Source organism: Panicum virgatum, chromosome 9K (assembly GCF_016808335.1).
Source record: "Panicum virgatum strain AP13 chromosome 9K, P.virgatum_v5, whole genome shotgun sequence".
NCBI lineage: Eukaryota > Viridiplantae > Streptophyta > Magnoliopsida > Poales > Poaceae > Panicum > Panicum virgatum.
In genome coordinates, this window is record NC_053144.1 from 69414607 (window position 1) to 69482827 (window position 68221).

At 49.8% G+C, this 68221-nt stretch overlaps 7 protein-coding genes and 1 long non-coding RNA gene across 16 annotated transcripts; 6 read left to right on the top strand and 2 right to left on the bottom strand.

The window, feature by feature from the left end:
• Window positions 1–5994: 5994 nt before the first annotated feature.
• LOC120647470 lies at window positions 5995–7531 on the top strand. Its single transcript, XM_039924278.1, has one exon. It carries the CDS (start codon window positions 6080–6082, stop codon window positions 7325–7327), a length of 1248 nt encoding a protein of 415 aa, XP_039780212.1. The 5' UTR covers window positions 5995–6079; the 3' UTR covers window positions 7328–7531.
• A 5183-nt stretch (window positions 7532–12714) lies between these two features.
• Window positions 12715–13786, top strand: LOC120647471 (transcription repressor OFP8-like). The gene has a single exon (XM_039924279.1). The coding sequence runs from the start codon at window positions 12886–12888 to the stop codon at window positions 13666–13668; it is 783 nt and encodes a 260-aa protein (XP_039780213.1). The 5' UTR covers window positions 12715–12885; the 3' UTR covers window positions 13669–13786.
• Window positions 13787–16006: 2220 nt separating this feature from the next.
• LOC120647472 lies at window positions 16007–19446 on the top strand. Of its 2 annotated transcripts, none has more exons than XR_005664814.1 (7): window positions 16007–16679; window positions 16885–17092; window positions 18124–18234; window positions 18610–18688; window positions 18825–18953; window positions 19027–19103; window positions 19230–19446. It is a non-coding gene; the product is annotated as an uncharacterized LOC120647472 (long non-coding RNA). The 2 variants fall into 2 exon arrangements; XR_005664813.1 differs by having other exon boundaries at window positions 16011–16679; window positions 18187–18234.
• Window positions 19447–20491: 1045 nt separating this feature from the next.
• On the top strand, window positions 20492–23790 carry LOC120647475. Of its 4 annotated transcripts, none has more exons than XR_005664816.1 (9): window positions 20497–20865; window positions 20975–21027; window positions 21411–21470; window positions 21788–21865; window positions 22105–22234; window positions 22316–22368; window positions 22583–22732; window positions 23183–23441; window positions 23545–23790. XR_005664816.1 is itself a non-coding variant. In XM_039924282.1 (8 exons), the coding sequence occupies exons 1-8, from the start codon at window positions 20550–20552 to the stop codon at window positions 23327–23329; spliced, it is 987 nt and encodes a 328-aa protein (XP_039780216.1). In that variant the 5' UTR covers window positions 20492–20549; the 3' UTR covers window positions 23330–23529. The 4 variants fall into 4 exon arrangements, 2 of the variants coding, with proteins under 2 accessions (XP_039780216.1, XP_039780217.1); XR_005664815.1 differs by having other exon boundaries at window positions 23183–23421; XM_039924282.1 differs by lacking the exon at window positions 23545–23790 and having other exon boundaries at window positions 20492–20865; window positions 23183–23529.
• LOC120647473 (C-terminal binding protein AN-like) lies at window positions 23568–31581 on the top strand. Its single transcript, XM_039924280.1, has 7 exons — window positions 23568–24909; window positions 25657–25825; window positions 25952–26082; window positions 28866–29654; window positions 29745–29792; window positions 30906–31022; window positions 31168–31581. The coding sequence occupies exons 1-7, from the start codon at window positions 24322–24324 to the stop codon at window positions 31240–31242; spliced, it is 1917 nt and encodes a 638-aa protein (XP_039780214.1). The 5' UTR covers window positions 23568–24321; the 3' UTR covers window positions 31243–31581.
• Window positions 31582–32319: 738 nt separating this feature from the next.
• LOC120647474 (anthranilate phosphoribosyltransferase, chloroplastic-like) lies at window positions 32320–36325 on the top strand. Its single transcript, XM_039924281.1, has 9 exons — window positions 32320–32738; window positions 32842–33003; window positions 33092–33175; window positions 34347–34535; window positions 34935–35025; window positions 35165–35224; window positions 35443–35561; window positions 35839–35973; window positions 36069–36325. The coding sequence occupies exons 1-9, from the start codon at window positions 32415–32417 to the stop codon at window positions 36078–36080; spliced, it is 1176 nt and encodes a 391-aa protein (XP_039780215.1). The 5' UTR covers window positions 32320–32414; the 3' UTR covers window positions 36081–36325.
• A 7720-nt stretch (window positions 36326–44045) lies between these two features.
• LOC120647476 lies at window positions 44046–46008 on the bottom strand. Its single transcript, XM_039924284.1, has 2 exons — window positions 45303–46008; window positions 44046–44455 (listed from the first exon to the last, which is right to left on the bottom strand). Exons 1-2 carry the CDS (start codon window positions 45794–45796, stop codon window positions 44278–44280), a joined length of 672 nt encoding a protein of 223 aa, XP_039780218.1. The 5' UTR covers window positions 45797–46008; the 3' UTR covers window positions 44046–44277.
• A 9026-nt stretch (window positions 46009–55034) lies between these two features.
• Window positions 55035–59598, bottom strand: LOC120647477 (DUF21 domain-containing protein At5g52790-like). Of its 5 annotated transcripts, none has more exons than XR_005664817.1 (12): window positions 59175–59597; window positions 58906–59066; window positions 58699–58812; window positions 57850–57936; window positions 57359–57498; window positions 57193–57280; window positions 56957–57030; window positions 56576–56742; window positions 56206–56427; window positions 55896–55942; window positions 55581–55806; window positions 55035–55434 (listed from the first exon to the last, which is right to left on the bottom strand). XR_005664817.1 is itself a non-coding variant. In XM_039924285.1 (12 exons), the coding sequence occupies exons 1-12, from the start codon at window positions 59350–59352 to the stop codon at window positions 55387–55389; spliced, it is 1584 nt and encodes a 527-aa protein (XP_039780219.1). In that variant the 5' UTR covers window positions 59353–59593; the 3' UTR covers window positions 55035–55386. The 5 variants fall into 5 exon arrangements, 3 of the variants coding, with proteins under 3 accessions (XP_039780219.1, XP_039780220.1, XP_039780221.1); XM_039924285.1 differs by having other exon boundaries at window positions 56206–56459; window positions 59175–59593; XM_039924286.1 differs by having other exon boundaries at window positions 55145–55434; window positions 56206–56411; window positions 59175–59593.
• Window positions 59599–68221: the final 8623 nt, after the last annotated feature.

Consider the following 68221-nt stretch of genomic DNA (forward strand, 5'->3'; position numbering starts at 1 on the left):
TTGAAAACAATTAAGTTATGGGGATAGGAGTAATATTTTCGGGCGGTTTTCTAATGGCATGACCAAAATTATGCTAGAAATGGCGTGGTAAAGTTTCGGAGTAATCGGAGGATTTTTGGCGCATGAAATGATAGGTAAAAGAGGTGTTTCAGGGGTACATCAGAGTTCAAAAAGAGATGAAAATAGAATGAATAGATAGTATATGATTTTATAGGAATTTAGAAAGAAGAATCAGCTCAATCGGAGCTTGGATGATCGAGATAATAAAATTACAATATTGATGGCTTAATTAATTTCGAAAATAAAAGAATTTGGATTCAGGCTTGCACGTGATGGGTTTTATTCTCTGCGTGTTGCTACTGGGCTGGTTGGGTTATTGTTTTTGTTGGGCCAGAAGTGCTGTACGGGCCCGCAAGACCCATAAGCTCTCATCAGCTCACGGAAAAGAGGACGGGAGGAGTACGACGTCCAGCGGCGGCGCCACCGGCACTCACGGTGGCAGCTCGCCGGAGCGTCGCCGGAATCGAGCTACGGCCCACCATTTTCAAATCCGAGGGCATGGGGAGAGAGAGGAAGGTGAGGGGGTTTCATTCCTATGACTCCGGGAAGGGGAAAGCGAGCGGAAGGGGGTCCGCCCCGAGCAGCTACGGCCGCGGCCATGGGAGCTCGTGGGGAGCTCACTGGTGGCATGGAGAGGGAAAGGCACGGCTTGGGGCAGGTTGAGGAGGATTTGGGCGTGCTCACCTCGAGCGGAATCGGACCAAGATGGCCCAGGCCAGGAGATCGACGGGGGTGCCCTGTTTTTGGGGAAAAACAGAGGAGGCGGGATTAGAGCGAGGAGGAAGACGAGCGGCGGGCTGCGCAGCTTGGTGAGCTCGGTGGTGGCGTGGAGAGCAGCTCGGGGCACGATTTATAGGCAAGGAGAGGCGGTGGAGGGGAGGACGCGGTGGCCGGCGTCAACGGTGGTGCTGTGCCAAGGTCGCCGGCGTCGTACATGCCCAGGGCGACGGCGCGCGCGGCGAGGCGGGACGTGATGTGTCGGGCAGGCGGCGACACGCTGCAGGTGGTGCTGTGCGGCCGTCAACGCGGGCAGGTGGCTTGGCCGTGTGGAGCACGCGTGCTCGTGGCACGGCGAGGCGGGCGGCGTGCTGGTGCCGTGGCGTGGCGCGGCGCGTGTGCACGCTCGCGTGCACGTGTGCGTGGGCAGGCCGAGCGGGCGCGCACGCAGTGCAGACCGAGCGGGGCGCGAGCGCAGGGCAGTGCTCACGCAGCGGCGTGCTTGGCGGCGTCGCGGCGGGCGGTGCACCGAGCGCGCGTGCGCGCATGCGCGCGGAGGGAAGCAGCGAGCGACGCAGCGCGAGCTGTAGCGCGTGGGCGCGGGGGCGGGTGGAGATGGCTGCGGAGCGTGGCCGAGGTGTCGCGCGCGGGGCAAGCGATGAGCCGAGTGCTAGCGGGGAAGGCGGTGGCCGTCCGGGCGCGCTCGGCGTGTGGGCGGCAAGGGAGGCGAGGCACGTGCGCGCGCACGGCCCAGGGGGCGCGTGGCGCGGCGGGACGCGGGGCTCAGAGGGGAGAGCGTGGCTGCGCGCGCGGTGAGCAGCTGCTCTGCAGCGTGCGGGGAGGGAGAGAGGAAGGAGAGAGGAAAAAGAAAAGAGAGAAAAGAAAGGAGAAAGAAAAAAAAAGAAAGGAAATGGGAATGGAGGAAAGAAAAGTAAAATGGGAAAGAAGAAAAAAATGAAGAGGGAGATGGAGATTGGGTATGCGCCGGCGGTGATTGCGGGGTGCGCGGGCCAGGGAAGGCATGCGCGGCCGGGTGCGCGGGCCAGGGGGCAGTGGCGCGTGCGGCCGGCGCTAATTGCGGTCGGCGGTCGCGCGATGAGACGGTGGCGAGGGAGAAGAGAGAGAGCGAGGTACGACCGGCGAAAAAGGAAAGGTGACATCGATGAATGGCATCGGGAATCGGGAATCGGGTGTTCGGGGCAGAGAAAAGATTTTCAGAATTTAGGGTTCAGGTTTTAGGAGGTTCTCGAGCTCAACGACGAAAAAGAGTTTTGGAAAAAAAATTAGCGTGTGATTTATTTGGTGAATTTTTCGGGTCGTTACAATGGCTTCTTCTTCCCGCTTCTGGATCTCCTTCTCCTTCTCTTCTCTGATCTTCTTTTGGATGTCATCAAGAATCTTCTGATGCTCGGCCGGAAGTTGTTGAACATTCGGCCTCCGGATATTGGCAGAATCAACCTCACCAGGTTTAGAAATACCGGTCATGGCAACCGATTTTTTTTCCCAAGCGGAGTCGCCAAAAAGTATGTTGACGCCTTTCAGGATCAACACACGAACGCACTCGAACGTGCGGCGCGAAGAGGCAGCTCGCTGCAGCGCCTCCTGCGTAGACCGGTCAGACCGGTCGCCGCCGGCAGATCGGTGACGAAGCCTACGAACATTTGCCCGGGAAGACCCGTCGAGGCAGGCGCACGTAGGGTTGTTCTAGGGTCGGCAGGCCATCTAGAACGCCCTCAATCGACGTAGAGACGACGGAGGAACAACAAATAGTAGATTGGAAAAGTTAGGGCAAGAGAAAAGTAAAAAGATAAAAGTTGTATTGATTTGATTGATTGGATACCCTAATTGGCCGTGATCTTTTATATTTATAGGGTGTGGTGGACTTATCCCGCTAGAAATCCTATTACAGATCTAAATTTATAAAGAATTCTAGTTGTACTCGGATTCCAAGTAGACCGGTCTGACCGGTCAGACCCACTGGTCAGACCGGTCGGTGTTGCCAGACCGGCTACATGGTCCAGACCGGTTAGACCGCTCTCAAGCACCGGTCAGACCAGTCTGTTCGACCAGTGCCAATTTTGGTCGTCAACACTTGGTTCAGGATACGCGTAGGGAATAGCAGCCAAAATCTTTTGCGTGCTAGCGTTTCCTGGTTCTCAAGTCTCGACGTGCTTGCTTTTCAAGTAGGATGAGCCGTCCGGTGTCACCCCGTGTCAGTACTCTTTAGCAGGGATACCCACTCCTACTGCAGCAAAGAAGGACTCGCGTAGTCATCCGTAACTATGCCATAAGGGACGGAGCAGCCGGGCCCCACGGATCAGGCTCTTACCTCACCGAGCCAACAGCCCCGGACCCGCTCCCCGCTCTGGGACAGGTCCGGTGACGCCACGTGTCCCTGAGGAGGGGAAGCTCCGAGCCAACAGCCGAGAGCTCGGACCCTCCATAGGGGTCCGGCACCTCCCCGCGTCCGTCCGGACCTCCCACGCGCGTAGAACCAACATACCGCCGGGGCGGGGTTCGGGGGCGCCACGTGTCCCGCAGGCGCAGGCGCGGGCGCGAGTCTTCCGCTGGAAGACTCGCCCACCTACCGCATTCAATGCGGGTGGTTGAGGCGTGCTCTGCCGCGGCGGCACGTGGGGCAGCCTTTGTCAGGCCTCACTGTAGACCGCATATTACCGAGGTACACAGTGCAGCTGCATGCGCCGCATCCGCGCAGAGCCCGTCTACCGCATTAAATGGATACGACGGCACGGTACCTTTTCATCATACCGCCTACGCCGCAAGCTACACGGCCCGTTCAGCTACACGGCAGGCAACGCCGCAAGCTACCCCTGGTGCCGTTTCGACAAGACAGGGCATGGCTATGCCGGACGGCGGATTCCCACGGGCAGAGCAAGGAAATCAAGGAATGAGATCTCCGTCGCCTGCGACGCCATAATGTCTGTACAGTATGTTATTTTATACTACATCGTTGGGCCCACCTGTCGGGGACTCAACGGCTATGTACGCGCCTCCCTTGAGATATAAAAGGGAGGCGCTCGATGGACACTGAAGACTCAGCTACAGACACACCAAGACTCTCACAACACAAGCTCGGTTTTCACTCCGAGCAACCCTGCTCTCAAGCTCTTGAGAGTGCAAGCAATACAACACACAGTGGACGTAGGGTATTACGCTCCGGCGATCCGAACTACTCTAAACCTGCTGTGTTCATCACGTTGTTTTATCGAGATTGGGCTAATCCTAGCTAACCCCCGAGTACTCACCCTCTGAATTTAGACGGGTGCATTACGCCACCTGACTGTGGATTTGCACACCACGACACCCCGGAATAAAGGGAAGGACAGCGAGCAACATCCAATAAAGCATGGCCTGTCGAGCATTCATCCTGTCCGGCAAAAGGAGAATGGGTTGGGTAGGAAAAATGATGTCAGGAAAATGAGAGGATCGATCGGTTTTTGGCCCCATAGAATCTATCTCTAGGTGTAGGTAGGAGTCAATTCCCTCTGCAGGGTCCAACTCTCTAATTAGGCCTTTTAGCTTTTCTAGCCCAGACCCAGCTATGGTTAATGGGGTGTAGTCACTTCACTCACCTTCACCTCGCTACCTCATTAGTCATCGACTTCTTTTCTGTCCAAAACTTCAGCTGTTTCATTTCTTTTCGTTTGTACCACTCGAAAAGACAACTTATCTGCAAGGGATGGCTGAAACCAGCGAGCTACGACACACGTAGGATCAGAATTCAGAAAGAGACGACTGCAAGCCAATCCACGGTGCAAATTGCTTTCTTTAGAGAGAGGGACGACCTCTCATCCATCTGCTCTACAATCTACAATTGCAAGCCAATCGGTGCACTTCCACTCCTTGTTGGATGCATCGCTTTCCAACTGCTTGAATTGAGCATTAGGGGAATGTGAGGAGGAGACTTGCAGATTTGCATGATGGAAACCTGACCGAGTGATTGGAAAGGAATGGCTCACTCGCAGAGACGGCGACATTGATGTTGGCCTGAACAATAAAGCCCTGTATGGAGTCTTTACTCTTTCACTTGCAACGTACAAAGACTAGATTTTCGCAAAAAAAAAAACGTACAAAGACTAGAAACTAGTCAACTTACATTTTCTATTGGGACATTGGTCTTGAGGCCCTGTATGCATAAATAAAACCAAAGAATCAGATTCAGACACTGAAAAAAATTACTGCTCCCACACGCTAAACTCCCATATTAATGTAGAACTAATAATTATAACATGTAATCTTTAATGAATGCTGGACAAGTTGTCCGGGTCTTTCAAAAAAAAACATGTAATCTTTTTTATTTAAAATATTTTTTGAGATAAACATATTTAATTTGAATAGTCCTAAATGTAGATATATTTTAGGATGGATGGAGTATTAGGATTGCTTATAAATATCTCCGGTCGTTATTTCCTATAATAATCTAATTACCATATCAATTAGAAGAGTTGATGCCGCAAAAAGCCTAAGGGCCTGTTTGGCTCCAGGACTTTTTCCAAAAGTCCCTATCACATCAAAAGGAATCTTACTATTTTATATTATTAAATAAAATCTGTTTATAAATGTTTTTTGACAGCTGAGTGCTTTTTCGCGAGACGAATCTAATGAGCCTAATTAATCGATGATTGGCTACAGTGATGCTACAGTAACCATTCGCTAATCATAGATTAAGATACATCATTAGATTCGTCTCGCAGTTTAGCCCCAGGGTTCTGCAGTTAATTTTATAATTAATATTTATTTAATACTTCTAAATACTAAAAAGTCCCTAGGACTTTTTTGAAGTCCCTCAATCTAAACACCCCCTAAAAGGGTAGGCTCTCGAGTCTCGACGCGGCAAACAACTAAAGGAAAAGGTTTTGTTTTAGGAGAACTAAGGAAAGGTGTGCCGCCGGCGCCGTCGCGAAAAATCCATCCGCTGGAGCCGCCTCGTCGGGTCCCCGACGTCGCCGCGCACCTGTCGCGGATCGCCGGGGCAGTGGACGCCGGGCCGCCGTAGCAGGGCCAGCAGCCGGAGCGGAGACGCTGTTGCCGGGCCGTTGTTGTCGCTGGGAGACGCCGTTCGTAGCCGTGCCGCCGGCGCCCACGGAGGTAGCTCTTTAATTTTTCAGGCAGACGAAACCCGATTGCTTTCTTGGTTTCTATAAGTCAATATTCATACATTCCGCGGACTGCAACCTCAGCCTTAACATAATAGTATCATTCACAAGGTATCCCTCTACCAGTCCTGGAGCTTTCTCCCGGTTTACTGAGTAAATTACAAGAACATGTTCATCCACCACTGATGGAGATTGTGGTAGAAAAAATGCCAGAGCTGCCTGAGGAAATCCTGATGGATATATTTGACCTTCTAGAGATCCCTGACCTTGTGCGGGCGGGCTCTGTTTGCTCCTCCTGGAACAGTGCGTATACCAGAATACGTAACATCGGGCAGCAGAAACAGGCACAGACACCATGCCTCCTCTACACTTCAGAATCAGCTGGTGAGAATGTTGCTTGCCTCTTCAGCCTTGCAGAAAAGAGGGCCTACAAATTAACTCTCCCCGAGCCACCCATCCATCGAAGGTATCTGATTGGGTCCTCACACGGATGGGTAATTACTGTTGACGAGCGGTCTGAGATGCACCTTGTCAATCCAATCACTAGTGAACAAATCGCACTCCCTTCTGTGATCACCATTGAGCAAGTGGCACCCATTTATGACAATACAGGTGCAATATGCAAGTATAATTACTCAATGAGCATCAAAAAGTCAGTTACTAGACCACCCTTGACACTTGGTCTTGAGAAGCTACGGTACTACTTCCATCATAAGGCACACATATTTTATGATGCATCTGTAGGAAGCTATATTGTGGTGTTCATCCACAATCCATTTGGTCAGCTCGTATTTGCTAGGTTAGGGGATGACAAGTGGACTCGATTGTCATCCTACACAAATTTTCAGGACTGCATCTACCAGGATGGTGTATTATATGCAGTGACAGCATTTGGTGAAATTATCGCCTTTGATCTCAAAGGACCAGTGGTCGGAACAAAGATAATTATGGACAGGGTGAAGAATCTTTATGGCGGGGAGAGGGTTTACATTGTTCAGGCTCCATGGGGTGATCTGCTGCAAGTTTGGAGACCAGAAATATGGATACAAGAAGAGGTGGATGGGCATCGGCATGAGGCAACATTTCAGCACAAAATGAAGTGGATGGAAATATATAAAGTTTGTACTGTGACAAAAAAACTAGTGCAGATGAATAGCTTGGATGATCATATATTGTTTCTCGGGAGTAACCAGTCACTCTGTTCCCATGCTAAGGAATATCCGCACTTGAAACCAAATCACGTCTACTTCACTGATGATGTTGAGCTTGTGGCTTCCAGTTGCGAATGGGGCTACCGCCTAAATATTGGAGTCCTTAACTTTGCAGACAAGAGCGTCGAAGAAATTATATCACCTCGGCCTTGGTCCAACTGCTTGGCACCGTTGTTCATCGTACCAAATCCTAGGAAGTTGGATTTGGCATTGCACATTTAGATGCAAGTATTAAGGCCTAAAATCCCTTTATGAACATGTCTTTAATATTTTTGTACTTACTAGAATCTCCAGTACTTGGTTTTATGAATTTGGCAAGATGCTTTTGTAATGTAAGAGCAAGGATTATGGTAGCAAAAGCGAGGGGTATTCCCTCTCGTATTAAGATAATTATCATTTCAGACATCGACATAGTTGCCAGAGTACAACCTTGACCATTAATTAATAATATTAAATAGATGCATAATAAAAATGTAATATTTTGTAATCTCAGGTCAAAACTAAAATGTGTTCACGTGTAACACTTGATTGCATCTGATTAGATTTGCAGGAGGAGCAAGATGGTTTGGCAACCTGCTGCTGAGGCTGAGCGCACGATAGTGGCGTGCAACGCTTTTGCTTGCCTCATCTCGCAACTGTTTGGTAGCCTGATGAGCATGTCGAGGGTTACAGAAGCTTCTTCAGAACTGAAGATGGTCCCGCTTTGCTGGATAGAAGAACAGACTGAAGCACCCAAGTCTCTAAAATAAAAGAGGTCATGGTGATTTAAAACTTGACAAAAAGACACGACCATCAAAGGGACTAGAACCATCACGATATGTTTTCTCATGAAATTTGGGTTTTGGGGATCCACAACTGATTTCAATTTTTTGAAAACCTCTGAAAGTGCATAAGTCTGCATAACTCCTCCCAAACTATTGAGGTCGGAGCACTTACGGTGTGTTTGGTTGGGAGCCACAGCTCGCCACATCACGCTACAGTGCCGCCCTGCTACAGTCAACTGCAAGAGTTGTGGCTGGCTGTGGCGCCTGAAATGCCCGCCACACTCTGTGGCGTGGGTGCGTGTGGCGTGGTGAGCTGCGGCTCCAAACCAAACACGCCCTTAACCCCCAAACTACAAAACCGGATATCTAGCATCCGAATCTATCAAATATCATGCACTTAACACCCTCTAATGGTTTTGTTTAGTGGTTTCGCCATGCTGACGTGGCCTCTGACACGTGGGACCAACCTGTAAGCAACACATGGTCCCTTTCTTCTTCCTCTTCTCCGCGGAGGACAGGATGGGGGCGTCGCCGGCGCGGTCAGCGTCGCAGCCATCCTAAGCTGCGCGCTCCCATGGACACTCCGTAGCCCGCCGCCGCTGACCGCGCCGGCGTTGCCCCCATCCTAGGCTGCGCGCTCCCGCGGGCACCCTGCAGCCTGGTGCTGCCAACCATGCCGGCGGCCCCCATTCTATCCTCCAGTGGAGAAGAACAGAGGAAGAATAAAAAGGCCTATGTGTCGCTTACAAGTGGGTTCCACATGTCAAGAGGCCATGTCAGTGTCTAGGTTAGCAAAACCACTAAGCAAAACGACTAGAGAGTGTTAAGTGCATGGTATTTGATAGATTAGGGTTCAGGCTGCAGGCTGGGCGGGTTGCGGCCGGCCACAAACCCGTAGAGCTTGTCACTAATTTTTTTTGCGGATTTGAAGCTACCCACAAGGTTCAACAAAAAAAACACGGCGGGGGGTTTGAAACGGCCCCCACAGTATTTTATTAAGAGTAAGCGACCACGGCTTCTCCAACTGTGGAAAAAACCCCCCGAATCCCAATCCATGCCCACAAAGGCCATGTCTTGCGACGAGCACAGCGAGAAGAATTTTAAAAATTTTTTTACTCCTGCACTGCCTGCCGGAAAATCCATCCGCATGGGGGATCGAACCCGGCCGGCAGGGGCGCTACTTGAGCCCTGCTAGCCAGTCTAGCTGCAGGCTCGTTCGCCAAGGTTCAACACATGGGCAGCAAGCAGTTTGCGGGGTTTGCGGCAGAAACTCTAATCCCGTGTGGACACACAGATAGCTGTCTTGCTCGGCAGCTAGCTTGCCCGGTACTTAGCTCTCGGACATGCAGCTAGTTTGCTTGCCCGCGGAGCACCTGCACGGTGCACGCACACGCGCCTGCGGCGGAGCTCCCGTCCGCGAGCTCCCACCAAACTTGCTTGCCCGCGCGGCAGCAGAGCTCCCGCCCGCGCGGCCGCTGTCACCGGCCGCAGAGCCCGTGGCTTCCGCTCTCGTGCTCGCGAAGCAACTGAGTCCCGACTCCCGACCTCGTTGTTGTCGCCGCTGAAGCGGCCTGCGCCACAGCCCCGTCCTCGCCGGCGTCACGCCGCCGATGCAGCAGCGCGTGGCTTTAAGTATGCTGCGCGCGCGTAGGCGCTCCTCCCTCGCGCTTCGAGTGGGTGGACCAAGGCGCGGCGCGGGCGGGCGGGCGGCGAGCCGGCGACGGCTGCAGGTGGACGCGGCGGGTGTGGGAGCGGTGGGAGCACTACAGTCACCTGAGACGCAGACATGAAGAACCGAAGATAAGGTGCATCGATGTCGGCCCCGTTGATCGATTTCGGCAGTGCGGTGCGAGGAGGAGAAGATGGATGAGGACACGGACATCGATTGCGGTGAGATGGGAACACCGACGGCGGCGACTTCCGTGAGGCAAGCAGAAGAAAAATGGAGCCGCGGGTTCATGCGGGTTTGTTTTCTCATCCGCGGGCATTAGCAGGTTTGTTAATATCGGGCCACTAATATTTTGCAGCTGGACTGCCTGAGCCACAAACAAAATATTCGCGGGGCGGGTTCGTAGAAAAACCCGCCCCACCTGCAACTTGAACTAGGGTGCCAAATATCCGGTTTTGTAGTTCGGGAGGTTAAGTGCTCTGACCTCAATAGTTTGTGGGGTCAGTTAGACTTCTTCCAAAATCAGCAGTAAGAAAAAGGGCAAATCCATAAGATCTACACATTAGGTCTCTTAAACTGAATCACAGCATCGGAGATGGTATCTACTGCTGGCTGGTTCCAACCTCTGTAGTAGTCCATCCTTTCAACCTTCACACAGCAAATTCTCCTGGTCATCTCTTTTGTCTTCAGGGCCCATTGCCGTTGAGCAGCCAATAGCTTGAGAACCCCATAGATTTCATTCTTTGCAGCCAATACCCTAGCAGAGTAGTCCTCACCAGAGTAGATCCTAGAGGAATGTCGTGGAGCTTTGGATCCACGGGTTCCTCAATGCAAAGTGCCCGGTTGCACACCCTTTCGGCAGCTTCATACTCGCCAAGCACAGCCAGTAGCTTCGCGCGGTAGATTGCGATTACCAGTGAGCTTGGGAAGGAGATCGCGACATCACTGATGCTCTTGACTGCCCAGGCCAGGCTAGGATCTTCATCTTCTTCCTGTCGTCCCGACTCAGGGTCCGCACCATCTCGACTTCCATGAAAACCGGGAGGAGCTGAGCGCGTGCTGAAAATGGGAACCTCTTGGCAACCTCCGCAGCAGCAGCTAGCGCGGAATCATCTCTCGAGGACCCCGTTAGGGCGAGAACCTGCGCGATCTCGTTATCTTCCTTACTGGAATTAATCTGATGAAGGTGCCGCCGGAGCTCCTCCCCTGCAATCTTGAGCTTCTCCCGGGCAGTCCTGATTCGATCTCCCTTGCTTTTATTCAGGCCATCAGCGGCGGCGGCATTGTGCAAGAGGGGATCATCGGTGGCTTTGATGGTCATGCCCCGCACGAACTCCATCTCGGCCTCGGAGTACAGCTTGAGCTCTACGCCTCTACCAGTGCCGTGACGCAGGCGGCGGCTGTGCCCGATCCGGGCTGGAACCTTGGTCCCGGAGGCGTGCTTCTAGCAGAAGGTTCCCGACGAGGTTCATCACCAGCGCGCAGCGATTCCGTTCGACAGCCGCCAGGTTAACGGCGCGCTGGAGCGCCTCGTCGTGGCGGCCTTGGCGGTGGAGGTTGAGCACGTCCCGGACCTCCACCCGTAGGGGGACCCGAGCGGCCATCGGCCAGCGCCTAGCGGAGTCTGTGGAGTTGGGCGCGGCGCGGAAGGCCGGAAGCTGCGGGCGGCAATGAGGCGGCGCGGCGTGCACGCGACGAGTCCGGCGGCCGGCGAGAGATTGGGGGCGGCGCGGCGGACGTTTCTGATGGGCCCAGCACGGCACATTTATTTACACTTTTCAGGAAAACATATGGGCCCATAGAGCAGTAGCGGCCCATGTAAATCGAGTCCCGCCCAAACATTTCATTTTTCTATGGCGGGCGGCGGCGGGTGCGAGATCGGCCCAGAACGCGGGGGAGAGAGAAGCCCATGCTGCTGGAGACGAGGCGATCAGGCCATCTTCCACAACAAGCCCGGCCGGAGTCGTCGTCGGCTGCCCCTTCACATCGGCGTCGGAGCTGAGCATGGTGCCCGCCATGATTGAGCACCAGCTTTAGCGGCACCAACCGTTAGACACGCGACACGAGCGCATCATTGTGACCTCGAATTCGCACTCCATGGCACCGCCGCCACCACTTCTCCAGTAATAACCCGGTCACGAGGAGAGGCTACACGATCGAGTTCTCGTGCCGGCGGAGTCGAAAGGCACAGCAGAACAGGCCCCAATGCTGTGTCGCTCAGGCTGAACTCACGTTCGCCCTCAATCATAAGTTGCAGGAGCACTGCTATGCCATTTAAGAGAGAAGAATAGAGCTAACTAATCGATTCCTCAGAAAATAAACCTAACTAATACTACACAAATTTAAAATCTCTGGGCTGTGGTTAGGCCTACTCACTCACTGACCTGATTGCATCTGATTAGATTTGGTAACCTGCTGCTGAGGCTGTGCGAGCGAGCGCATGATGAGCGGCGTGCGGCGCTTTATTTGCCTAGCGTGACCAGAATGTGTCACCCGATGGTGCCCGGGACAAAGGAAGCAAGCAGGCGCCCGGGGTCCAGCACAGTGTTTCTTCAATGGCATCTCATGGCACCTAGCTTGGATCCCAAAAAATGTACTAACAAAAATCTGGTTATGCCCATCCAAATCTCCCGTCAAATCGTTTTGACATTTGTTTTGTTGGATCTTCATCCCCTTGTCCTGTGCCCCCCTGTCTTTTACTCTGCACTACAATACAATGCGGAGTGCTATTTAATCCAAGTACTGGCACACAGCGCAAGTCTGGGCGTTTCTAACGTACCGTGGTCGCGTTTCTATCTTGGCTTGCAGGTGCAAACACACAGTGTCTCAGCTCTCAAGACACTGATGAGCTGAAATCTGGAAGAACACTGTTAGTGTAGAACTCACTCCAATTTACCCCTAGCTCATTCGAAAAGCTGAACATATCAGCAGGCAGCTTCAGGGGCCAAGGTACTAGGTCGGTAGTGATTCGGGATGCCCATGCATAACAGTGATTAGATCTAAGTTTTTACCATTTGGGCAGCTTCACTTCACTCACAAGTCACAAATCACCAGCTCTATACGTGCTGATTACACAGTGGTTTGCGCCAATTATTACTGCTGGTAATCGAACCAAAACCGACGTTGACCGCCTAGCAACCAGTAGCCGGATACTAATTTTCTGTTCAATCAGATCAAATCGCTAGGAATTATATAATTAACGCCGCGACCACTACTTAAGTGGATTCCACAACGGTTCCATTTCACCACGCTCTTCTTAGCCGCGCATAGCTCCCCCACTAGCCGAGCTATAGTCACAGGCGGCCACGCGCGCACGCTTGTTCTGGGCCGCCGCCGAGGTGCCGGGCATGAAAGCGACGACACGGCGCGGCGGGGCTGGGGGAGGCCTACCGGCGGCCAAGAAGAAGAAGAAGAAGGCGCCAGCGCGCGGGTTCATGTGCGGCTGCGGCGGCGCCAAGTCGGTCTCCACCGTCTCCCGCGCCGCCGTCAGCATTTCCGCTGTCACGACGACGCCGATGAAAGACACCGCCTCAACGGCAGCGCCCGCGCTGAAGCCGGCGGCTGCCGTGGCGGGCTGCCGCGACGCCGACGCCGCCGACGCGGAGGGCTCGCCCAGCGTGGACTCGCTGCTGCGGCAGCTCCGCGAGCTGGAACGCGGTGTGCGCGCGCTGGGCGTCCGGGAGCGGGAGGACGGGGTCGGCGTCGGCGTCGGCGTCAGCAGCGCGCCAAGAGCGACAAGGCCGCGGCGGCACGGGCGGAGCGCGAGCGACTGGGGCGACTGGGGCGTCGGGCGGCTGGATTCCGAGAGCTTGGCGGTGGTGACGGAGTCGTCGGACCCGCTGGGCGACTTCCGGCGGTCGATGGTGCAGATGATCGTGGAGAACGGGATCACCGGCGGCGCCGAGCTGCGGGAGCTGCTGCAGCGGTTCCTGTCGCTGAACGCGGCGTGCCACCACCACCTCATCCTCCGCGCCTTCGCCGACGTCTGGGAGGAGCTCTTCGCCGGCGGCGGCCACGGCCACGCGCACGCGCCTCTCCCCGCCGCGGAGAAGATCTCGTCGTCGACGCCGTACAGCAGTAGAGCTAGCAGCAAACGCCGTCCTCATGCACAGTCGGCGCTGACACGTTAACCCGCAGCCGCCTCCCCTCGGGAATTGTTGCTGTCCGAAATACACAGCGTACTGCGTGTACTTGCACGCATGACTTTCTGTGCCGTGACAAGAAGAAATTTCCGTGTGTTTCTTGCGTCTCGTCCACATTGCACGTCACAAATTTCCGTGATTTTTGCATGTTCTCCTGCGTACTGCGCCGCCCCTGACGCGTGGTACGCCCAAGGAAGGAAGGAAGGAGAGGAGGAGGGCGCGCAGGGAATGCCGTGATCTTCGCGAGGATGCTCGTCGGTCGGATGCAAAAGGACGACAGCGACGAGGCGACTCCACCAGCACCAGCAGCCTGATGAATCTCTTTTAATTTGCCGATGGGTTTCTGACGAGCAGCAGACCCGGCGGGGGTGATGGCTACTGCGTCGGCGGCGGCAGCCGGCGCAGGAGACGTGCCCACGAAGCTCGAGCTTGCTCGATCGGTGGAACATCCATTCGCGCATATTTGCCGGCGATCTCAAGGAACATTTTCTGGTTGTCCGACGTTGCAATTTCCTCAAAGTCGCCGCGTGTCCGCGTCGCAAGGAATTCTCATACTACACGAGTTAGATGCAGAGTATATATACCGGAAGCTGATTCTACAGTCAACCGTGAGTTTCTAAACTCACGGTCGACTCCACCGACGCGCCTAGCACCCATGTGGTGGGCCCCGCACCACAATCATGTTTCTACGGGTGACCGGACCGAGTGGAACTCGCCATGGGTCTCACGCCCCCACGTGACTACTCCCATTCTCCTTTTTCTAGCGGCTGCATCCCCTTCCCGTCTTTCTTCCCCTTCCTCTCTCTCTTTTCTTTTTGCTCTGGATCTGGATTCGACCTGCGTGGGGCAGCCCGGCGGTGCGGCAGGTGTTTGCCTCCCTGACGGCCCGGAGCTCCTTGGCGGTGATGTGGCCGTTGCCGTCGGCGTCGAACACCCAGAACGCCTCCATGACGTCGTCCTCCCGGCGGGCGGCTGCGCGGCCGGTCACGACATCCAGCTCGTCGTCGGAGGGCTCACCGTGGCTGAGGCGCCGTGGAGGACCGCGCCATCGCGTCGGAGGAGAGGCGGCGAGCACCCGGTAGCCCCTGTTTTTTTCTTTTTTTTTCATTTTTTTACCTGAGTTTTTTTTATTTTTTATGTAAAATTTTTTCTGTTGAATTTTTTTAATTTGTTCCGTACAATTTTTTTCTTTTGAAGGTTCCTCTCTCCAAATTTTTTCTTTGAAAAAAAATTCTGCTCTCTAATTTTTTTCTTGAAAAAAGTTCCTGCTGTCCAAATTTAATTTTGCTGCTGCTCCAAAAAAAAATTCTCAAATTTTTTTTCTTGAATTTTTTTTGAAATCAGAAAACGACAAAAAAACTTACTAAAATAGGAAAAAACAAATGGTCGGAAAATCGTAAATTAGCAAAGCCCGTATATATATATTATCTATACGCGATACATTCTCCAGCGGTCAATAAGAATCACATGGATGCGTCCAAAAGCTCCTATGGCTTCCATGTCTGCAAGTTGGAACCGGCTACACTGTTGATTGGGGATCCATTTGCTTTACGCCCTGTTTAGTTGGTGAAGAGTAGTTGGTTTTAGTACTATAGCACATTTCGTTGTTACTTGACAAATAATATATAATCATAGACTAATCTATATCTATACTATAAGGATCCATAACAATTGAAATATTTCTCACCAAAACTAATTCTCATACCCACCTCACATATCCCTATTTTGAGGTCCATATGTAAGTAAGGTCCAAACGTTTGACAGCAACAGGCGACGGATTTCGTCGTCCGCGCCTGTTCATTTGCGAGGCCGCGCTCCCGATCGCAATTTTTTTTTGTCACCAGCCAGTTCCTTTAGGGTGTGTTTGGTTGGCTGCGTGGGCGCCGAACCAGGCTCTCCCGATGCAAGCTCCAGCTGATTGGTTGGCTGCTCCAGCGATGGGGCCTGTCTCGCGGGATGTAAAGAGGTACCTGGAGCCAGGCTCCCGTGATACGCAGAAATCACTCGTTTCTCCGGAGCCTGGCTCTGGTGATGCGAGCACGCATGCTCGGGGGGCGTGCGCAGACAGTAAAAGTGAAAGCCTGTGTGTGCAAATCTGCAACCAAACAACATCTCGCTGTGGCCTGGCTGCACTGGCCCGCCCAACCAACCACTGACTTGTTGCATGTGCTGGGCTTGGCTCCCACCGGCCTGGCTCTCTGGTGCGATCCTGGCTCATGAGGGAAGAGAACCAATCAGGCCCTTACCCGCCCGCTGTGCACCCACGCGGCCATGCCAGTCCCGCCCGTAAATCTCGCCGCGGCACTGCCCAGTGCCCACCCACTGCACCCACCCGTCCATCATGCCTCCCTTCTCCTTCCCCGCCGCACGCCTGCTCCCATCCCCGCCGAGCCGCCGCCCGAGACCCGACCCCGGCTGCCTGCGCCTGGCCCTGCTCGCTGCCCCCCTCGTCCCCTCTGCCGACCACGCCCCCTCCTCCCCACGCCGAGCGCCGCCCCTGTCCTCACCATGCCGAGCGCCGCCCCTCTCCTCCGCCCCGTTGTCGGCGTCGGCCCCCTCCTCCCCGCCTCTCTGGTGCCGTGGGGACCCCTCTCCTCCGCCCTGCTGCCGTTGGGGCGCCCTCCGTCGGCCCCCTCCTCGCTTCCTCCCTGGTGCCGTGGGGGAGCCTCCCCCTTGCCTTCCCCTATAGAGCCTCCCCCGGTTCTCCTTCTCCCCATCCGGCATGTCATCGCGAGGCGGAAGACCATCGAGCGCAAACCTGGAAGGGCAACAGCGCGGCGACCGACGGCATCGACCAGGTGCGCCACTGGGAGCACCTCGCCAACATCACGGCCTCCATGCTGCGGGGCCCCACAGAGATCCACGAGGGCCAGCTCCGCTGCGCGGGCGCTCTCCGACCTCTTGGGCTCCTCGTCCATGACACCGCGGCGTCCGGCCGCCGCCTCCAGGAGCGTGAGCACGAGGACATCACCACGCGAATAGGGCAATGGCGTGTGCAGGTAAGTTGTTCGACGGAATGCCCCTGAAGATGGATAATGTGCATGGTGTCTGTTGTGCCACGAGTTATATTCAATTAATCGAAAGTTGGATTAGTTGAATTATATTCTCCATCGCCCTTCGAATCCATCAGTAGTTGGATGGATTTTTTTTTCACTAAATTGTGGTATAAATCCCTGATGACTAATACCGTGCTCATCCTTGAAGCTGAGGTCGGTGAGAAGGGGCGTATTGCGGCGCCAAACGCAATGGTATTCCATTGCCGCTTGCCGCAGCAGATGGACAACTGATGAGTGGGCAAGCTTACGTCCTCACTGGCAGTGCTCTTAAGATGCTGCAGCATATTGTCCTGCGCAAGACAAATCTTGAGCGCTGAGCAGCGGCCGGCCACAGCGGCAAGCACCATCACGTCGAGGTAACCCCCTCCGCGTTGCTCCGGCATCCTACCTACCATGCTTGCCCATGAATTAGCTCGTGATTGTATTCATACAGTAACAACTTGCATCCCATTCAAATTCATTCCCCGCATCTAATCTGGACTGCCCCTTTGTTCTCCCTTGTTTGATTGCATATGTGGCAAATGGAGTATGGTGCTTATGGTTTGATTAAATTTGCTTCAATTTATTGTGCCTTGGTCGGCCCAGAAGGTGAGCTTCATCCATGTGGATCCCCGCAAGTTTTGTGGGTTGATGTGCAAATTGATGAATTAACAAGCATGTTGTGGTTTCCAATGGCATTCACAGTCTGTCTGCTCCTCATGTGCCAATCAGATTTGGAGAGCACATGACCATGATATTTTCTCCTTATTATTTGTATTAGGTCTAATTGGAAATGCTATGACAACTTTTCATTTCAACTGCAGGTTTTGTTTTGTTTTGTATTTTGTTTTAAGTGAGTAGGATGGCCTTAGTTCATGCAGCAGGAGCAATCCATTCACGTCCATATATTCTTGCTATTCTATTTATGTCATTGACTACATTTTCTTTCACCTTGCGCAATCTGTAGATTGGCCAGATAACCTCCAGGATCAAAATGTTGTGCCTGCCCGTTATTGTTGATTTTGCCTACATGCTTCTCCTGTTGTTTCCATGCGTTTGTCCTGTATGCTAACATTTGTCGATTAAGTGAGAGAGATGCGTGGTAGCAATATTTTGGGATGGAACATACTGACACTGCACCCTAAATGGTCTATACAGTGAACTGGTATGAAATTTTCTTGTGAAATGATGCTCTCAAATTCTCTACAGTTGATTTCTTCACCATGGTTCTGTCATCATTGCTTAGGCAAATATGTCATGATTTATTGTAGCTGCATCTTTGTGAGATTTGTTGGAATCAATATTTTCAGTAAATGGGTTAAGGATCTTTCAAGTAAGCTAAATACAGTTTCAGACCAAGAGAGACATATTTGCAGATTTTTTCTAATTTTTTTATTCTCACGTGAAGGTAACACTGCACAGATAATTTCAAGGATATATAAATGGTTCAATTAATTCCCTTTCTATTCAGGGTCTGCATGTTGATGGATGGATATACTAGAGGCCTCCTAACTGTCTGGTAACAAATACTAATTTTATAAATGAATAATTAGAGAGTTATGATTTATGAATCCAGTTTTCTATACTTTGATAAAGAAACAATGTTTACATGATCAATAACCGAAATTTTCCTTCCTGGTGATCCCTGAAACATTAGGGATATATTGCTAATAATATTATTTGTGTATCCTTATTGCATTGTTATTAGAGATGTCTGAAGTCTCTCATTAGCGGCACGAGGCAATATTTTTGTTACAGTACCTTTGTTGTCTTTGGTGTATACCCAACTTTGCTTGGGGTTAATGGCTTTGCGGTTGCTGCTGCTATTGCTCACTTTAACTGTAACCAGCTTAAGTCTTATATTTATATAATCTTGTATGATGCCCTCTCTTAGGTTCTCAAATATACTGAAGGTTTATGATGGGTAATGCACTACTACTACGAAGGTGTCTGGCTGTCTGCTCATGGCAATGGTAATTTAGCTTGCTCAAGTTAGCCAAGTATATCAACTTATGCAAATGTTCATCTGGAATATATTGCCAGGCTTGATTATTCTTTCTGCCTGTGCATCCAGTATCTCATTCTCTAATATATCTATTGTGTATATAGGTTCTATCCTTATCACTATGCTCCGTTCGCTTCGGATTTGAGGGATTTGGGTCATCTTAATATTACATTTAAACTTAGGACGCCATTCAAACCTTTTGATCAGCTTATGGAGGTTTTCCCAGCTGCAAGGTGAGTATGCAAGGATTGCAATTTTTAGGTCCTGGTGGAAAGTAATTTAACAGCTGTCACATCAAATTTTCAGTGCCCATGTGCTGTCGCTACAGCATCGCCGATTAATGACTGATCCCAGTTCACTAATAATTTATTTTTATCGTACTGGTATGTTGATTTCATTAATATGTGGCAGTCACATGAGAATTATATATGGCAGTCACATGTGAATTATCTGTAAACAAAAGATGTGCCAATCTAATTTTTTTTTCATGGTACTTTGATTGTTTGCAGACACACCGGAGTCCATCATCAATATGATATTAGTTGAAAGTCAATTTATTGCAACACGGTCTGAAGCTTCTGCATAAATTGGATGTTAGCCAGATGTGTCATGTATAGATGAATTTTCTTTTAAAAAAATGTTGTGCTACAAGCAAAATATGATCTATGCAAATTCTGTGTCTTCTTCGTAACTCTTATAATATTATTATGGTTTGAAGAAGCTTTATATTAGGTTGCTTATGCGCAAATATATCATTGGATGATAGTTTATTTATACAAACATCAAACTGTATGATATAGATATCAAGTTTATGGTATAAATTAAAATAAAATTAAATATGTGCGTGCCGCACATGGGCACTGCTAGTTAGACTTAAAAGATTCATCTCGTGCTAATTAGTTAGACTGTGTAATTAGTTATTTTTTAACTGCATTTAATGCTCCATGCATGTGTCCGAACATTCGATGTGATGAGCACTGTAGAATTTTTTTTGGAAACTAAACAGAGTGTTATTGAATGGACTAGTAGGTACGGGAAACCGGATGTCTCCGGATTTTTATGTTGCCAAGTTTCCATTGACTTTAGTATACTTTATTCTGGTTCCGTTCTTGAACCCGTCCATGAGCTCACCGTGACACAAGCAAATTTGTGCAAGTCCTAGTATACTATTCATAGGTTTTTTTAGGGTTACTATTCATAGGTTGTATTTTTGTTTTCTCTTCTCAAATTTGCATAAAGTTGTGTGGCCCCTTTTCAAGCCTCTTTTGCTCTGAAAGCCCAGTTTAGCCAGGCCAAGCCCAAATAGAACAGCCCATCAGATTCTCTCCGTTGTTTGACCAACTGACATTTCCTCTCTCTCAAAAAAAAAAGACCAACTGACATTTACCGCCGCCCATCAAGGCCAACGGCTAGGCCGCCGTGTTTAGTTCCACGCGCATGCGTTGGAATTTTGTTAATTTTATTAATTTAGAGTACTAAATGAAGTATATTTATAAATTTTTTTATATAGATGGGTTGTAAATCGCGAGACGAATCTAATGATACTAATTAATCTATGATTAATCAATAATTAGCGAATGGTTACTGTAGTATCAATGTTGTAAATCATGAATTAAGTAGGCTCATTAGATTCGTCTCGCGATTTACAGCCAAAAAAGTTTATAAATAAATTTCATTTAGTACTCTATGTGTCGAAATATTCGATGTGTTATTTTTTTTTATGTTTACAAGGTTTATGAGATGTGATCTGTTTACCTAAATCAAACGGATTTCGCAAACCCACCCCAATCCCGCAGTGGCGCACTCTCATCCATCCCCTCGGCAAGGCAATGGCCACTGTCACGCCCCTGTCAGCCTCCCCGCACAGCGGCCACCTCCTCCGTCACCGCCGCGGCGGCCGCCTCCATGCCAAGCACCAGCCCCAGAAACAGCGCCGCCCACCGCGCACGGCGCGGCTCCACTGCGCGCCGGACGGAGGCGCCGGCGAGGTCTCGGCCCCTCCCGCTCCCCCGGCCGCCGAGGAGCAAGCGCCGCAAGAGCAGCCGCATGACTTCAACCTCCTCGCCGCCAACCGAAGCGAGTTCAACGAGATCATCTTGGTCATCGACTCGCCCGCCGCGCGATACCTCGTCCTGGACCACAACAGTACGTATGGGTGGTTAATTGCCTACTCAGTTCAACAGCCACGAATTGAATTAAATTTGGATAGGTTTTTCTGATCAGTTGGAGTTCTATGTCTGGTTGTGTCGTGCAGAGAATATCCACAGCGTTCTCCCCAAGACCACTGTTTGGACAAACTCCTACTGGGTATGTACACTTGGCTAATTAATCATCTAAACTTACCTGAATATTACCACCATTCACTAAAGATTGCTCTACCGTTTTTACCGACAAGCCCTTATAGACATGAAAATCTGATACTTGATGACGTGCATATATCTTCACTCATCTGACATTAAGCACTTGATCAGAATAGCACTAATGTTTTCTGTTGATGCTCTAGTATCGCCTATTGTTCATATGTAAAAGCTTTTGAGGAGTTTTACAGTTTCGTGCATATAAAGCTTGCGAGGGATTTCTCTTTGAACAAATTTATATGTTTTTCTCAACTCTTTGGCTTGCCTCCTTTTCTTTCCTAGAATTTCTGTTAGATGTTGGTGCTTAATTAATGTGTTTTTTTTCCCTTGCAGGATGAGTTCGTGAGCCTGCCACCGGTTGTTCCACTTGGTCCTGTTGCACTCCTAGGTTTGGTAAATCACTTGTTCCATGAGGACAATTGCAACCTACTTTAGCTTTTAAGTCATACTCTATATTCTTCCCGCAAAGCTACGATGCAATAGGCAACAATATGCATACTAGGGGGTTGGGAAACATATTTCGGTTCTTCTGATGACGATTCACCATTTCTAATCAAACTCGCATCATGTACTCCATATGCTCATAAATAATTTCTTTAGGCAAAAGCAAAACCACACCCTCTGTATTTTTATACTCTCTCTTCACACGCGCAAATACTCACTCTTCAGTCTTCACACACTCTTCACCTTCAATTCCTTGGTTCTTTCAGGGTGCTGGGACTGCAGCACATCTGATGCTAAAGTTTTGGCCTTGGTTGCAACTCGTTGGCTGGGAGATTGATCCTATGGTGAGAACTCTTCTCATTGGTGACCATTTTTTTTATTAATCACAAAGTTTGAAGTTCCGGTAACTTACCAATTTCAATCATGTGAACGTATGCTATCGACTTCTCACAAGAACATTAGTAATCTATCATTTGCTATATACGGTAAACTTATCTTGTGGCCTTATCTACTGTGGCTCTTGCATATGCTTTTCATGTACCCAATTTTCATATTGGAAAAAGCTGATCGTATTTCATGGCAGATAGTTGATTTGTCAAGGCAGTTTTTTGGTATGTCTGAATTAGAGAAGGCCACAGAATCTGGTGGTTCACTTTCCGTGCACATTGGTGACGCACTTTCTCTATCAGCTACAGTAGAAGGAGGATTTGCTGGTGAATAACTAACCTGATGCATTTTAACGCCTTACTTTTCAAATACATAATTTGATATGTGTGATTAACTCCGAACTGCAGGAATTGTTGTAGATTTGTTTTGTGATGGAAAGGTCATACCTCAGCTGCAAGAAGTAAATATTGTTTTCCATCTCTGTGGCTTAAATTTTGTTATTGTTCTGTATCCCGTGATGATTCGCATATCAAAATTTTAGCTTTGAGAATTACTTTCAATTCCATGTAATGGATTTATGAATCATGTATTAAGAATGTGTAGCTCTGTTTTGGACTATCGATAAACTACCATAACTTTTACACTGTGATGGATTTATTTAAATATTGATACAGGTTGAAACTTGGTTGCAAATTGCAAAAAAGCTAATGCCAGGTGGTCGAATTATGGTTAATTGTGGTGGAGCGGACGTTGAAGAATCTCTTTCATCGTCCTGGGTTCAAAACCCTACAGTTAAAGCACTATGTTCTGCATTTCCCGGGCAGGTATGATGCAATTCATCGGCCATATTCATTTGCACTTCAATTACCAAAATTATTTATTTTCAACTGTTACTACCTGATCTTAGAGTATTTTCAGCCAAGATTTCTAAATTATGAAGTAATTTGTGCTTGTTGTTTTGTACGGATATCATATATTCATATTTCCTCTCCATCCATTTTTTTTGTACGGGTTATCATCTTTCATCTGCATCAAATGTAATGGATACCATTTACTTGTGAGTGATATCTTATTAGATTTTATGGGTAACCATGTGATCTTTGAATATCTATTTTGTGTGAGTCAAAAAGTTTTGAGCAACATGCGGTAAATTTTAACATAGGATGGTAGTTATGTTGCCACCTGTTTTGGTCGTTTATCCTTATGGGGCATTTTTTATGTCACTAGCTTGCTCTAGACTGTTTTACTGAAATGAAATGATGGTGTATTTGCAGCTAAACTGGAAGAGGCTATCGGAGAATGAGAGTGTAAACTATGTCGCTATGACGGGTCCTCTTCCAGACTTGGATGAGTGGTCTGCCTCAGTTCCTAGTGAGCTAAGCACGAAAGTGAAACAATGGGTGCCTTGCGAGCTTGCATGATGCCGGCATTTTCTTTTCTTCTAGTTGCACCTAATTGCTCCAGCAACTTGTCCATGACCTCTTTGGCTCTCTCCATGCTCCTTTGATTTCTGGTGAGCAAGTTCAGCTGTCGGTGGGTGCCATCCACTGTACTTCACTTCTGGATCTACTTGCCTACTATGCGCGCCATCAGGCACACTGAAATTCCTGTCGTTCTCATCTTTTTTTACTCCAAGGTGTGTTTATGGCATCTGAAGCAAAGCTGAATCCAGATGTTTATGGGGATACCAGCGGAACAGGTAAATGCGGATTAGTTTTGTTACTGAACCATTGAGTACTGTACAGCACAGCCATGGGAGAGAATCTTGAGAGTATCCCAAGACAAAATGTTCAGATTGGGCATGTCAAGACAAGTTTTGCAGGAAGAAGATTGGAGCCCATAGCACAAAGCAATTTCTGCCATCTCCTGCTTCTAGCATTCATGCATGCTATTTCTGCTTGAAATTGGAGTGAATGATGGGGTCTTCACTACTTGCCATTTCTGCTTGAAACTCCCCTATCATCTCGGTCTTTGCTGGCCTGTATCTGGTATCACCCTCTGCTTCCGCCACCTCCCTCGACGTCTCCGTGATGGTCACTTGGCCGGCCGTGCTTCTATCGCGGGCGGGCGGGCGCCCAGCGGCAGCCAGGCCTCCCACGAAGCACGATGCTAACCAGTAGCCGCTGAGGAATGTTCCGTGAACAATCAGTTGAGCGTAACTACCGTGCACCGCATCACGAGAGGCACGAGCGCAGCCTCGGGACGCTACAAGATCCGACGGCTCCGTGGGGCTACCACTCTGACACCGGCAGTCCTCGTCCCTCCTGGCGCCTCCCCCCGAAGCAAAGGGGCAAGCAAAGGCCCCAGTCCGGCGCCGGAAGTCCTGGTCCAAAACCCACGCAACATAGCCCTTCGCCCCCCGCCCCGCTCCCGATCCGGCCGCCCCAACCCCAAGCGGAGCCAGCCTGCCAGGATGGCCCATTCGCCGGCGCCCAGCGGCGGCGGGGGGCAGCAGCCGCTGGTGGTGTCGCTCAACTGCCTCGACGACCCCTCGCTGGAGCAGGAGGGGCTGGCCGGCGTGGCCGCGGTGGAGCACGTGCCCCTCTCCGCCGTCGCCTCGGGCCGCGTCGAGGCCGCCACCGCCGTGCTCCTCCCCTCCCTCGCCTTCCTCCCGCGCGCGGCCCAGCGCCGGCTGCGCCCCTGGCAGCTGCTGCTCTGCCTCGGCTCCGCGGACCGCGCCGCCGACGCCGCCGTCGCCGCGGACCTCGGCCTCCGCCTCGTGCACGTCGACGCCAACCGCGCCGAGGAGGTCGCCGACACCGTCATGGCGCTCATCCTCGGCCTGCTCCGACGCACGCACCTGCTGTCGCGCCAGGCCTCCTCCGCCCCGGCCGCGGTCGCCGCCGGCTGGCTCGGCTCCGCCCAGCCGTTGTGCCGCGGCATGCGGCGCTGCCGTGGACTCGTGCTGGGCATCATTGGCCGGTCCGCCGCCGCCCGCTGCCTCGCGACCCGCAGCCTCGCATTTCGGATGAGCGTGCTCTACTTTGATCCGCGCTACGCGGTAACGGATCTGGAACTTCCTACGCTTCTATTGTTTGATCTACTTATTAGTTTCTATTATTAACTGCACGGTTCTAAAACTTTGGATCCTCATGCTTGCATTGCTAGTTTAGGTAATTTGGGCTTTTTTTTTGCTTGATGTTATCTGTTGCCAGTGTCTCACAAGTGGGTACGGTTTTGTGCTAAAATGAGTCTATGATCATTGAGTCTTACAAATTTTTGTAAAATTGAAGTTGAGGGAGATGGGACTCCCAGAACTTGGAATCTGATTCTGAACAACTGAAAGTCATATCACCCTTGCTTAATTTGGAAGGGGGTTGCTGTATAGGCTAAGTACTTTTGGCTGTTCGAGTACCAGGATATGACTGCGACTAACTGTATATTTTTTCTATGGATAGCGAGGTTAAGTGAACAGCAGTGACATATGATAAAAGAAGAACTAATGATATGGCAAACAGTGAATCAACTTTGCTAGTTTCAACTTCTGAAAGGCATGAAGTAGGGGATGACAGCATGATAATTAACCTAGAGTAATTATGCGTGTTAAACTAAATATCGTTCATCAAATGCAATAGGGTTGTGTTACATCATTGATATCAGCACCAAGTTCATAACTTAATATTCTCAGCCTATTTCTTGTGATACAAAATCATGATATGGAGCTACTCTCCAACTCACTTTTCAATTGAACAAATACGTAAGTTAAGAGTACTGCTTTGAATTCTGACTTCTTGCACATCTGTTTAAGGCCGATGGGAAAACAAAGCGGCCTTCTATTGTGTTTCCTTCTGCAGCGAGGAGAATGGATACTCTCAACGATTTATTAGCAGCAAGTGACCTTGTTTCTCTGCATTGCGCGTTGACAAATGACACCGTACACATACTTAACGCGGACTGCCTACAGCACATAAAACATGGTAAACTTTTCCTTTCATCTTTATTAGCATTAACAGAGCTTTGTGTGGTCTGAACTCTGAAGTAGAGCATATCCTATTCAATATAGTTGTATAACATCATATCATCGATCATTTTGAATCCTGCAGGAGCTTTCATCGTCAATACTGGTAGTTGCCAGCTTATAGATGACTGTGCACTCAAACAGCTCTTGATTGATGGTACCATAGCTGGTTGCGCATTGGATGGTGCTGAAGGTCCACAGTGGATGGAAGCATGGGTATGCAAATTAGAAGCATAATGGTTGGAAATGGTTATTTAGGATGAATTAGGTTATCTAATTTGAAACTGTTCATCATTTGTGATATTATACTTTTCCTGATGTTTCTATAACTAAGGTCCTCTCTGAAGCTAGAGAAATGATTCATTATTTAAATGAGCTTATACTCCTAGTAATATCTGCTTATTGTTTCAGAGTTAAAATTCTCAGTTGAGGTAGAATGCAAAGTGGCATTTAATCGGTGTAGGAGGGATAGAATTGGTGTAATGGATGGATTGTATTAGCCTGAGCCTTGGGGCTGAATATATAGGGGTACATGACTTGGAGGGCAAGAAGCCTCTCCTACAGATCTGGTAGGATACGGATACAATCCCAATCTACCTAATATAGAGATATCCCTAATATACTCTAACATCCCCCCGCAGTCACAGCGGGAGCGTCGCAGACGGTGAGACTGGAGAGAAGTCGATAAACTGACATCCCCCCGCAGTCACAACGGTCAGTGCGCCGCAGATGCTGTGGCTGGAGTGAAAAACCACAAGGTTGCTCAAGCAGATGATAGCCCTTTGTGCCGATGTCAAGGTAGCCGAGGTGAGGACGAGTAGCCATGGTCGATGATGCCGTATGTAGAGTAGGCGTGGTCGACGTAGCTATGTCGAGGTTGCCGAAGACAAGGTAGCCGCACATGAAGCCGCGGGCGCACGAGGAGGCGCCATGGTGGTGACGTAATGGAGAAGACGCCGGAGACGAAGATGACGATGCGTCGAGGCAGTCGTAGAGGGAGCGATGCCGAAGTCGAAGCAGTCAGGCCATCGGGCGACACATGCCCGAGCTTGCCAGGCTCGGGAACGCATCGGGGACGATGGGCACGCACCGGTGTTGCCAATACCGAACGTGCAAGGGAGGATGCACAACCAGATGCCGTCACCGAGGGGGACCAGCAGAGAAGGCCTCCATGGTGGTCGCAGGCGCAGAAGAAGGCGAGGTAGAAGATGCCAACGCCTGCTGTTGCTGGAGTAGACGAAGTAGTCGGGGACGAGATGGCGACGCTGGTGATGTGGTTGTGCTAGACGAAGCGAGGAGGGGAACCTAGATTTTCCAGCACAAGGACGAATGATCCGGTTGACGCGACGGCGGCGCTCGAAAGAGACGGTGAAGAACTCGTACAGCTTGACGAAGACCATGCGCGGGGCGCGCAGCGACGAGTCCACGATGAGGTCGGGGACGTGGTCGACGGCGGTGAGGAAGCAACGGCGGAGAAGACCACGGGGTAACGCCACTGCTGCCCGAAGAGGCGACGCAACGACAGCCCTCCGTGCTCGGTGAAGGGCGCGCTCGACGAGGACGGACGTCACGGAAGCCGGGTGGATCACGCACATCGGCTGATCAGACCGAGTAGCGTGAGGCGAGACGACGGTGGGCGAAGTCGGTGAAGGCGTCCCGATCGGTGAAGGCGACGACGAGCCGGCGAAGGTCGATGTGCGGACGAGGCGGCGATGTTGGCGGCGGCACAAACGAGCGCCCCCTAGGGTGCCGGCCATCTCGCCATGCCGCAGGGTCGGAGAGGAAGAAGAGGCCGGTGAAGTCGATACCGACGTCGAGGTAGAGGCGCGAAGTCGACGGGCGGTGGGCGACGCAATCCCGATCTCTGATCGGGCAAAAGAAAAATTGATACAGCAGCAGCTTGTGTAGTACCTCGGGTGCACGTAGCAGAACCCCTCATCCTCTTATCTCTTGCCACCTCTCACGTCCACGGTCAAGAAGGCCATGGGAGAGAGGGAGAAGACAAAGAAAAGGGTTGAGCGTGCGGCGATGTGGAGGAGCGGGGCGGATCCGGTCCGGGGGCGAAGGCAAGGCGGGGCGGAGCCACACCGAGGCGGTTCCCGTTCGGCGCGGTGACGGATCCCGCCGAATCGGGCGGATCCCCGCCTGGATCTGTGGAGCGGCGGTGGACCCCGCCCAGAGGCGGCGGCGGCCAGCGGTGGATCCCGCCAGGGCGGACGGCGAGGCAGTGGCGCCTGGCGGCGGAGGGACGAGGTGAAGCTGGACGCTGCCAGGGGGGTTCGTCGGCGACGAGCGTAAGCAGCACTCGGCAGCCCCTGCTGCCACCACGGCAGCACGGGTTGGAGGCGGGTGCTGCAGGAGGCCGCGACTGCCACCACGGTAGCGCGGGACGGTGGTGTCGTCGATGATTCCCTGCGGATGACGAGGTACTTCCCAATCTGCTGCTGCTTGACGCGATCTGGCGGTGGATTAAACTGATCCGCCGCGGAGAGGGGCGCTGCCCCCGGCGGAGGTCATGGGCGACCTCCCCGGGGGCGCGCTAGGAGGCCGTTGAGGGGGCGCTTTGGAGGTGCGCCGTGGAGGACGGCCGCCGGCTCGCGGAGGGCGGGGTGCGAGAGGGGCAGCGGAAGATTAGCCTAGGATCTCAAACTCTAATCTCGTGATACCATGTAGGAAGTATAGAATTGGTGTAATGGATGGATTGTATTAGCCTGAGCCTTGGGGCTGAATATATAGGGGTACATGACTTGGAGGGCAAGAAGCCTCTCCTACAGATCTAGTAGGATACGGATACAATCCTAATCTACCTAATATAGAGATATCCCTAATATACTCTAACAATCGGGAACTTGTTATGTGTGTTACAACTGACCTTCTCTGTTCAATTGGCTAATAATTATGTCCTTGCAGAAAATGGACAAATAGCTGGTGTTCTTTTTCACTGTTATGGTTGCATTGCTTTTTGTTCTGAAAAGTGGTCTAATCTTTATTATATACAGGTGAGGGAGATGCCAAATGTTTTAATTCTTCCACGGAGTGCAGATTACAGTGAAGAAGTGTGGATGGAAATAAGAGAGAAAGCAATCACTATGTTGCACTCGTTTTTCTTTGATGGTGTTCTTCCAACTAGTGCAATTTCTGATGAAGATGAGGAAATAAGTGAAGCTGGAAATGAAGATGATCACCTAAACACACAGGCAAAAGATAGCCTGCCACAGATTTTTCATGCTGAAACAGACGAAAGCCACTTAACTCTGGAGCACGGAAAGAAAAGAGCCACATCCCACCATAAAGAGCCTGAGGCTTCTGGAAAATCTGTAAACATAGGCTCCCGATCTGAAGGAAGGCGTAGTCGTTCGGGAAAGAAAGGGAAAAAGAGGCCTGCTCACCACAGATCTCAACAGAAACCAGATGACTTGTCTGCTGTAGAGAGTGACAGTAATTATTCCTCTCGGAGAGATGATGACACTGCAATGAGTAGCAGGGACCAGGTTGTAAGTTCCAGTTCACGATTTGCCTCTCCTGAGGAATCAAAATACAAGCAGAAATCTCTTGCAGAATCACCAATGGAAATAACATCTGAGAAGAAGGTGCCTGCACTTCTCAGTAGAAAGTATCCTGATAAACTGAAACATGGTTTTGTTGTAGCATTGAAAGCAAGAGATAATTCAGGGTACCACGTTGCGAGACAGAGAGTAGTTGGTGGTGGTGGATGGATTCTTGATGTTGTGTCAAATGCAACAAACAGGGATCCTGCTGCTCAGTTCCTAGTTAGTTTCAAAAACAAGGTATGGTTATAGCCACCCTCTTTTCTTTCATTTTCATGTGCGCTTCAATTTTATGCACATGCAGGCTCTGATAAGACATGTACCTTTCAGGATACTATGGGACTACGATCCTTTGTTGCTGGCGGTAAACTACTGCAGGTACATCTCTCCGACTCTATGGCTAGACCTGATCATGCACTACCTGACTCGACCCACCCAAAAGCAGCTTGATTGCACCTGACCCGACCAGTGCAATGGGAGGCTGGGGCCAAATTTTTTTTGCCTGTTGTGTTGTGCTTATTGTTCCGATAATTCTGATCCGGAACCTGAAAATACTAAAGGCCCAACCCGACCTGAACAAATCCACCGTGTCGGGCCTGAACCCGAATTTTCAGCCTGCAGCTGGGCCCGGCTCAGATCGGCAAGAAAACGTCGGGTTCTTTTAGCTCGACCCAAACCTGTCTATGCCCATCTATGACTTGACTACTAGGCTAGTAAATATATGTTATATAATTAGAAAATAAATTTTGAAACGTGTGACACTAAAAGCGAAGCTGATATTACACAATCTGCTATGTTGTCTCTTGACATGAACTGTAATTATGAAAATTCTACATAATTCAGTTAAATATTTTTTATATACCAAATTTGACAGTCACGTGTATGAAATTTGTTGACCCAGCTACCTACTCAATGTCCTCGTTTTTAATTTGATGTTGACCAGTTTGCTACTTCTGTCAGTAGTGCCTTTCTAACACTTCCACCCACAAGTTCGGGCCTTGAAATTTTGGATTCCCCTATTATATAAGATAAGTTAAGAGAGACCTTAAGGTGTGGAATATCTCCAAGGAATTAGCTATGGATAGGAGCGCTTGGAGACTAGCAATCAATCTGCCTGAACCATGACCTTTGTTTCTGTTTACCCTCATCTCTACCTTATGTCTTGTGTCTTTTTTTGTGTTTCCTCTTATCCTTGTTTCTTTTGGGTTTATTCATCTCTAGCCTACGCCAACTTGCTTGGGACAAAAGGCTATGTTGTTGTATTATATACAATAGATTTTTACCATATCAGCTTTCAAGTAGAGGGGTGATTGTGGTTATGCGCGAAGAGGGTCTGCTGCCCGTACCATCCTTTCCTTTCCCAGCCCTGTGTTCTACAGTTTCAGAATAAATTCTGCTGGGGCTAGTAAAAAAACTTTGAGAAGGCACCCTTTCTGTTGATGCATGCGTTTGCTGATGTTCTTATGAATATGTATTTTAATACATTAACAGATTAATAGGAAGACGGAGTTCGTATTTGCAAGCCACTCTTTCGATGTTTGGGAGAGCTGGATGCTGGATGGCTCTTTGCTGGAGGGTTGTAAGCTTATCAACTGCAGGAATCCTTCGGTATGCTCCTTCCTAGTTGCTATTCTTCTTAAGAAAACTAACATGTAGTGGTATCAGTGGTTTTGACTATGTAGCAACCTCGAAACCTGGGAGGTCGCAAATTGTTAATAGTCGGCTCCCCAACTGATTTTTTTTTCTTTTGTAGGCTGTTTTGGACGTGTGCATTGAGATCCTTGCAGCTGCAAGTGAAGAAGATGGAGTCACTCGGTGGCTTGATTAGCCACACGCTGGGAGCTGCAAATATGAACAACTCATCGCTGATCATTTTGCTGTTTGGTTCTGCTTGTTTTCGATTTTCTTTTTCTTCCTAGGTGCTCAAATTTTGGTTTTCTGATATAGGAACTCCTCTAGCTGTAGGCACATCACGTGCCCATCACGTTGGGTAGTATGTGATGTGCAAGATGCCAAGATGCGTGAGTTGTCGCTCTTGTACGATGCAAGATTGCATATTTCTGTCAGTCAGTAATACACGTGCAGAAATGTGGTTGATGTTGAGTTAAGCGTACAGGCAATCTGCAGAAGACAGCTGGTGCTGTTTTTTAACAAGGAAATTTTGACATGTGCTGATGCCGCTGAACGCCGGGAAGTCCCGGCAACCTAGACTCAAATCGCTGGACGCCGGGCAATTACTGGCATCGTACAATTCTCCACCCATCGCATGAATTTTGTGCAGTGATTGATCTTTTTCACAGCGACTACAGGTCAGCCCACCAACGCCGCTTCGCTTTCGTCTGTTGACAAGTTTGACAGCTGCTGAACAGACAATGGCCGCGTGTCTCCTCCCATGTTTTTACAGGTTTTACAGCTCCTTTCTTCCAACGGCCCATTCACTTGCAGGTTGATCTGAAGAGGCTTACTATTATTTTAGCAGATGGCAGGCTTGAGATAAGCATCAGCCAACAGATCGAGATCTAGTCGAACCACACGATATAAGATAAATTAGAAGGAAGCGCGTGAGACGCGAGAATGCAAGCGAGCAAGATCTCGCCATCGTCACAAACGAGATGAGCAAGTACAGAGATCCTTTAGATCCAGAAGATGGTAGGAACAAGTTGGCATTGCCACAGACGAAACCAAGAGGCAAGACTCCCTTTTCAACATCGAACACATGAATCATGAATTATACGTGGCGCCGCATGAGCATGCTGCACGCGCAAATATGAACGAAAAAGAGAATTTCAGAGCACGTGCGATGGCACTGAGGTAGGTGGCGGCCGCATCACACGAAGCACCACTGAGCAGCAGGGCTCGGATCGGCGTATAAATTCTCTCTGAAATCCCAATTGCACACTGGCGCTGCGCATAAAACTTGTCACGGAGAGCGGCTCCCATCCATCCCCGAATCCACCAGGAAGGCCCCCAGCGCGCGCGCAGGCACCAAAGCCACCAACCATGGCGGCCGCCTCGCTCAAGCTCGCCACCCCCAAACCCCTCGCCCCCGCGCCGCTCCTCCGCGGGCGCGGCGCGGCCCAGGCGCGTCCCCTCCCCGCGCGCCGCGTCCCGCCGCCCGCCCGCGTCGCCGTGCAGCCCCCCGCCGCGCCGCCCGCCCCGCGCATCGGCTCCTTCGACAAGGTGCTGGAGGCGCTGATCGGCGGGACCGACTTCTCGGAGGAGGACGCGGAGGCCACGCTGCGGCTGCTGCTGGAGGAGAAGAACGAGGCGCGCATCGCCGCCTTCCTCGTCCTCCTCAGGGCCAAGGGCGAGACCTACGAAGAGGTCTGTGTGGTTTCTCTGACGGCGCTGCTGTTGCTGATTTCGGTACAGGAATGGGTTGGATCTCTGCGCACGCCCGGCTGACTTTGCTATCGCCTTGTTTCAGATTGTGGGGCTGGCGAAGGCGATGCTGAGCTGCTGCGTCCGGGTCGACGGGCTGGACGACGCCGTAGACATTGTCGGGACTGGCGGCGACGGCGCTGACACCGTCAACATCTCCACCGGTTCCACCATCCTCGCCGCCGGCGCCGGCGCCAAGGTCGCTAAGGTATCGTGTTTTCCGATCTTTTGGGTCATCGAATTCGGGGTGTAGATGCAGGCCGGTGGCGCTGATGCGGTGTTTGTTCGTCGTGCAGCAAGGGAGCAGGTCGAGCTCGTCGGCGTGCGGCAGCGCCGATGTGCTGGAGGCGCTGGGGGTCAACATCGAGCTTGGGCCCGAGGTGCTGCCACTTATATCTTCATCAACTTTTTGCTAGTATCTAGCTCCACCATGGCAACTTGTGTTCCGGGGTGGAGTGGAACACAACTACACGAGTGCTAGGTTTTGTATTGTCCTTTGACTTCTCCATTTCTTAGGGTCCTAGACTCCTAGTACCTATGAACTGGTACATAAGTGACAAGGATAATGAAAAGACAGATAAGTACTTTTCTCTAGAATAGTAGAATGTGCTGTGTGATGTTTTCACGATGATGGATATGTAGATTGGGGCCTTTGGATAGGATTTCGTACCACCTGCTTATTAGTGTAAAAGGAAAAGGAGACACACTTGGAATCTTAGTATACAAACATTGATTTATGTGGATATCGCGCACTGGTAGAATCGTGTGATTCAAGTAGTCACATCCTCAGGCTGATGAATTTCTTTCCACATGCCTCTACATTTACAGTTTGAGCTTCACCTAGTCTTAGGTTCAAATGCAATCTCATTGATTATATTTATTCAGAGATGTCCATGCTGTGGCTTTAGATGTCTGCTCGTTCGATTGTCAGGAGAACTTTCTTGATGTTTTAGTTTTTCAAACTGGCTGCTCATTCCGTTATTTTTCTCCCACTTATGCCCAATTTGACAACACGACTGACATTTATAGGCCCACTGCTCATGTGTAGTTCATACTTCTTTTTTATAACTTTATATCTATTATGTGAAATGTTTCCTGAAAGAAGATTCTGTTAATTGAAAATAAGGTTTTCTACTTCTAAATCTCTAATAACACTTCTGCTTGCTTAACTTTTGAACTATACTAGTTTTACTTACTCTCTAGTCATCAACTACAACATACTCATACATGACTGTCCCTACCATGGATTCTATGATCGAGGGATAGTTTAAATTGATCATGCTCAGTTAATTTGAATCGGCTATGTTCAGATTCACTGTTTGGGTGTTATATGGTTGCATAGTCAATTGCTCCAACCTTGTGATGCTCATTGCTCTTGAGTGCTTGAATTTATTATTATTCTAATATTGTGTTTCCTTATCCCCTATTACTATTCTAATATTGTGCTTGCTGTTCTTGACTTTTCAACCTTCATATACTGTATTTCAATCTTCACGTTTGCTGCCAGGTGGGGGCTAATATTGTTACTCTTTCGGTCTTTCCTGTTGCAAGGGTATTAAACGGTGTGTCAATGAGGTGGGCGTCGCATTCATGATGTCTGCAAATTATCATCCTGCAATGAAAATTGTCAGACCTGTGAGGAAGAATCTGAAAATAAAGACAGTGTTCAATATCCTTGGTCCTTTACTGAATCCAGCAAGGGTGTCTCATGCTGTTATTGGTGTTTACCATGAGAACATAGTAAGTATATATTTGTCTCATCCTTTCTTGTAGCAGTACTATACAAGTTATACAAGCAAGCATGACATATCTGTTACTGTTCCATTTCCAAAGTGATAACTTAATGTTTGCATGTCCCATGATTATCATCATATAAATAAGATCAAATAAAAGTGGCCGGAAGCTTCAGTCAGTCCATTAAACTGAGTCTCTTTCAGATGAATGCTCTTTCTCTTTTCTTTCTTTTTTTGGTTAACTCGAATGCTAGCAAATATTACTGATACTTATTTGGAACACAAATATAACAGCAATTTTCTTCAAAATAGAAGTAATTCACTATTCCATTGACAAGCTCTATATTTTTCCTGTTAATCCATGCAATGCTCGTTGACCTAAAGCGACGTAATCTTTTTACAATAGGTTACCAAGATGGCTAAGGCTGCACAGAAATTTGGAATGAAGAGAGCATTGGTTGTCCATTCAAAGGGTTTGGATGAAATAAGCCCACTAGGTATGCAACTCCTAATGTTTTCACTCTGTTGCTGCCACTGTTTTGCTACAAATGGCTGTGGTTACTCAGTTACCTTTGTATCTTGTTTTTCAACTTGTATATTGTGTTTTTGACAGAAGATTATTTTTAATTGCTGCAGGTCCTGGATATATCCTTGATGTTACTCCAGAAAAGATTGAAAAAATGCCCTTCGATCCATGTAAGAGTGTTTCTTACTTTTCTCTCAAAAGCTATAAAAGTATATTTCAATGGGCGTGCTTTTGTACAGTTTGGGCTGGCCCATTTTAGTGCCTTCTTTTCCATGTTATGATTGCTGAAGTATAGGAGTATATAGTAAGCAAATCAACGAACTAGTGGATGAGGGGAAACAGCGTAACTTTCTTTGATCTAACCTCTTTTCTATATATTACAATCTAGTGGATTTTGGCATTCCTCGCTGCACATTGGAAGATCTGAAAGGAGGTGATCCAGCATTTAACGCAAAAGTTCTTCAAGATGTTCTTGCTGGTCAAAGAGGGTCGATTGCAGATGCCCTTGTAAGTTAGCCTTAGCTATCTCTTTCCAGTTTCTGTGCATTATACTTCCTCAAGAATGGCTGCATGTTTCTTGATGGATTCGGTGTTCTATACCCCACATCTTATTTGACAGCTTAGCCAACGCAAATTTGGTATCTTGATTGTCATTTTATTTTTGTTCAAAACTGTTTGATGACACCCATTGAAGATTAGAAAACTGTTTTAAAATGGTAGAATTGGACTGCGCTTGCGGTGATCCCCAGATGCCCTTAGATTAATTTTTTGTTTTGTTATGCAGGTTCTGAATGCCGCGGCCTCTCTCCTTGTCAGTGGTAAAGTCAAGAATTTACATGACGGTGTTGCACTAGCACAGGAAACACAACGGTCCGGAAAGGCCATTAATACACTTGAGTCTTGGATAAAGATTTCGAACGTAAGTACCTTTTAGCTTCTAATGGGTTTTCTAAGTATCGTGAGCTAAACATTGAGCTTTGAGCATGACCACCTTTCACATACCCTTTGTTACAGAGTTCCAAGTGACTGAGCAATGTTGATTAGCAACAGATGGATTTCTGGAATAAGGCGTGAGGAATGGTGGCAAATAAGGACTCACTAAGTCCATCCGTCATCCGTGTATTATTGGGTTCTTCTTCTCTCTTTTTGTTCATGATCTGTCGTGTTGCAACCTCATGCCCCCCATCTCAGAGAAACCTTGGGATTTTCACATTAGCTTTGTAAAAACTAACATGCATGAATGAGTGAACATTTTTCTGGTGTGGATGCTACTCCCTCTGTCCCGGATGGAGCGCCTCCCCTCCCCGGCCCCCACGGCCCCGCCTCGCCGGAGTCCCGCTCGGGTCCGGCAACCACGACCCCAGTACGTTCCTCCCTCTCCCCGGAGGCCACGCCCTTCTACCCTTCCGGCGGCCGCGGCAAGCATCTGCGCTGGAAGGATGCTACCCCTTCCGATGGTGAGACCTCTCCCCCCTCCTACCGCGACGCGCTCCTGCGCTCGCCTCCACCAGCCAGGCGCGTGACCTTCGCCTCCGAGTTGGCTGCGGGCGGTGCCCCGCCCCTTGGCTCGGTCCTCGACCGCTTGGGCCCCGCGCTGGTCATCCTCGCCGGCGCCAGGAGGAGGCTGGACGCTCTGGCCGCCGCCAGGGAGGGCGCCGCGGCCAGACGCGGTTGCTCCACGGCCTCCCGCTGCGACAGCCTGGTCGGCCCTGTCCCCGTCCCCGCTCCTCCGTTCTCCAGCGGGAGGCCAGCCCTGAGCCTGCTGTCGACGAGGAGGGCTGGACCAAGGCGCGTGGTCCCCGCTCTCGCCGCCGGCGCTGTCAGCGGTTGGGCCAGCGGCAGGAGCCGGCTACCTCGTCGAGGCCGCGGACTCCGCCGGAGTTCGCCGGCCGCTGCCTCAATTGTCTCTCCTACTCTCACCTGGTGGCGACCTGTCGTCTACCGACGCGCTGCTTCAGGTGCCACGGCTTCCGCCATCTTGCGCGCGAGTGCAAGAGGCCGCGCTCTCCCAGGAGCCCTACCGCCTCGGACGGCGGCGGCGGCGGCCGCCGAATCGTCCGGTCTCGCCGCTCCACCCCTCCCACTCCCCGGGGCGCGGCCGCCCGCGGCAGGACGCCCTCGCCGCCGCCTGTGCCACATCCTCACCACCCCGGGAGTGATCGGGGCCAGTTCGGAGTGCCCCCTCGGCCTCCTCTGCAGGACGACGGCGCTGGCCGTGGCGCACGGGACGACCACCACGTTCGTGTGCTGAGTCGCGGCACTCGCCGTGGCCATGCGACTCGCGCCCGCTCCCGGTCTCGGAGCAGGAACGACCGCCGCTCTGGGGGCAGGGCCGTCCGGCGCTCTCTTGACGGGCGAACCCTCCGGGGCTACACTCGCTCTCGCACGCGTGTTTCGTCGCCGGGGGCCGGACCCCATCACCCTGTGGGGGCCTCTACGCACGGCCGCCGGCGTGGTCGGTCCTCGACTCGCTCTGGTCATGATCGTGCTTGGGAGCACCATGGCAAACAGGCGCGTCCTTGCCGCGTGGAACCCCAGGCCCCTATGGAGGTGGACGCGCCAGCGCCATCTTCGTCAGAGCCTCTTCGTCTCTCGGATGAGGACCTCCCCGCCGGCCACCCGGCGCTCCGGCCGGGTCACGAGGTTTGCTTCGTTTCTCGCTGCGACGAGCTGGACGTCGTGGAAGCTCATCTCCGGCTGGCTCTGCTCGCGGTGGCGCCTGACGGGAGCGGCGCCGGTGTCACCGCTGATGCCATGCGCAGCGCCGTCCTCGGCATCAACGGCATTGATGGCCGGGGCATGGCTGTCAGGAAGTTCTCCCCCGAGCAATTCCTCATCGTCTTCGCCACTCAGGCCGATCGCGATTGTGCGTTCCGCGCTGGGTGGATCTCCGTCGCTACCTCCAGGTTCCTCCTCCGGCCCTGGACTCGCCTCGTCCGGGCCGAGGCAGTCTCCTTGCGCTTTCGGGTCTCCGTTGAGATGGAGGGCGTCCCGGCTCATGCAGCGAGTCTGCGCACCGCGCGGAAGATCCTCTCGTCGTCCTGCTGGATCGAGAGGTTGGCCCCCTCATCGGAGGACAAATCCGACCAATCTGTGCTCAAGCTCACAGCTTGGACAGACAACCCCTGTCGGATTCCACGCACCGTCACTCTGCTCATCGCCGAGCACGTGAGGCCGGACACGGAGCTCCAGGTCATCTTCGGCAACCTGCCCCCATCTCTGCGCAGCAAGGAGATGCTCTCCTACCCTGTCCTCATTCACCTTCGGTCCACCGCCGACTTCCGATCACGCATGCCGTCGACGACAAGTCCCTCGCCGCCTCCCGGCGACGGCGACGGCGACGGCCATGACGGTAACCCTGATCGGGGCTACGGCGACTGTTGGCGTGGGCCCGCTCCTCCACGGGTTTCCCTGCCAACCCGGCGTGGTTGACGGTTCCAGTCCTCCTGACGCGGCCACGGCAACGGGGCGGCAGGTGGCCTCCGCACTACCGTCCTCTTCGCCTCTGCCGCCACCACCGCCGTCGTGCGAGCCTCCTCCACTGTCACCGCCTCTGCCGGTGCTGTTGGCTTCACCGCGATCGCCGTCACCGGTGTTGGTCTCCTCGCCGGCGCCGCCGCGAGTTTCCTCCCCACCACCACTGCCGCTAGCTTCGCCGGCCTCGGAGGCCCCCAACACGCCTCCGATGGAATCTCCGCCGATGTCGTGCGCTGACGCGGGCGCTGGGGCCTGCCACGACCCACCTGCCCCTACTGACGGGCAGCTGGCTGGCCAGCCTGCAACAACTTCCTTTCCCTTTCTGGAAAGCGGAAGTGTCGGGGGAATCTCTGACTCGCCCTCGCCTGTGTCCGTGGGTGCTCCACCATCCATCGCCCTACACATCGCCCCGGCGTGCGCGTTGGCGGCGACGATGCCTCCCAGCGGCCAACACGTTGCTTCCCTTGCCTCGGATCCACCGCTACTTTCCCAGGCGAGTTTGAATTCGAAGCTGACTCCTTGTCGGGTTCTGGCGGCTGCCTTGTCTCCACGTTCCGTTAGGTTGTACCGGAGGCGGGCCTACAGCAAGGCGCACCCACGCCCCTGCCGCCGGCTCCTCCTCGACCTTGCTACAGGCCCCACGCGTCTCACCCTCGAGCCGCCTCTACTTGCAACGTGTGGAGCCAACGCCGAGCCGGCCTCTGAGGAGCCAGCTGTGACTAAGCTGGTTATCTGCGAGCTGACGGGCGTGCCTGTCTCTGAGGAGTCGGCCCTTGATGTGGCTGTACCTTCTGCTCCGGCCCATGCTGCGTCCGTGCCCCTGCTTGACAACGGCCCAGTTGCGGTTGAGCACACTACCCCCGACGCAGGCCGCTCGTGCCAACCACCAGCCTCGACACCGGTCCGGCCCACTCCCATCTCTGGCCGCGGCCGTGCCACTCGCAGGCGCTCGACGGCGAATGGCCCGGATCAGGACCTGGCGGCGGCCACGGCTGCTACCGCGAACTTCATCGCCAGTGTTCGCCGCGCCCTTCAGGCTCCGCTCGCCCAATTGCCAGCATCGAGGCGTACTTCTTCGGCTGTGTCTCCTGTGAAATCACAGCGACGCAGCAACCGCATCGCCAACCAACCCTTGAACTCGTCGGTGCGACCGTCCAAGCGTGGCGAGGTTGTGCTCATGCGCAAGCTCGACATCTTGGCCGATGGTGACCCAGTAACCAACGATGCCAAGACGAAACTGGACAAGCTCTTCGACAAGCCGCTGGAGAAGAAGCAGTTGGACGCCATTCGTGATTGTTCCCAGTGGCCCAGGCGCTCTCGGACGAGGAGCTGTCAACTGCAGCCATGCAGATTGACGTTGACGCCGTAGCCGTCTGAGCCGCACCTCAGCCGCGCCACAGGTTGCTTAGTTCCATGGATCAGCAGAACTGCAACCTGCTCGTGTGGAACGTCAGGGGGCTAAATAGCAGTAGCCGTCGTGACGCTCTGCGCGGGGTCGTGAGGGATGCTAACGCGTCCGTTGTGTGCGTCCAAGAGACTAAACTCAGTGTAATTTCCTCTTTCATGATCAATGAGATGCTCAGAGCTGGTTTCTCGAGCTTTTCCTACTTACCGGCCGTGGGCGCTAGTGGCGGCGTTCTGATCGCCTGCCGCAGCCCAGACTTCTCCTTGTATCAGTTGAGCGTGGGGAAATTCTCTGTCTCCGTGTTGCTGACAGCCAATGACAGCACCGAACCTTGGTGTCTCACAGGTGTGTATGGGCCACAGCCGGATGCGGACAAAGTTGAGTTCTTAAATGAGCTCCGTTCGATCCAAACTTCAATCTCTTGTCCTTGGATGATTGCCGGCAATTTCAATCTCATCCTGGACGCGACCGACAAGAACAATTTGAATCTCAACCGTCGGAATATGGGAAGGTTTCATAGATTCGTCGACGAGATGGAGCTCAAGGATGTGCCTCTCCATGGGCGCTACTTCACCTGGAGTAGCGAAAGAGAGAATCCAACCCTTGAGAAGCTGGACCGCGTGCTTGTCACCGTGGACTGGGAGCTGCGGTTTTCCTCTTGTTTCCTGCAGGCTCTTTCCTCTGACATGTCTGATCACTGCCCCCTGCACCTCGCGCTGAACGCAGCTTTCAGTTCCAAGCGCCGGTTCCACTTTGAGAATTTTTGGCTCAAGATACCGGGTTACTTGGACACGGTTGAGCGTGGTTGGCGTTGCCCAGACAACATCACTGATCCTTTTCAGCGCGTGGATCTGCTCCTGAAGAACACAGCCAGGGAACTCCAAAGCTGGAGCCAACGACGCATTGGGCAGATCAAGCTGCAGCTTCTTGTAGCCAAGGAGCTGGTCCTCAGGTTCGATGGCGCGCAGGATCGGCGACAACTCTCCAGCGAGGAACACCAATTAAGGAAAGAGCTGAAGTGCAAGTGCCTCGGGCTAGCCTCCTTGGAGCGGACTATCGCGAGACTGCGCTCCAGAATCACATACCTTCGTGAGGGTGATGCCAACACAAAGCTGTTCCACCTGCAAGCAAGCCACAGAACCAAGAGGAAGTTCATCGCGAAGCTCGAGGATGATTCCGGATTGGCAACCTCACACGATGAGAAGGCTGACATGCTGTTTCGCCATTTTTCCGGGATTTTAGGTGTGGCTCCACAACATTGTGCCACACTAAATCTTCAGGATTTAGGAATCCAGCCGGCCAATCTCAACCACTTAGAGTACCCCTTCTCCGAGGAGGAGGTTTGGCAGACGATCAAGTCTCTACCGGCCGACAAGTCGCGGGGGCCTGATGGGTTCACCGCAGAATTCTACAAATCTGCTTGGCCTATCATCAAGACCGACATACTGGCTGCGTTCGGAGCTTTCTACCTCACCAACAGGACGCAACTGCAGCGGCTGAATGGGGCCCTGATCACTCTTCTGCCAAAGTGCCAAGACCCGAAGCGGCCAAGTGACTACCGGCCAATTAGCTTGATCCACAATTTTGCTAAACTGGCCGCCAAGTGCCTGGCCAACATATTGGCACCTGAGCTAGACAATCTGGTGGGGGTTAACCAGAGTGCTTTCATCAAGAGGCGTTCCATTCATGACAACTTCAAATTTATGGAACAAGCGGCACGATTGCTGCACAGGAAGCGGAAGCCGACCCTTTTGTTGAAGCTTGACATCTCCAAGGCGTTCGACACCATGTCATGGCCATTCCTGCTGCAGGTTCTGCAATGTTTGGGATTTGGCACACGTTGGAGAGACTGGATCGCCTCCCTCGTCTCAACTGCTTCGACAAGAGTCATACTAAATGGCGATCCAGGGAGGCTGATTTGCAATGCGTGGGGTTTGCGGCAAGGCGATCCGCTTTCACCTTTGCTCTTCATTCTCGTGATGGAGATGCTTCAGCGCCTTTTCATGAAAGCAGCGGCACTTGATGTCCTGGTCCCACCAGCAAATCAGGTCATTCAGCACCAATGCTCTCTCTATGCTGATGATGTTGTGCTCTTCATCTCCCCAACTGCACAAGATTTGATCACCACGAGGGACGTTCTGGCCTTGTTTGGAGAAGCATCTGGTCTACACACAAACCTGCAGAAGAGCCTGATCGCTCCCATAGCGTGCAGCGATAGCGACGTTGCACTGGCTGGCAGCCTACTCCCGGCTGGGATATCTAGCTTTCCTATAAGGTATCTCGGTCTCCCTCTCACCATTTGACGGCTGCGCAAATCACACCTGCAGCCCTTAGTGGATCGCGTTGCTGCATACATTCCGACTTGGAAGGCATCACTGATGAACAAAGCAGGGCGGCTAACTTTGGTGAAGGTCACGATGTCCGCTGCTTGTGTGCACACTCTGATCTCACTCAAGGTCCCAGATTGGGTTGTCCAGGAAATCGACAAGAGGAGGCGCGGTTTTCTCTGGGCCGGCAAGGAAAAAGCAACTGGAGGTCAGTGCCTGGTTGCTTGGCCGATTGTCTGTTTGCCGACAGAACTCGGAGGTTTGGGAGTTGTCAACCTCCGGTTTGCTGCCTACGCCCTGCGGCTAAGATGGATTTGGCTCAAACGGACTGATGCTAACAGACCTTGGAAAAACTTGAGCCTTGACTTCGGTAATGATCCTGAGGTAAAAGCAATGTTCAATGCCTCTATTGACATCGAAATTGGAGATGGCTGCCTCACTTTGTTCTGGTCAGATCATTGGCTCGGCCAGAACTCACCCTGTCTAATCGCGCCTGGACTTTGCAACCTCGTCAGACCGAGGTTCAGGAACTCAAGGACAGTGGCGGATGTGCTAAGCGACAAGCGCTGGATTCAGGACATTACAGGGACCCTCACAGCTCAATCACTTTCTGAGTACCTTATCCTCTGGCAAATCGTTGAAGCAGTTGAGCTGAGGGTGGGGGTCGAGGACATCATCAGGTGGAAGTGGACTACAGATGCTGCTTATTCTGCCCGATCAGCTTACCTAGCGTTTTTCTAAGGCACCATCCACTTTGAGGGAGCAAAGCCGATTTGGAAAACTTGGGCGCCACAGAAGGTGAAATTCTTTATGTGGTTGGCAGTCAGACAGCGCATCTGGACCTCGGACAGGAGACGCCATCGTGGGCTGACGAGCGATGCAACGTGCCGGCTGTGCGACCAAGAAGATGAGACGGCTGACCATCTGCTCTGCACCTGCAGCTTTACCCGGCAGGTTTGGCATACCCTGCTCTCGGTTCTTGGGATCCAAAACTCGCCGTCTCCTGCCGGCCTCAACTTTTTGGAGTGGTGGCTCCTCCTGCGGCAAGGGCTGTCGAAAGAACATAAGAAGGGGCTAGACACTGCTGTAATGCTAGTGTCTTGGATAATTTGGAAAGAGCGCAATGCCAGGGTCTTTAATGGCACCCAGCAGAGCTTGAGTCAGCTTGTTCAAGGAATTCTCGAAGAGGGAAGCAATTGGATTCGAGCTGGTGCAAGCAAGCTTGCGGGGGTAGGTTGGCCTCACCAGTTGAGAACGAGTAGCTTTGTTCCTGGCTAGGCTGCTTTTTCATGAGCCTCTCGGTTGTATTGTAATGCCGTATAGTCTTATTTTTGCTGGTTGAGGTGTGCGTGCGCCCCTTATGGCCCGCGTTGTAAAAAAACTCATTTCTTTTCTTCTTAATGCAATGATACGCAGCTCTCCTGCGTATTCTCGAAAAAAAAATCTGGTACTCTGGTTTATGTGTGAGCGGTGCTGTTGTGTAGAGAAATTTCCGTCAAGACGAGATTCTAAGGTTTTGATTAGAAGTGCAGTTCTGCTTGACGGGGGTAGATGAGCATAGGTTAGATGTCGTGATGCTGCATTACATTTGGAAGCGGATTGAACATTTTTTTGAAGGGACGTTTTCTTTGAAGCGGACTGGACATTTTACAATGACATGGGAAGAAATACCCTTTTGTGCATCATCTGTAAGAAGAACGCTCTACTATTTCCTTGTTTGTAGAATATATATCAAGCACAGTGCTCTGTCTGACAAGGTGCACGCCTGCACAGTATTCGTAATTGGATTCCCCAATTTGTTTTCAGTCGAGCGCTTGGCGGCCTGGGGAAGGCCAAGTTTCTGTTCTACACGCACAATCCGAAGTGAACACGGCTATACTGGTGCAAGCTAAAGAAATCGTACCAGTATATCACAGACAAAAGCATATGTACTTTTTCTTAAAAAAAAGCATATGTACAGAGCTGCAAGCCTGCAACAGAAACAAAAAATACTAAGCAGGCATCGGCCCGCTGCTCAGACTTTGGCTGGTGAAGCGGCGGAGTGCTTGGCCGCTTTGAGGATTGCGGCCGACGCGGCGCGCATGGTGGACTCGCCGGGCGGCGCGCCCGGGTCCCGCCGGTTGGACTTGCACCACCGCCGATCCCACAGCAACGACCAGCACTTGACGGTCTCGGCGTCCCGGTCCCTCTCCCTGCACCACCACCACCAACCGCAAGGCACATTCGGTTACGATTAATCATATCACAGCAAACAAATTCCGGAAAGAAAATTCTAAGTTGTACGAAAAACAACCATCACAGCAAACAGCAAAGATAATAATCGAGCCACGGCCACGCACTTGACTGTACGTGGTTACCAAACAAACAGGAGAGTTCCAACATGTGGTTGCGTGGTAACCCTCTGTGCTTTAGCATAATGGGTCGTTTTCACAGGCCGTCTCCGTCAGCCTCCAGTGCCTATCTACTTGATAGGTGCATGATGATACTACTCGAGCATGCTGCCAGTAGCTAGTATTAGCGCATAAGTATAGTACAACTAATGGCTGGGCTGCGATGCAAATTAATTATAGGAATAGGACACTAACTAATGAAGTGTCTGCACAGTGACAGGAATCAGATTGAAGCCTTGGTCGGCAGCACCTCAGCTACGACCATTTGTATGTAGAAGACGACTAAGGCGTGCTTCCCTTGGAAATGTCGTGCCGGCCTTGGATTACTCAGCTGTGGTTTGTGCAAAATTTCAACGCACGGATTTGATGGGACCTATGCTACATGAATATGACTTGCCAGTAGTATATCAAAATTAAATTGCTCAATTTACTTTATGATGAACTTGTCTCTTTTTGAAAAGCCGAATATATGAATTTTTTCTCTCTCTTTATAAAAAGCAAACATATATGAATTTCTCCTTCATGCTATATTTTGGAAACAAATTAACGGATGGATCAAGTTCTATGAGGCTATGGGACTATGCGCTGTGGGGAGATGATTGTTTGTTCTCGGAAGGTTTGGGGATGAGATGATTGATCGATTACGTACCTCTTGTTGCACTCGGAGGCGACGCTGGGGGTCCGGCCGCCGGAGAAGGACGGCGTCCGGCTGGGGCGCGGCGCGGTGAAGCTCCGGGTGAGCGATCGCGGCATGTAGAAGTTGAGAAGGACGCCGTCGCTGCTGCTGCGGAAGCTGCTCCCGGCCACGCCCCCGCTGTCCGTCCGCCGCCGCGCGGGCGCCCGCCGGTCCGGCCTCCCCGCCGGCGGCCTGCCGGACGCCGATCGCGCGACCAGGTCCGGCTGCTCATCCCTCCCCTCGGACGGCGGCGCGGCGGCTTCTACTTCGCCCCCGGCCTTCTCGACGAGGTCGGTGAGCGAGAGCTCGTACTCGGACTCGGGGAGGTCGTGCAGCATCCCCAGCATCTCCTCCCGCCGCCTCGCGATCTCCTGCGCCCTCGCCGACACCGTGTCCATCGGCCCCGGGATCATCCCCGGCACCCACAGCCTCGCCGCCGACGCCCGCTCCGAGCTGGCCTGGAGCATGGCTGCTGCCTCCTGCTCCTGCTCCTAGTGATCGAGCGGGCCGCGTGGAGCTGTGCCTGTGCGTTTGGGGGGATCTGCCGCTGGAGTCGTGGCTCTGCCGCGATATAACAAGGGCTCGAGTGGTGGCGGTGGTGGTGGCGGATGCGCGGCGCGACGACCCGGCGACTTGGACGGGCGGGTGTAACCCTCGGGACACGGCAGGCAGAGCAGGCGCACCCGTCCAGTCCAGAGCCCAGATTTTTGACGAGACCTTTTCGTGGTGTGGCGCTGTTCCAATCTAGAACTATAGATGTTTTGCAATCTAGAATTAGGCCGTGTTTAGATGTTTTGCAAAAAAAAATTTGCGATAGAATCTTGTTAATTTGAAGTACTAAATAAAGTTTATTTACAAAACTTTTGTACAGATGGGTTGTAAATCGCGAGACGAATCTAATGATGATGTGTTGTAAATCGCGAGACGAATATAATGATGCTAATTAATCCATGATTAATTAATAGTTAGCAGATGGGTACTGTAGCATCACTGTTGCAAATCATGGATTAAGTAGGCTTATTAGATTCGTCTCGCGATTTACAGCCCATCCATGCAAAAAGTTTTGTAAATAGACTTTATTTAGTACTCAATGCATGTGTCGAAATATTCGATGTGATGTTTTTTTTACGTTTACGAGATTTATGGAGTGGGAACTAAACAGCCTTAGAACACAACTAGAAGGCGAGCGTGCGACGGTGTTAGAGCATCCGCGCATGCCTTCGGTCGCAAGCACACAACTAGTCTAGAAGATTGGGTGACTGACTGGGTGACTGACTGATGCGGATAGGCTGGCCAGTCCGGCGAGCGCCTGGCCGGCCCTCGGCAACGCGGATCCGCCGCGGTTGCAGTCAGCCAGTGAGCAGAGCTGCACCCACCCCATTGAACCAAGGACTTCCACGGCACGGTGGTAGTACAACACAACCAACAGTGGTCAATACAAGTCTGTTACTCTGTTTGATCGTCCTGGTTTTCCATCATCACATCACAGGTAGTTGAGAAACGAGAGTACTCTATCCTGTTTGTGATGAGTGAATTGTCAACTGTGCGGTGTGATCGTGCGCTTGGTCTTTGGATTGCAGGTACACGGGCATCGAGTGTCGACGGAGAGTTGCCGCGGAGGACCTCGGGCCGGGCGGCAGCTGTGGCGTCCACTCCTGAATCGAGGGCACAAGCGGCGACTGAAGGCGGGTTTTTTGGTTTGCGCCACAAAACCAAGGAGGCGGACGACGGTTGAAGACGCCAAGTCGTGGAGACACGGGCGTCGGTCTCGGGACTGACGGAGGCGACGGGCGTCGACGGCGTCTAGGGCCTCGCTGCGGGCGAGGAGGTGACGGACGTCGGGCGGCGTCTAGGGCCGTCAGAAGGCCGAGGCGGGAACGGCGTCTAGGGCCACGGCGTGGAGGCGAGAATCTTCCCGCGCGTGAGGTTTTGGCAGTTTTCTCAAAACCGGCCACCTACCCGGGTCTCGCGGACCCTCCAAAACCGCGGACCGGAACTTTGTCGACGTGGCGGTATCACAGGAAAGACTTCAAGTCGAAGAAAGAAGCTCCGCCGTCGATCGAGTCTGTGCAGCGGGTTGCTGCAGACCCGACCGGTCTGACCGGTCCCCTGGACCGGTCTGGCCGCAGCAGCCGGGTATAAAAGCCCCCCCTTCTCCAGGTGGAGGTTTTTGAGTCTCTTGAGTCCTTTTCGGTTTTTCCTTCCCCCTTCCCCCTGCTCAGGTTAGGGCCAAGGTCTCCAACGCAAAGAGAGTTTAGATTATAGCTTTTCTCTCCAATCTAGAGGTGGATGATGGGCGGATGGCTCTAGCCTTTGTATAGGTGAATTCCTCTATGTTTAATGAATGAAATTTGTTTGAGATTCACTTGTGTGTGCTGAGCATCTCGTCCTCCCTTTTTCTCTTGCGTTTTGGGTTCAATTCTCCTCTTTTGGTGTGTTTCTTGTTTGGAGGAGAACAACCCTTGATTTCGTGGTTTGATGAACTCTTTGGAACGGTTCCTATGCATATAGCCTAGTGCCAAACTCCTTGGAATCATGGGTTCTCACGAATTGGCGATTTTGTGTTCTTTAGAAAACCCCAATCCTCTTTGATCTTTCCTCGATTTCTCTCGATCCGTGAATCTTTTGGGTGAGATCTTTTGGGGATATGTTCACGGGGTAGTTACGAAGCTTTCCTCCAAGTTTGGTTGGATTTGGACTTCGTTTGCTCGAGATTCGTGGTTTGAAGATTTGTTTGCGGGTTTTCTAGACGACACCGGTCAGACCGGTGGGCTAGACCGGTCAGACCGGTCAGTCTGGTTTTGAATTGCTCGACCGGTCAGACCGGTCTGTGTGTGATGCACTGCGGTTTGAGAAGTTTCTCTCGCTTTTGCTTCCGTGCTGCGACCTGGGTCTTTTGCTTTAAGATAACTTTTCTATAGCTATTCTCGCTGACCTAGGTTCGAGGGCTTGCGGTGATTTTGGGACATAGGCCGATGTTTCAAATTTCGAAGAAATTTTGATCGGCTCAAATTCACCTCCCCTCTGGTCGCCGGCTTCGGTCCCTCAATTGGTATCAGAGCTTGGTTGAGGTTTTCAATACCTTAACCGGTTCGAAAACCACTTGGCGACCATAACGAGTCTTGGGAAGATCCCGGTGTTTTCCGGCGAGGACTAAGCCTACTGGAAGGTTTACATGAGAGCCTTCTTGCAGAGCATGGGAGCCGAGATCTGGGATATTACCAAGAACCAGGCTTACGTGGTGCTTGCCGCTCCGGTCACTCCTCTCCAAGTGACTGAGCACGAAGCTAACGCCAAGGCTGTCAATGCCTTGTTTGCTGGCGTTTCTCGTGCGGAGTTCTCACGCGTCCAGGGTTTTCAGGAAGCCAACAAGATTTGGACGTGTCTTGAGAACTACCACGAGGGCACACCTCAGGTGAAGGCCAGACTGTTCGAGACTCACCGGCGTGAATACGAGAACTTCACATAGGTGCTGGGTGAGAGCATTGACTTGATGTTCAGTCGTTTTCAGTCGATTGTGAACAAAGTCAATGCGAACAGATTTGTTGATGCCCTTGAGTACACAGAGCACGAGAAGGCTCTCAAGTTGCTCTACGCACTTGACCGCTCTGTGTGGGATCTCAAGGTGAACATCATCATTGAGTCTGCTGGCTATGAGACTCTGACGGTGAACGAGTTTTTCAGCAAGCTCAAGGCCACAGAGGTGGATAACCAGACACGAGCCAAGCCCAATGGTGCCCCTCCTTCCAAGAGCGTTGCTCTTGTGACTGGCCCCGGTGGATCGAGCTCTAACGCTAACTCTGCTCTTGGCTTTTCTCTTGCCTCTTTGCCTTCTGTTACAGATGAGCAGCTGGAGACGCTGTGCGACGACGACTTGTGCCTCCTCATCAGCAAGTTCTAGCGCGTCTACCACAACAGGCAGAGGAAGAAGAACCCGGGTGCTACAACTGCGGCGATTTGAACCACTTCATCGCCGATTGCCCCAAGAAGTCCGGCGGTGGCCAGAACAACCACTTCGACTACTACCGCCACCGCGACCGCGACGAGGGAGGCTACAACAAGGAGCGTCGGCACCACAAGCACCGCAGTCGTGACTTGGGAGGACGCTTCGACAAGGAGTCGCTCAAGAAGCGCTTCTAGTACAAGGCCAAGAAGCGGGAGAAGGCCTTCTTGGCGCACCTCAGCGACCTCGACAAGAGCTCTGACACCGACCGCTCTTCTTCACCGACCTCCGACAACGACGACAAGAAGAAGAAGAAGCGGGACAAGGAAGCCACCGGCTTCATCGGCCTTTGCTTGGCGGCCGGTCGGCGCAAGAGCTTTTGCACCATGGCTGGTGAAGCCGATGGTGCTCGTGCGTCTTCGGGTGGACATGCTACACCGACGCACGCCGACTCTTCTCCTGGATCCGAGAGTGATTCAGAGGTAAACTCCACGATTGACCTGCTAGATACAGAGGTTAGGGAGTTGTACGCCGCTCTCGACAACCAAAAAAGGCTGCTTAAGGAAGCAGCTAGAGAGCGTAGAAAGCTTAGGGCTGAGCTAGCTTGTGCTAGGGAGAAATCTAGTGAGGATGAGTGCGCTGGCTGCATATCTCACATGAACGATCTTGTTGCTCTCCGTGCCAAACATGATAAGAACGTCGCGAACTTAGATGTTGCTAAGACTTCGCTTGCTGACGTGTCTCATGAGCTCGCTAAGGCCAAGCATGAACTAGAACTGGTTAAGGACGCTCCTATTGTTAGCGATGTGCTTGAATGTGATGAGTGTCCTATCTTTAAGTCCGATCTAGCTTCGTTGCAGTCCAAGTTTGCTACTGTTGTGTGCGAGCTAGAGGAGATGAAGTCTAGGCCAGTTTTGCTTGGTGCTTGTAAATTTTGTCCCACGCTAAGGTCGGAGCTAGATGAGAAGAACGCTTTGATCAAGTCTTTTGGGAAGACTAAGGTCGTAGAGTCTAGCCCACCTATTGATTGCTCTGTGTGCCCTGATTTGATTGCTGATCTGGATAGTCTTGCGGTAGAGAAAGCCAACTTGGAGAATGAGAATACCTATCTTAGGGCGATTTTGAGTTGAGTTTCTAGCAGTGATTCGCAGTTGGGCATGATGATTAAGCAGTTCAAGCGTGGTGATGAGTTTGGAGTCGGTTACACATACACGAAGTCAGATTTTGACAGGTTGTACGGTAAGATTGGCAAGGCTGCTGGAAACACTGCTAGCACGAACACGCAGCTTTCGCTTGTTGACCCTGTGGATGGTGTGCTGAAAGAACCACAAAAAGCACCTCCACAGAAGCAGGTTTGGGTACCAAAGCCCAATGAGCTGAGGAATACCCTCGACACGCTCCCTGCTGTTCTGGCACTGATTTTTTGTTAGTTCAGATATACGTGGATTATATTATCTTTGGTGGCTCTTCTCATGCTCTTGTCTCCAAGTTTTCTGAGCAGATGTCCAGGGAGTTCGAGATGAGCATGATGGGTGAGCTGCAGTTCTTCCTCGGGCTGCAGATCAAGCAAACTCCTCAGGGCACGTTCGTCCATCAAGCCAAGTACACCAGGGACTTGCTGCGAAAGTTCGACATGAGTGACTTGTCACCTCAGCCGACTCCGATCAGCACTTCAACGGCGCTTGATGAGGACTTGGACGGCGAGGCGGTGGACCAGAAGGAGTACAGGAGCATGATCGGCTCTCTCCTGTACCTGACGGCGACGCGGCCGGACATTCAGTTCGGCGTCGACCTTTGTGCGCAGTACCAGGCTTCTCCGCGCACCTCCCACAGGCAGGTGGTGAAACGCATCTTCAGGTATCTGAAATTCACCCCTGAATTTGGTCTTTGGTATTCTGCAGATTCTTCTCTGGTTTTGGTGGGCTTTTCTGATGCCGATTTCGGTGGGTGTCGATTGGATCGCAAGTCGACATCCGGCACTTGTCAATTTCTCGGTACATCTTTGGTGTCTTGGTCCTCTTGCAAGCAGGCTAGCGTAGCGCTTTCTTCCACAGAAGCTGAGCACGTTGCCACTGCTAGCTGCTGCTCCCAGATCCTTTGGATGAAACAAACCTTGCAGGATTATGAATTGAGTTTTGGTAGGGTTCACATCTTTGTAGACAACATGTCAGCCATTAGCATTGCAAAGAACCCTGTCCTACACTCTAGAACCAAACACATAGATATCCGGTTCCATTTCCTGAGAGATAACTATGAGAGAGGCCACATAGACTTGGTCCATGTCCCTTCAGAGAGGCAAACCGCAGATATTCTCACCAAACCGCTTGAGCAGGACACCTTTGCTCGCTTGCGAGGGGAGCTTGGGGTTTGTTACCCTTTTTGATCGCTGACTTTTCTTTGGTTAGCTTTGTAGGTTTTATTTGCTTCTCTTTGTTTTCTAGGTTTGGTAGTTGCATTGTGCATATACATTGTACATGTTTGCATTTTGCATTGTCTCACTTGCACTAGCATTCTTGTATATATTGCTATGATCTTCTAGTGCCTGCTAGTGTGAGTTGATAAACTTGATCATGTATAGCTTGCTCCATTGTGTATATGACATCATCTGAGTTAAGCTATTTTGTTTTGAAAATCTGAAAACATGATCACCCTGTCTTGGTTACTAGCATGTTAGGGTGTGTTGATATGCTTTGCTATCTTATTCATGCTAGTGTGGCCTTTCGTTCAGCAATTCATACTTGAAATGATCTAAATTTGATAAAATTGCTTGAACTGCACTGGAAATGGTTTGAAAAGATCCAAGTGGGATTGCTTGTCGCACTGATCGAGTTTTCGGGACGGCTCACTTTGCACTTGTGAGAACCCGGGCAAGGCTGTGCATGATTGAAACGAGTGTCTTAAGCTTCTGATTGTCTTTGGCATATGCTTGGCCTCGTTGCTAAGTAAAGCATGACAAGCTTCCAACCCCTGGCATTAAAAATTGCTTGATATAAATTTGATCGAAAAAATAAATGTTTTGCAATTTGTTTTGGCTAGTTTGGCTCACCTGTATGAGTATGATTATCACTGCTTTCCATTTCCTACTTGTTAGTGCTAGATCATGGGTGATGCGTTTATTTCTCCTAAACTGACTTGCCTAGCTCTAGACTGATTTGATATACCCTGTTGAGCTAGATGCAGGTCTTGTTTATGGATGCACACGTGCTTGTGACTTGATGTTGCTCATATCATTGTATCCCTGAATGCTTTCACTTACACCTCATGCATTGCATTCATTGCATAGCATCTGTTCAGGGGGAGTTTCAGCTTCAGGGGGGAGCTTTAGGTCTTTTTAGACTTGATGTGTGCATGTGCCAACAAGGGGGAGAATTTTTGAGAGAAGTGATCGAACAAGGGGGAGACTTGTTTGATTTTTGAAAAACTTGTTGTGCACAGGGCTCTGAGAGTGCATTATTTTGGGAGAGTTGCACTTGTGAGAGGGAAAAGCTTTGCTTGGGGAGTTTCTACTTTGTTTTTGGCTCCTGGTTTTCCTCGCTTTCCTTCCACTTCCAGCATGACTGCGTCGAGCATGTTTTGGCTTTTGATCGATTGCATCAAGCTGTTGCCCTTGTCTTAGGGGATCGATCTGTGCTTGAGTAAGTGACTGGTTTTGCCTTTCTGAGCTTTGTGTCACTTGCTTGAGTTCTTCCCTTTCTGCTTCTTTTTATCACTTCTCTGTTTTCAGGTGGTGTGTTGACAATGCACTCATCAAGGGGGAGATTGAGGAACGAGAGTACTCTATCCTGCCTGTGATGAGTGAATTGTCAACCGTGCGGTGTGATCGTGCGCTTGGTCTTTGGATTGCAGGTACACGGGCGTCGAATGTCGACGGAAAGTTGCCGCAGAGGAGCTCGGGCCGGGCGGCAGCTGTGGCGTCCACTCCTGTATCGAGGGCACAAGCGGCGACTGAAGGCGGGTTTCTTGGTTTGCGCCACAAAACCAAGGAGGCGGACGGCGGTTGAATACGCCAAGTCGTGGAGACACGGGCGTCGGTCTCGGGACTGACGGAGGCGACGGGCGTCGACGGCGTCTAGGGCCTCGCTGCGGGCGAGGAGGTGACGGGCGTCGGGCGGCGTCTAGGGCCATCAGAAGGCCGAGGCGGGAACGGCGTCTAGGGCCACGACGTGGAGACGTGAAGAAAGAAGCTCCGCCGTCGATCGAGTCTGTGCAGCGGGCTGCTGCAGACCCGACCGGTCTGACCGGTCTGGCCGCAGCAGCCGGGTATAAAAGCCCCTCCTTCTCCAGGTGGAGGTTTTTGAGTCTCTTGAGTCCTTTTCGGTTTTTCCTTCCCCCTGCTCAGGTTAGGGCCAAGGTCTCCAACGCAAAGAGAGTTTAGATTATAGCTTTTCTCTCCAATCTAGAGGGTGGATGATGGGCGGATGGCTCTAGCCTTTGTATAGGTGAATTCCTCTGTGTTTAATGAATGAAATTTGTTTGAGATTCACTTGTGTGTGCTGAGCATCTCGTCCTCCCCTTTTCTCTTGCGTTTTGGGTTCAATTCTCCTCTTTTGGTGTGTTTCTTATTTGGAGGAGAACAACCCTTGATTTCGTGGTTTGATGAACTATTTGGAACGATTCCTATACATATAGCCTAGTGCCAAACTCCTTGGAATCATGGGTTCTCACGAATTGGCGATTTTGTGTTCTTGAGAAAACCCCAATCCTCTTTGATCTTTCCTCGATTTCTCTCGATCCGTGAATCTTTTGGGTGAGATCTTTTGGGGATATGTTCACGGGGTAGTTACGAAGCTTTCCTCCTAGTTTGGTTGGATTTGGACTTTGTTTGCTCGAGATTCGTGGTTTGAAAGTTTGTTTGCGGGTTTTCTGGACGACACCAGTCAGACCGGTGGGCTAGACCGGTCAGTCTGGTTTTGAATTGCCCGACCGGTCAGACCGGTCCAGTTCACCGGTCAGACCGGTCTGTGTGTGATGCGCTGCGGTTTGAGAAGTTTCTCTCGCTTTTGCTTCCGTGCTGCGACTTGGGTCTTTTGCTTCGAGATAGCTTTTCTATAGCTATTCTCGCTGACCTAGGTTCGAGGGCTTGCGGTGATTTTGGGACAGAGACCGACGTTTTAAATTTCGAAGAAATTTTGATCGGCTCCCATTCACCCCTCTTTTGTCGCCGGCTTCGGTCCCTCGGTAGTAGTACGTCGTGGACTCGTGGTGGTCGTTAGTGCCCCACGCTAGCAGCCGTTTGGCCGGACGGTCCAACTCTGATGCAGTGCAAGCCTCCAGTGGCCGTTCCTCATCGCCCTATCAACAGCGGGAGCTCGCTCGTTCGTGCACATTTTTTCTATGGTTAGTCTCACATCGTGCCCAATACCACTCAACTAATGGTCAGCAGATCACACCTGCCTAGCTACTTGGTGAGATTGCATCGCTCATTACCTGGGCACAAACATAGCAGACATGTCGCGGAGGACCAGGAGCTCCCTGCCACTGGAATACTTTGATCGTTCTATTGATGCTGACACACCAACCATTGAGTCATTGACCAACCCTATTATTATGCACAAAGCCATATGGATTTCCAGCACAGCTTGATCACTAGTTTGGTGTGTTCTGCAAAATGACATCTGCATTATTGTTTCGTATATACATTGTGAAGCCAGCTGAGAAACATAACATTGTATATTTGTATTGCATCCACACACACGACTCATCACAATTCTCCATAGCACAATGGATTCAGGGGAACGCTTGCATAATGGGGGCAGGGATCAGAAAGTGGCAAAATCAGGTGATGTTTGCTTAAATATATGAAGTCCCACGCTTGGGGGGGGGGGGGGGGGGGGGGGGGGGTTCCCCAGGTAACTACAAGGCGACCAAAAAAAAGAGAGGAACCAACAAGTCCTTAGGAATACTGCTACGATACATATTGAGAAGTCCATACCGAGGCCCATATGCTGAAGCACATATGTACAGGCAAGCAATCAATAAATAAGGACCAATATCCATAAAAGAGCGCTGTGCTTCTATACTCACAGCTTAGTTCTACACTAGTAAAGTCATAATTCGATCATCCCATCTTGAGACAAGACCTTAATCGGAGATGAAGGCCTTCGTTCTGGGCTGTTAGCTCTCACCAGCCTTTTTATGTTTACCATTGGAATTTCTTGAATCCTACAAAGAAGCAAGACTAATGAGCATGGTGCTGAAACTAATCAGCTATCACCTTCAAGGCTTCTTTCAAAATATCAAAAAGTTTAAATCTGCAGCACAATACATATTTCACATAAAAGTCTAGTAACATAAAAATGCATGCCCACCTGACTTGAATTTGGCGAACTTTGCCTGGGAGAAAGTATTGTGGGTAAAGTCCCAGGTGACTGACCATGGTTCCGAACTGGGGAACGGAAAACAGAGCTACCATGGTTGTATGGTGAGAGTGGAGATGCCATAGGAGTCTTCCTGAGCCCCTGAGATAGGGTTCCACCACCAGGAGATATAGCAGGTGACAATGATTTGCCTGGGGGTAACATGTTTATCTTTATCCTGTAAAACAAGGAAACCAAGAGTCATGCCATAGATTTTAGACTAGCTATTCAGACTTCAGAATAAGCAGCAATTAATGAGATACTTACTTGTTATGTACATCAACATACTCATCTGTTTCATCGTAGATTTCTTCCTGCAAATAAAGTCATGTCAATTTCCAATATCTAAGAGAAGCCAAACAATGTAACATGGTTCAAGTTCTACTCTGATTTTTTTTTTCTAGTTTCTCTCCTAGCAGAATATTACCTAAGATGGCTAAAATGTTGCAAATATAAAAGATGTTTCCATAGGATATATGGAGAACACTCATATCTAAGGCATAGTTTTGAAAGCATGATAGAACAATGGGAATACATGTTGCAAACCAGTGAGAACACAATTAACAATATGCCCAACCTGTAGCAATTCTTCCATGACATCTTCCATCGTGATTATTCCGACTGCTTCCTCATCCATTGAATAGCTTGGAAGTGGATCAGTGTTAAAATCAAGAATGTTTTCCCGCTTCCTTTCTGATTTCTTATTATATGAGCGTCCATCTCCATACTTCTCTATGTTATTTCTACGACTTCCAGCAGTGCTAACATACAAAGAGGATGAACCTGAAAGTACTTCCAACTGATCAGCCAAAGATAAGTCACAACCATTTCCTGAAAGACATGTGATTGCAAAGGGCTAATGGATTACTAGTGCATACACAGAAACACACACAATTAAAAGTGATGCTCAGTCAAATTACTATGAAAAAAAATTAAAAGACATGTACCATCAGCATGAGCATCTTTGGGGTTTATTTTATAATCTGCAGTAGTGCTCTTTTGCTTTTCAGTGGATGGTCCTGCTTCCTTTGTTCGTTTAACTACCACAGCCATGTGGCTGTGACCTTTCTGGAACTCATTTAGAATGTCATAGAGAGGAAGATCATCAGCCACCCTGATATACAGAACAGTGGCAACATTTTGTGGTAATTAGAAGACAATCAGGGTAGATTAAGGAGAAAGAGATGCACCAATTTTATCCAAACCAAATTTTTATGAACAACATATTGAACACAATGAGTACTTATGCAGTTACGCTCGAAATAAGATTGCTTAAATCAGAAAGAATTAATGGTCACCCCTGGAGCTACGTGCTGGTCAGATGATACCTTGGAATTTTTCTGATAGTAACATTTCGAATGGGCACTTCATCCTCAGCTCGGCAAGTAATCAAATTTTTTACCTGAAATGAAAAGGGATTTTATTATTGATTAACAAATGAATAGCAAATTTGCAAATCATTCATTTCATTGACATTAAGGATTCCTATGGGAAAACAGGAAAACGAAAGAGCAGGGCAGTGGTAGATATTATTCAAAAGTAAAAACCAATTTAGCTCACTCACCAATATAAGCCCAATGATATTGCTTGGACTTCCTGAGTATATAGGAACACGACTATGCCCTCTAGTCATTATCATACCCATCGTATACCTACAGAGAGGAAAATAACTCTATCAATAGCATGTAACAATCATAGAATGCAAATAGTTTGAGTCGCAAGAATCATACAGGTCCAGCTTAGCATTTATGTCAAGTGAGAATGTTTCGGATATAGGAGTCATGGCATCTTTTGCAATCTTCTGAGTTAGCTCCAGAGCTCCTGTAATGATAGTGGTTTCATCATGAGTCAGCTCTCCACCTTTCCCAGCCTAACAACAAAATAGCAAAACACGAGTTAGATGGTAACGGTCTAGTTCTTGTGAGTAATAAATTAAGCAGTGAAAAGGATAATATTGAGGTGATATAGGAATGTATAATTCACACTCGTATAAGGTGCTACAACATAATGAAAAATGTTATCTAGGATCTAATGAATAAAAAAACAGGAACTTTAGAGATAATTTTCTAGCTGCATTAATAATATCAGCTCAATAATTCAAACAGCATAGTCTACATGTTACAAAGAAATTAGCACAACGTGAATGCAAGAATTTGAATAGCTAGATGAGAAAAAAAAATTAAACTGGATATGAACTCTTTGAAGGGAAGTGTATACCAACCTCATTGCCGTGCATATCAACTAGCGTCTTTAGCTCAGCTCTTCTCATTAGTGCGAAATGGCCCTTTCCCAACAGCCAGTCCAACAACTAAATAAGAAAAATTACATGAATCAAATAAGATACAGCAAAGGGGAAAGTAAAACATACATATACATCACAACAAGCAGTTAGCTGTCTTCTTCTTTCTTATTTGGTCAAAATATGTTTCTGACATTTTGTAGAAATGCTAAATCACGACGCTCAGTTAACAATTAGACAGAATAATTGATGTTGTAGAAGTGCTACTTGATGTTGTAGACAGAATAATTGATGTTGTAGACAGAATAATTGATGTTGTAGAAATGACATTTTGTAGAAGTGCTAATTGATAACAGTCAGGTTAACAAGAAAAGTGATTAAAGTATTTTGTAACTGAAACTGCTTTGCCCTAGATGAGTCAGACACATTCCACATTTAGATGTAGGCATATATAGGCATCTCCATTTATTTAGTTGGGCGACATGGAGTTAAAGACAATGGTTCTTGCTTCACAGCTCCAATTACTTCTTATTGTGTCATTGGGTGGACGCTATTGTTAAATAAGTGCAGAATTAGTCAGCATCCGCATTCCAATTTATATTACTCCATAAAAGAAAGAGGTTAAATAGACCCCGTGGAATTTGGATGACTAGGCGAGCATGGGAGGGACAAAATTAAATAATGAAGCATCTAGCGATCGATATGTCTCCTACTTGCGGCCGCCCACCTGTGCTGTCCCATCCCAATTTCAGTCTGGGCATCCACCAAGCACAGGTCTCCAATCCCTCTCGAATTCGTGCAAACAAAAGGAACAAATCAGGCGCCGCGTACCTTACTGATCGGGTAGGCGACGGGGAAGAAGAGGATGAGAAGAATCCGGACCACCGGCGCGGCCTTGGCCCCCACGCTGAGGCCGTAGCGCGTGCAGATGGCTTGCGGCATGATCTGCGGGGGCAGCGACAATCCAAAGCGCTGAATTCATGAGTGAGGGAGCAAAAGGGGGGAAGGAATTGAGGGCACAAGGGATGGGTGAGTCACCTCGCCAAACGCAAGGATGAGCGTGACGGAGATGAGGACGGCGACGAAGGAGGGCACGAGCGTGTCGAGGAATATGGGCAGCGCCTCCATGGCGAGCGAGTTGCCGATGAGGAGCGTGCAGAGGAGCAGGTGCTGGTTCTTGACGACGGGGAGGATCCTGGCTGCGCGCGCGGGAGGGGCAAGGACGGAAACACAGATTAGTTAGAATCAGAAGCCGGTGGCGCGGGCGAGATGATGATGAGGAATGAAGAGGAGGATAGTATTATTACCGGCGTTGAGCCTGTCCTTTGGTGTGCCGGCCTTGGCGAGCACCTCGAGGTCGACGAGGCTGAGCGACATGAGCCCCAGGGTGAGGCCCGACATGAGGCCGGCGAACATGACGAGCCCCACGCAGGCGGTGAGGAAGACCCAGAACATGGTGCCGCAGCAGGCCTCATGGCTGGGCATCGGCGATCCCTCCCACCCGGAGGCGGAGCTTGCTTGGTCTAATGGTCTCGGCAGGGGACGGGAGGGCCGCCGGGGGCAGTGGTGCTTGTTGCTCTGTGGTGGTGGTGGCTGCTCTGCGGAGGGAAGCTGGAGCGGTAGAGTAGTTGTAGTTGTAACTTGTGTGTGGGACTGTGGAACCGTGTCCGTCCCTGCTGTGCTGCTGCCCCGGCAGCAGCTGAGCTCTGCGTGGTCTCTCTGGTCTGCGCGGCCTACCAAGCTGGAGCAGCCGGCTCCTTCTCCTGCTGCTTTATAGTGGCTGGCAAAGCATGGCATGGAATGGCAATGGCAGGCTGGGGGTCGGCTTGGGTGGGTCATTGTGGGGGGCGCGCCGGCCGGCCGTTTTGGCTTGGGTGGCTTTCCGATTCCGTTGCGGCTAACCGGTAACGGCAACGAGTCCAGCTCGGATGCTGCTGCTGCTTGCCTGGTTCTTGGTGGTGGACTCGTGACTCTGCCAATGTTGCGTGGAGTGCGGAGGGAGCGATCGGTTTCTCCCGCCCGGGAACTCGGGAACCGGCGAACCGGCGAGGAGAGGGGGTGTGTGACCTCCGCCGGGAGGTTGCTCTGCTTGTCTTGTCTTGTCTTGTCTGCTTGCTTGCTTGTGAATCATCAGAGGAGGAGATCGTGCGCCTTGCCAGTTGCCAGTGAGTGAATCGTCAGGCAGGGGCCTGCCCTCCTCCTGCTGCGCTGGGCGAGGATACCCTGCACGTCTCTCTGGACTCGCATCGCCAGCGTTACCCCAACGGACGGTAGGGTGGTATGCTCGCCTGCGTCCGGTCACGAATCATCTGCTGCGCCTCATCATGCAGTCATGGGCTCGCCCGCCGTGGTTTTAGCACTCTCCTCTCCATTACCACCGTCATTGTGGTTGCTCAATTGCGAAACGGCTGCTTGGATTGGATGTGTGTCTCGATGACTTTGAAGCTTTGACACTACCATCACAGGTAACACGCATGCATAATTATCAACTCACATTTTGTACTAGCATCGTACTGAGGGAGTGTTTTGGAATGGAGACTTAAAAAAATCCCAGGGACTTTTTAGTATTTAGAAGTATTAAATAAATATTAATTATAAAACTAACTGCATAACCCTGGGGTTAAACTGCGAGACGAATCTAATGAGGTATCCTAATCCATAATTAGCGAATGGTTACTGTAGCAAATTATGAATTACTTAGGCTCATTAGATTCGTCTCGCGAAAAAGCACTCAGCTGTCAAAAAATATTTATAAACAGATTTTATTTAATACTATAAAATAGTAAGATTTTTTTTAATGTGATAGAGACTTCTGAAAAAAGTTTGGAACCAAACAGCGCCTGAATTTCTATCCGAATTTCTATCCCTAGGGGCCTAGGTAAAGGACGACTGACTGACTGACGATGTACTAGCATAGCATAGTACTGAATTTCTTCTTTTTTTTTCTTTCAAAGCCACTGAATACGTTATCACTGATTTGATCCCATTGGCGAGTCTAAAAGCAGAACCTATGCTTTACAATCGCTCCAAGTGGTCCAAAGTCAAATTAACGAAAATATCGGAACAGCTTCAACAGAAAAATACTTGTATTTTTCAGGGACTAACGCCTCAATTGGCTGTGCATCCATGCTCTGCATCCCGCCGCGCCCCTAGTTAGGGTAATTTCTTTTCTTTTTAATCTGGAGATGCTGAAAAAAGAATATACAAGTTGAGCAAGGCACGGAGCGTGGCAAATTGCATCACCTGCCTATGTGCCCTTGATGAACTTGGGATGCTATCGTGCTAATTGAGGAGCCTGCACTGCAGTATTGGCCGTCGCTATCTTCAGACAAGGAAATCGACAGTAATCGCTTCTGCCTGTGGTCAGGTCATACGAGTTGCGACGTTTCTCCGTCTGGGCAAGGACGATATATAGTACTACTAGCTTTCTGTTTTCAAAGATGCTAGTACCTTATTTGTAATTTGATCCAGTGTATTGCTACTGTACAATCAGTCCCAGTGGTACGAAATCAAGTCGATGGAAAATATCCGAGGAAACTTGTCGAGAACGATTTGAAATACAGTCCCCGACACTAACCTTCAAGGATCGATGAACTTCTGCCTCATGTCTGTACGTCATTGTGTACTTTTCTTTTTTACTTTTTTTTTCGTGAAAAATTATTATACTTTGAAACAAAGCATGAATCTGAAGTTTATGAAGACTATTACACCAAGTTGAACAGAGCAGAGCTGCTGCTTCAATGGAAGGAGCCTAGAACATCATGAATGTGTTAGGGCTCCGAGCTGAATAAGTAATAGCAGATCCTCCTAACTAGTAGAGGTAGTAGTACTTTGCTGGCATGATCGGCTGAGAAAGTAGATCAGATACGATCAACAGCAGTGTCCTTAGCAACAAGGAGCCCACACACTGCACACGTGAACACAAACAGATCACTAGTGAACCATTTTTTTTTAAGACAATATGCATGCGTGCAGATCTGAATGATTCTCTGATAATTCCTCTCGGTGTTAGTGGCGCTTGCCTTTGAAAATGGCTCGAGGACGATGCAACCGGTGGCGGCATATTCTCCCGAGCGCGTGGATGATTTGGGGGCGGAGCATCCGGTGGTCGATGCTCGACGACCAGCCTGGAATATGGCCCGGACTCTGAGCTCATATCTTTGCCATTCTCACTCAATTGGTAGGGCTTCTCATCACATCACCTACGTTTTCTGGCTCAGGCGACAATAATGTATCCTCCTCCAAAAATATGAGCTAGTACCTAGCTCTAAGCACTCTAAGAGACAACTCTTCCAATGATCTGAATTTTACCACATAGCTCATAGCATGAATGACCCCACATGTCATCCTTTTGTAATCTTGAAATTTGTGTATGAGACTATCTCATGTGTCAGCTCATGAGACAGGCTGACTAAGAGAGCTTTTAATTAGTAATGTAATGTCTGGACATCCAGTAGTTTAACATTTGATGCAATTGCTTTACTGAACTGGGTCGAGGTCGATCAAGAAGACAAGAACATGTACCTCATCGATCGATTGAGGAAAGGTTAGGTCAGGAAAGCAATCATGCACGCGCAGCTTCACGTCGAGACAAGAACGAAATCGAAGCCCTATTGCAGTGGAGCGTGTGTGTCATGACTCATGACCCACCACGAACGCATCTTTTTTCAGCTTAATTCTTAGCTAGGTTATCTCTGTTCCAAAAAGTTATTAGGTTATCTTGTCGTGAGGTTATTATATTAGCCTCCGAAACCTAATCTGGCCAAAAAAGAAATTCATATGGAGTCATTCGGTGAAATTTTGTTGAGGATTCAAAAGTCGGTGGCATTTTTTTATATATTGCGGGTCGGAGTCAAGATCCATCACGATTATGTAGCTTATCTAGCATATCTATAAGGCTAAGAAATTAGTAGGCTAAGAAATTATTAAAACAACACGCATGCGCAGCTTCAAAGTTGAAAGAACTACAGAATGAACATGGCGCAGGTTAACACACGTAACGTTTGCAATGCAGCATCATGATGATCCACTATGCAGCACGCATGCATGCAACTTTTTTCATCCCTTAGTGGTGTCTGTTTCTTGTTTAGACTATCTCCCCTGGATCGGAGGTTATTAGGTCGCAAATTAAAACCTAGCTGCCTGTTAGAAAAGAGCTCTCGAGTTGGCACAGCGGATTTGGGAACAAAAGGCACTTAGCTTAGCTTGAAATTATTGATACAACATATACGGATTGCGCGGGGTCAAAGGCCGGTGCGACTTTAGGGGTGTGGTAGTCTATATATATTATCCTGTCAACCAGAAGACGTGCGGATTGAAAAAAGTTGCATGCACGCGGATCGTCGGCTCTGGTTGAAAAGGGGTGGTGGTGAAAGTCTTAAATCCGCTTGCGGATCGATGACGACGACGCCCTCGGGCGCCGTTTACCTTCTTGAAGGCGTCATCTTCCCGCCCTTTTCCTCCCTCTCCGGCTTGCCTTCTGGATGAAAATCTTGACCATGTTGGTCGGACGACGACGGCGTCTATGGCATCATTTCCTTCCTGGAGGCGTTGTCTTGGAAGCCTTGCTGGTGGCGGTCATCTGCTCTCCTCGGAGAGTTTCTACTTCTGCACCTATCTTCGCTTCATTCCATCTGCATCGACTGGGTCGCACTTGGTCGTCGGTTGCTCTTCACTGGCGGATGCTTTGCCGCCGTTTCAAACTGGCGGATGCTTTGCCACAATCGTCGCGTTGGTTCTAGCTGCTTCGGGCGGATGCTTTGCCACCGTGGTTGTTTGTTCGGATGGATGCTTTGCCACCTTTTTTATGTCGTCGACCTTAGCGCCCTAGTCGTCGTTGTTTTTGCTAGCAGGTTCAGTTGTAGGGTTTGGTTTGAGGAGTGGGTCGTGTCCTGTGTCTTTCCCATGTTGCTTTGCTGTTGTTCGTGTTGTCGTTGTGTTTTTTCGTTTGTGTGTACATTTTTTCAGTGATTCTCTATTTTTAGTCTTTTGTGCTCTTGTGTTGGGCAAGCTCTGCTTGGCCGCATCAAGTTTGTGTCTGTAATTGTTTCCTTCTTAATGAAAAACGTACTCAGGCACGGTCGCGAAAAAACCAGATGACGTGCGCATAGTGGAAGAATCGCTGTCTTTTTTTAGTGTAACGCAAAATTAGTCATTTGCTTGCTATCTAACTAGGGAGGCAGCCCGCGCATTTGCGCGGCTAGTATTGATATTAGAAATATATCTTGCACATTTTTACATCTAATTATTGTTCATAAATTTATTTTTTCTCAACAGCATCATCTTTTTTATTGCATAGTGTGCCAAATTGTAAAAAAGAATTGAAATTTAGCTTTGCTGGCATAATAATTTTGTTTGCTATGACTCTACTATCATTATATATATTTATTAATCTCCTCTAAATAATGATATGACAGCAATCATTTTATTTATCTTTAGTTTCTATTATGATGAAAATATATAAAATTTTATTTATAATAATAATAATTAAATTTTTAGTCTTTCATCAACATCGGTTCTCCTAAAGGCCAATACAGAATGCTATTATAAATCGCATCCGCACTTGACACTCATCAAGGCGGTGTGCGGCGGTAGTTCTATGCCAATACCACTCTGAGTAGTAGTGTGTTGGCCTTGGGCCTTGTAAGCGTGCGTTTATTTGTGTTTGGCCTTGAGCCCGGGTTAAACTCCGAGGGGGATGTATCTTCCTCCTCCAATTCTCCCTAATCCAACTTCTCCTTCATCTATTTCGAATCCACCTAGTTATCTCTGTGGTCCCTGGTATTGGATTTCTATCGATCACGGGACAAGACAACTTGGTGTTGTCTGTCCAGGCTCGGCATAGGCTGCCTGTCTAATTGGAGCGAAAGCAAGATCATATTTTTCGTCGAGCTTGCCAGTCTACAGGATGTGCACACACCCATTTCCACCACAACATGCTTTTCTTGGAGGGACGTGTGTTTCTCCGCATTGGCGTGCTCCCTTCGGCCTTCTCCCATCAAACTCAAATGGACTTGTTTAGGAACCCGAGAGAGGGAGTATCATTTTTTTACGTCTAATATGTGCACAAATGCTTATAATTAAGATTGTATGCCTGTTTGAATTTCCAAGAAAATTCTAGGTCCTCTTTTTTCCCCATAATTTTGTTTCCATTTTTTCCGTAATTTTGTTCCCACCTAAAATCCTTTTCTCATCTTAATTCAAATTATTTCCTTGTTTTATCCATTCCCTTTGGTACCCTTTAATAATATGTCCCTACCTATGAGTTTATCCTAAATGAAAATAATAGTATTTATAATATAAAATAAGTATCATTATGTATAATATGCATATATATGAGATAGCCTTGATGAACACGGGATAAACATAATATGTCTATATAGCAAACACTATATTATTATTTTAAAAGTTTCTTCAAATAGTTTTCGATGTGAAGCCGTTGTTGATGATGACATCAATATCCAATCTCAACTAATAATTTCTTCTCAATGCATAAATTTGACAAAGTGTTTAATCTTCCTTGAGAAATTATAGACCTCAAAATCTCAAATGGGTTCTCCAACAACTGCAACATTGAAAAACTTCTTTCAGCCGATGCCATAGTCACAAATACTGGGATAACAGTCCACTTCTTCGACATGCTGAAAATATCCATAGCTGACATTGTTTCATCCGGCAAAATCAACTGGGGTTGTGTTTAGTTCGCGAAAAAGTTTGGATTTTGGTATTGTAGCACATTTTGTTGTTACTTGACAAACAATGTCCAATTATGGATTAATTAGACTTAAAAAATTTATCTCGTGCTAATCAGTTAGACTGTGTAATTAGTTATTTTTTCAACTACATTTAATGCTTCATGCATATGTCTAACGATTCGATGTGACGGGTACCGTAAAAAAAATTTAGAACTAAACAGAGCCTGGGTAACACTTTGCTTGGAAATAAGATCATCAACAGCATGTTGCAATATATCAACGGGTAATATTGATCAGCAATCTATCATTTACATATATTTTTTAACATGCGGTTTTGATCATCATTTATCAATATCATCTAGATACAGTTCGTCTACGTCAATACCTTATACCTGTGTAATCTCCCTTGTGCAGTTGAGCCCTTGCCTTGCCGTCGTTATTGGTGTTGACGTGCTGCAAACAAACTGACGCCGTGGCGCAACCGAGAGCCAGCGGCAGGCCTTGAGTGTTGCCACCATGCCGAGCGCCCTCTCACACTGAGCAGTTCGGAGACTCGGATTTTGTTGACGGCGCTGGCCCGCCCAAGTTATAATTTACATTAGCTATGCCCTAATGACTGTTGCCTAATCGCTAATTGCACGTAGGCTAACCAATCATCAGGGGTGGACGGGCATGGAGTCATATGGCACCGCAGGTACCTTCTTGCTTAGGCCTGGGCGCTGGATATAATATTTTCTTTTCATTGTTAAACTTAATATCAATGGTGCGTAATTTATAGATTAATATATGGGTATTTTGGACTAATATTTATCATAATAGTAGTAATGGGTAATTTTAATTTTTCTTATTTTCTTCGATTAACATGAGAATTTCTAGATCTTGAGAGCAAACGTGGAGGCTCCATTTGTTGGCCAAATAATAAGATAATAGATAGATTAACCTGCTGATCATCAGCTTGTGCATCCACAACAGAAAAGTGCATCCATAATCGCTATATGTTGTTAGGTATATGCTCGATCAGCTTGTGAATTTGTTGTAATCAATAAGTCCCTTCCGGGCGATGCAGAGCCATTTCTGTGCAGGCTTTGGTCATCGTGGACTCATGAGATGGATGAGGAGTTGAGAATCGAGAGGTCACCATCCGCGCGTCTTTGGTTCACGCATGGCACAAGGGGCCAGCAATGGAAAAGTCGCGCCTAGCAAATTGCTCTCCTAGCAACCGCTGGCGGACGGAATATAATGCTTTGCATGCCAAAGCTTCTTTTTTTTTTTTGAAAAGCGAAGCTGGATACCTGTCGATGATGTCCAGCATCGCCGTTACTGGAGATTTTGAATCCGAACACACTCACAGGTCCTTCACGGATCTTATCTTTCAGTTTTATTTACAGGCAACCATTGGACGTTCTTTTTTTTTCGAATAATCCATTGGCCGTTCTTTGACCCCGTCGGGGTTCTGCCCATCTGAATCCTTAGAGCAACTCCAGCCGGGCCCTTAAATGGGACTCTATCTCTTGTTTTAGTCTCCCAATAGAAAAAACATCTCCAACCGGGCCCCTATACGAGCCCCCATTTTGGGGAGGCCACTAAATTTTGGTCCAGAGTCCCTAGAACTGGAGGCCCTCTAAATTTAGTCACCCTGCTGGAGTTTGAAGCCCGTAAATTTTTATAGGCTGGCTCCTAAAAACAATATAGGGGCTCAAATTTAGTCTCTCCGTTGGAGTTGCTCTTAGGCCGCATGAATGGGCGTGGCCCGTGGCCGTGTGCGGCCATTCAATGTCTACCACTACCGCCGTCGGAGACCATAGCACACGGCTGCAAAGTCCGAGCTGGGCCAAGAGCCCAAGATCACACGATGACGAGAACGTGATGACTGATGAGTGTGTGTCTGGACCAATGGGCCCAGCTGGGCTGCATCTCGATATCCGCGTTATTTTTATTTTTATATTTTTCAAAATTGTTTTTTATAGAAATATATTTTCGGTTTCATAATTTACAGATTTATACCCCTACCGCCCGGCTGAGGGGCGGGCGGCCCCCTGCCACCCTCCTGCCGGGCGATAGGGACCTTAATGTAAATAAAATTTATTTTTAATCACATTTTGGCACTTGGAGGAGACTGCCGCCCGGCAGCCGGGCGGCAGGTACCCGCCGCCCGGTGGCGGGGCGGTAGGCCTACCCGCCGCCCGGCAGGGCGCGGCAAACCTCTCCTGCAGGTTAAACCTTGACCGTCAGTGCAGCATTAGATGTGGTTTTAAATATTTTGAATAGAAACAAAAACCGTTAGTAAAGTAGATGAATATGAAAACTATAACTTAGCAATTCATACACATACGCAACTGAGAACGAAATTCATACACACACCTACCCTAAAAAAACCCTTCCTAGCCCCCTGCCGCCCTCCTGCGGTACAGCGGTAGGCCAGGCAGCCGCCCCTCCCTATATAAAAGGCTGAGCTTCCCTCTCCCCTCTCATTTGTTTCCCACGACATCCAGAGAGGGGGGAGGGAGAGAGGAGGGGTGAGGGAGGGAGTTTCAGCGACGAAGCTCTGCCGGATTTTGGATCCGAACCGCAGGTAATAAATATTTCTCAACTTTCTCATTCTAAATTTTTTGTATGTTTAATTCTATAATTAGTGTATGCAGCAGTAATGATATTTTAGC

Excerpts from the sequence above, each read along its gene's own strand:
- LOC120647473 (XM_039924280.1), top strand. The coding sequence starts at position 24,322 with ATGGCCCATTCGCCGGCGCCCAGCGGCGGCGGGGGGCAGCAGCCGCTG. Across the intron at positions 25,826-25,951 it reads CCTACAGCACATAAAACATG|GAGCTTTCATCGTCAATACT; the intron begins GTAAACTTTTCC and ends TGAATCCTGCAG. Across the intron at positions 31,023-31,167 it reads TCAACTGCAGGAATCCTTCG|GCTGTTTTGGACGTGTGCAT; the intron begins GTATGCTCCTTC and ends TTTCTTTTGTAG.
- LOC120647470 (XM_039924278.1), top strand. The coding sequence starts at position 6,080 with ATGGAGATTGTGGTAGAAAAAATGCCAGAGCTGCCTGAGGAAATCCTG.
- LOC120647476 (XM_039924284.1), bottom strand. The coding sequence starts at position 45,796 with ATGCTCCAGGCCAGCTCGGAGCGGGCGTCGGCGGCGAGGCTGTGGGTG. Across the intron at positions 44,456-45,302 it reads GCCTCCGAGTGCAACAAGAG|GGAGAGGGACCGGGACGCCG; the intron begins GTACGTAATCGA and ends GTGGTGGTGCAG.
- LOC120647471 (XM_039924279.1), top strand. The coding sequence starts at position 12,886 with ATGAAAGCGACGACACGGCGCGGCGGGGCTGGGGGAGGCCTACCGGCG.
- LOC120647474 (XM_039924281.1), top strand. The coding sequence starts at position 32,415 with ATGGCGGCCGCCTCGCTCAAGCTCGCCACCCCCAAACCCCTCGCCCCC. Across the intron at positions 35,026-35,164 it reads GGATGAAATAAGCCCACTAG|GTCCTGGATATATCCTTGAT; the intron begins GTATGCAACTCC and ends TAATTGCTGCAG. Across the intron at positions 35,562-35,838 it reads GGTCGATTGCAGATGCCCTT|GTTCTGAATGCCGCGGCCTC; the intron begins GTAAGTTAGCCT and ends TTTGTTATGCAG.
- LOC120647477 (XM_039924285.1), bottom strand. The coding sequence starts at position 59,352 with ATGCCCAGCCATGAGGCCTGCTGCGGCACCATGTTCTGGGTCTTCCTC. Across the intron at positions 58,813-58,905 it reads TCATCCTTGCGTTTGGCGAG|ATCATGCCGCAAGCCATCTG; the intron begins GTGACTCACCCA and ends CTGCCCCCGCAG. Across the intron at positions 56,743-56,956 it reads ACTATCAGAAAAATTCCAAG|GGTGGCTGATGATCTTCCTC; the intron begins GTATCATCTGAC and ends TCTGTATATCAG.
- LOC120647475 (XM_039924282.1), top strand. The coding sequence starts at position 20,550 with ATGGCCACTGTCACGCCCCTGTCAGCCTCCCCGCACAGCGGCCACCTC. Across the intron at positions 21,028-21,410 it reads TTTGGACAAACTCCTACTGG|GATGAGTTCGTGAGCCTGCC; the intron begins GTATGTACACTT and ends TTTCCCTTGCAG. Across the intron at positions 22,235-22,315 it reads AGTAGAAGGAGGATTTGCTG|GAATTGTTGTAGATTTGTTT; the intron begins GTGAATAACTAA and ends TCCGAACTGCAG.